Source organism: Microtus oregoni, unplaced genomic scaffold, assembly GCF_018167655.1.
Source record: "Microtus oregoni isolate MIOR12 unplaced genomic scaffold, Mior012 000029F_ref0000214, whole genome shotgun sequence".
NCBI classification, from domain to species: Eukaryota; Metazoa; Chordata; class Mammalia; order Rodentia; family Cricetidae; genus Microtus; species Microtus oregoni.
In genome coordinates this window covers 23,627,021-23,698,766 of record NW_024543088.1, presented here as the reverse complement: position 1 = coordinate 23,698,766, position 71,746 = coordinate 23,627,021, and positions in this window count along the sequence as shown.

The following is a 71,746-nucleotide window of genomic DNA, read 5'->3' as shown; positions in this document are numbered from 1 at the left end:
GGAGTCAAAGGCCATCTTGGGTAAGAACATGGCGAGAAACGGCATGTCCTCTTCTGGTTACTGAACGCATGCTGTGTAGTGGGCTCAATGGCAGATGCTGAGGATGCAGGAGAAGAAGGGCCTGCCTTCCTCCGCGAGAAGAACCAGCCTACAGGCCAGGGATGCACTTGGCCCAGGCCTCTGGGGTTGCGCTCTCCGGAGGCCCTTCCCATTCCAGACTCTTGGCCTGGCATCTCGGGACAATGATTTCTTCTGTGGACTGAAGGACCTTGACTCGGGTAGCAACCCTGGGGTGGCTAAGGAGCTACATGTTCAGAGATGGCTCTCAGAGACGAAAAGCAGCAGACTGCCAAAGGGCCTAGAGAGGGGAGGAGAGGCTTGGCTTGGTTCTGTTTTTAGCAGAAGGGAAGAAGTGTCATTTGGGCTCCCCGACCATTCCGAGTCCGTTTTTCTATTTCATGGTCTCTTACATGAAGGTCATCCCTGCCTCCATTCCCTAATTCTTACTCCCTCATCTCTTTCCTCTGCCCATTTGACAGTCACTTTCTAGAGGTCAGTAAGGGCAAAGCAAGGGAGGTACCCAGAGGACAGAGGGTACCTGACTCTGCCTGGCACACAGTGCCTGGCACACAGAGGGCTTTCGTGCAGGGAGAGAAAGCAGACAGACTCCATTTCCCTCCTCCTTCAAGGCCTGTGGGGAAGGCAGGCCCCCAGAGGAAGTGCCCCGGGTGTCTGCCAAGGCCCAGCAGTGGGCAGAAAGGCCACATGCATCTGGGTCTGAGCTGCCAGGCTTCCTGCTTTCAATCATGGCGCTTGTCCTGAGGGTAGCCCCGTGCATCCCCTGGGACCCTCACACATGAGCCCTGAGGCACGTGCACAGAGGAGTGGGGACAGGAGTGGAAGGAAGGACCAGGAGAGAGGGAGAGGCAGCTTTAAGCCTCACTGGCAGACCTATGGGAAGGTTTAAGCATCCTTCTGACAGGTCTTGGAATACATCACCCTCGCACATCACCCTAGCATCTCTGAGAAACTGACACACTTCAGCCACGCTTTCCCCAGAGTCAGGGGCGGCTGAGTCCCGCAGGGACAGACAGCAAATGACTCGGATTACTCTGATTTCAGAGGCTAAGGGAAGGAGGCCACACTCAGTGGAGGCTGTAGAAAGGGCAGTGGGGAGCAGAGCTGAGGCAATAGCCCCCGTCTGGGAAGGCGGTTCCTTAAGAATCCATCTCTGGGCGGAATTCTGTTAACCTGGAGGGAGAAATGCATTCTCTCTCTCAACAGAAAGCTCTGAGTGGCAGGTCCCATATGTCTTTTATTAATAAAAAATGAGAAAATTGCATCATTATTACTACGTAATTGTAGTTCATTTGCTAGGCCAACTCCTTCAAAGCTTGGGCGTTGGGCTAGGGCACCAGAGGGATGAAAGGGACCTTGGTATGAACTGCTTGGAAGCACCTGTGTAGGAGGTACCCCAGGCAGCTGCAAAGGGAGCCATGACTTTGGAGACTTCCCAAGCCTCTAGGCTGCACCACGGCCCTGGCGCCAGCTCCAGAGGCCAGGTGACCTCAAATCAAGGCCCTACCCACCCCTGGAAGAGCCATTTCTTTCTTTTTTTCTTTTCAGGAAGTCGGAGCTCATATTCCTGTGCTGTTGATTTACGCAGTTGTTCTGGGAATCAGATGACAGCCCCCATGGACCATTTTTCCTTCACCTGATGAGACAGGCCCTGTGCTAGGTGACGAGAACGCAAAAAAAAAAAAAAGTGTAGAATTAAAACCTTGCCTTCAAAAATCTCATAAACTATTGAGAGCACCCAGAGAAGCCTAGAATGATAACGCAGTGTACACATGGGAACCCCAGAATACCAACTGTGCTTGTGCTCGAGAGACCTTACACCCATCCTCTTGGTATAGGTGACGGGAGAGGGTCTCAGCCTTATAAAGGATAGGCAGAAAAACAGCGGAGGTAATCCACATTCCCCCGTGCAGCTCTGAGACAGTGTGTGTGACCCCGATAATGAACTTCGATACTCTGATCTGAGTGAAGTTACTGCTGTATCCATGACATGACTGTGGCTGCCCAGAATAAGGATACAGGGAGGGGACTCTGGTCAGGCTTCTTCATTCCATGTGACATTAGCATCCCACCGGCCTCCTTGAGCCTTGTCCACTACTCTCCTTCTATTGGGGATATAGAACACCTCTCAGCTGTAGCTGGAGGTCGGCAGAAGACCTCAGTGAGCCGCTAGGATGGGAGCTCTTAGCCTTGTGAGAGGAGAGCTCAGGAGAGGGAGACTGACCAGTAGGCATTAAGATGGCCCCTCACGGGGCTGGTAAGATGGCTCAGCGGTTAAGAGAACTGATCGTTCTTCTGGAGGACCTGGGTTCAATTCCCAGCATCCACATGGCAGCTCACAGCTGCCTGTAACCCCAGTTCCAGGGATCTGACACCCTCACACAGACATACATGCAGGCACAACAGCAATGATCATTTAAAAAAAAGAAAAGGAAAAGAAAGAGACTTTCAGCTTCTGTGTGGAGAAGTCCCTGTGCTCGCTCCAGCTACACAGAAGTAGACCCAAGACAAATCAGAGAGAACCTCCCTCCTCCAACATGAGGGAGAAGCCCCCAGCAAGTGGGTTTTATGGGTGCCACAGTCAATGTGGTCAGAGGGGCCAGACCAGGCCAGAACCGGCTGCAAGACTGAATCTGTTGTGGAACCAGAGAGAAATGTGTATTCCTCACCTCTAGGCACCTAATGGATTCTGATTCGAGCAACACAGACCTAGGGATCAATACTTTTAATCATTTCAAAAACGAGCCCCACTCTGGGTGAAATCACAACGTGCAAAGACCCTCAATGGAGCTTAAAGGCCACAGCCTCATTATCACCCCATTAGAGTCACATCTCAGTGAGATGGGAAGAAATGTTCTCACACAGCACCCACTGGCCATCCCCGCCGCTCCCTCAGCCCCGTGGACGACTCTGGAGGACAGCCATGGTTTACAGCAGCTGTCACTTCCAGAGCCAACGGCCCCTTCCCAGCATGCACTCTGCCTGAAGAGGAAGCTTGCTGAAGTCACCGGAGACCTCAGCGCAAATCAGCGCAAATGCCTCCCAAATCAAGTTTGCGGTCCTGGGAAGTTTAGTGAAAACAGCCCCGCTGTCAAAGTTTGGCCCCTCGCAGCTGCAGGGGTTAAGTTATCAACACAGTATAAACCCAGGCCGGTAGAACCCTGTCCTGCCCCAGGCCCCAGACGCCCTCTGGGATACAAAGGGTTTGAAAATGTCTTAAAACTTTTCCAGTTTGTTTATTTTCCGACATCTAATGATATTGTCCATGCAAGGAGCAGACCCCAACTCTTGCTAACAATTAAAGTTTTCTTATTTCGGAGACAACGTGATTTCAAAAGAAGAGTGTGGGGGTCACATAGGAAGGAAAGCCAGCGCCAGTGACACCATGCGGAGACAGATTGGAGAAGCCGCCAGTGGCACGGTGCGGAGACCATGTGAGTGGAGAAGCCGCCAGTGACACCATGCGGAAAGAGTGAAGAAGCTGTTGGCTTGGCGAATGTGCAGAAGGCAGCTGTTCCGGAGGGCCGTGCCAACCGGGAGCCAACTTCAGAGAAGACCTTACTGCGCTGCCGTTCCCACCACCAATTCCATGATTACAGCTTGTGTTGGTCTGTGTGACTGGGAGGTGCCCTGGGGACCCCCACACATTTTAATGAACAGCCATCATTGAGAGGAGGTATTATGTCTTACCATGTGCTTCCCCCCATCCCATTCTTGGATGCCAAGCTGCCCACATCCACTCTAGAGCAGGTCCCAACACTGGTCTATCCCTGTGGAGTCTCCCTGACAGCCACAGCTGGTGCTCTGGAACAGTCCAGGAGCCTCAATGTGACCTAGTATGTCTCTCCAGCCCTATTGTCACCCAGATGCCCAACAGGACTGGCCTCTTTGACTCGTAAAGTCCCCCCCCCCCGTTTCCTCCTCCTCCATTCCTAAAGATGTGTGTGGTCTGCACTTCTCCAAATCGAGCTGCTATATCTGATTCCCAGTTGTCAGATGGCTGAGGCTCACAGCAGGCTCCCTCCTCTACACCCTCATTCTAGCACTTGTCAATCTTGGCTACCTGACAGAATCACCACAGTTTCCCTGAGCCACATCCCAAACCAAAACATCAAGATCTTTGGGCCTCTGTAATGTTTCAGCCTCCCCGGGCAATTCCTGTGAGTCCTTCTGCCATAGATATGGAACAGGAAGGGGTAGAAGGCATAAGGAGATGTGGGTGGGAGAGATGGACCCTGGGCCACACCCAGGGACACACCGAGAATACCCAGGCTGCTGGTGACTCGCACTACTGTTGCCAGTATCTTTCAGCTGAATCATGTTGGGAGAGCCCAAAGAAACAAGTGCACTGAAACTCACCGCCGGTGACTTCCCAGCTCAGATCCGGTGGTACTGAGGCGCCTGAAGGGAGGAGGCTAGTCACTGGCAGAGGTAGAAATCCTGTAATTGCCAGGACTTTGGGGCCGCCTCTGATCCAGCCCTGTGGAAGTTTCCAAAGGACCCGAGGCAGCTGGCCATCTGTTGCACACACAGGTGTGCCCAGGAACTGACCTGTGTTAGTTAGGTGTACAGACCGTTCATTACACACCTCCTCCCCATTCATCTCTGTCCACTCATGCATCTTGGAGCTGTGTGAGGGAACTCAGATACTTTTTTTTAAAAAAAAGATTTATTTATTATGTATACAATGTCATCGAATCTCATTATAGATGGTTGTGAGCCACCATGTGGTTGCTGGGAATTGAACTCAGGACCTCTGGAAGAGCAGTCAATGCTCTTAACCTCTGGGCCATCTCTCCAGCCCCAGATATTTAAATGTAGCCCCCATGTTTCTTTCTTCTTTCTTTCTTTCTTTTCTTTTTTTTTTTTTTTTTTTTTTGGTTTTTCGAGACAGGGTTTCTCTGTGGTTTTGGAGCATGTCCTGGAACTAGCTCTGTAGCCCAGGCTGGTCTCGAACTCACAGAGAGAGATCCGCCTGCCTCTGCCTCCCAAGTGCTGGGATTAAAGGTGTGCGCCACCACCGCCCGGCTCTTGAGCTTCATTTTTTTGGGCTCAGAAATACTATGTCTAAGTGAAACTCATGGTGGGTTAAGCAAATATGAGGGGGATTCATTCTTAGCTGCGGCAGCTATGGGGCCCCGAGACCCAGCCCGATCAGATCCTTCTGTTTCCAGGAGAAGCCAAGGCTGGAGATCTTGGATGTGAAGACACAGAGCAGGTGGTCCTTACCCACAGTGGCAGATTCCAAATTACCCGTGTGACTGACTAGATGTGGGTGATTACAGAGCTGGCTAAGGCTGGCTTCACCGTCGTTCCCCTTCCACCATCTTGTGATCAGGACACCTGGCTCTCTCAGCTCTGTTTCCCGAGGAAAGCCCTGACTAGGGTGCTTTCTCAGCACATGACAGCCAGAGGCGAACTTTAGCCATGTCTCCAGGCTGCTCCTCAGCTGGGGCGGGCTCCTCTGGGATCGTTGATGCTCACCTGTTCGTCTGTTTGTTTTCAGTATTTTCCGTGTCAGCCTTCAAGCCTCCACCAGAGTTTTTAAAGTGTAACAGGAACCATACAGCAGCAGACACATCAGTGCCGAAGGCTCTAGACCCAGCTTCTCGGTGCTCTCACTCTCAGCTGGATCTGTCTGGAAGCTTCCAGAGCAAGGGAAGACTGTTCTTTGCAGGGACATTCTAGAGTGGGATTTTTCCATTCATACCCAAGGATGCCTGCTGGCCCATGGTGAGAACCCTCACCTCTAAGATGTATTAAAAGCCACACTGCCTCCAGCAAAATCCTGGGCTTTAGAGTCGAGGCAGACAGGTGACAAGCTTATTTGGGAGCAGAGCCGTGCTCGGAAGGCAGGTGGCCCTCTGACCTGCAGGACAGTGTGGGTGGCTGTCACCTCTTTCAAGAGCTGCCCTTGGATGAAGGCAGCCACCCTTCCCAGGGATAAACAGCTGCAATCCCACCCTGTTGCCTCTAAGGGGGAATCTCTTTGAAAGGCCACCTAAGCTTTAATGCATTCCTTGGGAACAGCTGGTCCCTTCGCTGGCAGCAGTTTCTCTGTGAGTAACACCCAGCTAACCTGCCCACAGGTCTCCCTCTCAATCTGTCCTCAGTGATTCTCACCTACAAAACCATGAGTCCTGACTTTTGGGGATGACATGAACGCGTCACTCAAAGGAAACGATTGACACACTTGAAATCAGGAAATGACCGATTGATTCCCTTCTGCTATGCCGGCATTCAACCCCTCTCCCCAACACACACACACACACACACACACACACACACACACACGCACGCACGCACATAAACAATGTAGAATCCTGTGACCTTTGTAGCTCTGCGGTGATCTGATGCATTATACCATTGCTACATGACAAGCGAGCTGTGTGTATAGAAGCCTGCGTACTTCCTAGGAAGGGGAACCCAGGAGGCTTCAGGAGGGACATTTGCCATAGCTTTAAAAGATGGATAGAGACTGAGCAGGTCTGGAGCGTGGGAGTGGCTTTTCTGGTCAAGGGATCCTAGGGCAGTAAGCTGTGGAGTTGGGAAAACAGGAGGCATGCCTGGGCCAGTCCTCCAGGCTGGCTGAAGATTTCATGAGAAGGTGAGGGGCGGAACCAGGGGTAGGAAGAACGTTCAGGACCTGGCTGGGTGAGCCCCCCCCCCCCCCCCGCCCCGCGTGTTTAACTGAGGCTCCTGGGATTCTGCTGGGATGCTGAGAAATAGAGAAGAGCTCCTAGGAGGCCAGCCATGGGGAAAGAACTGGGTCAGGGCACCAGGAAGAGGTCGGACCAACAGCAGGCTAGCAAGGACCGCACCCTTGTTGGGGGATTGGTGGACCAGAAGGGCATAATCCCAGGACAGGAATGCTGACCTCTTTCGCATATGGCTCGTACTACAACCTGCTGCCATGCACGACTCTGAGCTAGTGATCTTATAATCGGTAAGGAGTGAGCTCACTCCCCAGCAATTGTTTGGGGAAGTGAAAGAGGAAACTTACCTCAAAATAAAGATGCCTGACTCACTGTCTCTGAGTGACCTTGTGCTTGAACATTCTCTGAGTCTACTGCCAGACACCTCCTCTATCCACGCCTTAGCTCCCAGGAATGTAGACACCCAAGAGGGAGTCCTACATTCAAAACACCTACAGACCTCAAAAGCCAAGGCAGACTAAGACCTAGAGGGCCTTCAGCAAATCACTTACATTTTTCTAGGCCTTGATTTTCAAATCTATAAAATGGTAATCATAACCATCACCACCCATTTGTGGGACTTTTACGAGGTCAAATAATCTAATAAACTTGAACGTGCTTGAAGCTCTTTGGAAGTGGGTGCTACAAAAATTCCGGCCATAATTGCTGCTATTGTTGTGTAATTGGGCATCACTATAGCCCCCCACCTCTTGCTGCAAACTTGCATCTCTCTGTGTAATTTTCAAATGCCTACTCTTGTTTAGTCATGGGTCAGACCCCAGAAGGACCCACAGATACTGCCTACCTGAAAAACGGGCCTTACATCAAGTACTAGGAAAAGCCAAGGGCCTGGCGAACAGCGCCCTGGAGAGGTGATTCAACCCTGCTCAGCAGGGAAGGTGCCAGGATGCCAGGCAGGGAAAAGCATGTGACTAGGGGTGGGACTTTTGGGGTGCAGAAGAGCTGTGATCACTCATCCCTTCAATCCTCCAAATACGGGGCTGCATCCACCCGAGCATGCCCGCTCCCGGTCCTGGCCTCCGTCCTGATCCTCCTGCCTAGAAATCTAACACCGTAGCCAAGTGACTCACCAGCCACGGGACTGTGGATGGCACCAAGCCGTTCTCATTCTGCACACCTGGGAAATGGGTCTAATAGTCCAGATCTGCCTGCCATTCAGGGCTGAGGCTGGGGACGGTCCCGTCGACTGAGGAGGCTCAGTCACTGTGAGGCGTTGCACCAATACAGGATTGGTTGAAGACCTGACTGTCTTGGGATGATGTCATGCACGGGATTGAGTGGTAGTGGCTGGGAGAAGCTCTACTGTAATCATGAAAGAAGATGTAGGGGAGCCTGGGAAACAAGTCCCGGAAGTCTGAAAGCAGGACAGAAAGTATTTCTGAGAAATAGCTTTGAAATATCTCTTAGCATTAAGATATATAACTCGGGCTGGAGAGATGGCTCAGCGGTTAAGAGCATTGCCTGCTCTTCCAAAGGTCCTGAGTTCAATTCCCAGCAACCACAAGGTGGCTCACAACCATCTGTAATGGGGTCTGGTGCCCTCTTCTGGCCTGCAGGCATACACACAGACAGAATATTGTATACATAATAAATAAATAAATATTTAAAAAAAATAAAAATAAATATTTTAAAAAAAGAAAAGAAAAGAAAAATAACTCGCCTTCCCCTCCCAAAAAATTAAAAAAAACAAACAAACCACAAAACGAAAACCAATTTAGGAAACTAGCACAATATGTGGTAGTTGTGCTCCTCCCAAGTGTCCTGAACTTTCTGGAAGGAGGCGGAGGTTGGCTGCAACAGTGGCACCCAGGACTACCAAAGTGAGTGCATGGGAAGAAGCCACGCCAGAGCTGAGCTAAAGAAGCGGCTCCCATCCCAAAGGGGCCGGTACAGAGAAAGAAAGGAGACCAGAGGCTACCACCAACAGGGGCTGCCCTGACCACAGGGCAGCAGGCAGTCAGCAGGAGTAGTGCCAGGCCAGGGGAGGCCCTGAGGGCCAATGTGGGTCTGTCTGCCCTGCACAATGCACAGTGGGAGAAAAACAGGTAGGAGCTGCCCAGAAGCCTGGGAGCCACTCTTGGGGACCACTGGGACAGGGTAGATGGGGTAGTAAACCTGAAGGCCCCTGGAATCAAGATATTTATAGACACCGAGGGACTTCCCTCTGTCCTAGTCACCTCACTTCAAGTGTTCCCCAGCCTCAAATGATTCCCGAAGTCATCAGCATACTGTGTGTGTGTAGAATATGTGTGTATGGTATGTGTATATGTGTGTGGTGTGTGTATGGTATATATGTGGTATGTGTGTGTGGTGTGTGTATATAGTGTGTGTGTGTGATGTGTGTGTGGTGTGAGTATATGTGGTGCGTGTGGTGTGTGTAGTATGTGTGGTGTGTGTGTGTATCTATAGTATGTGTGTATGATGTATGTGTGGTTTGTGTATGTGTGTAGTATATGTGTGTGATGTGTGTGGTATGTGTATGTATTGTGTGTATGTGTATGTATGGTGTATGTGTGGTGTGTGTATCTGTAGTATGTGTGTGTGATATGTGTGTGGTGTATATATTGTGATGTGTGTATCTTTGTGATATATGTGTGGTGTATGTTTTTGTGTGGTGTGTGTGGTATGTGTATGTGATTTACATGGTATGTACGCGTGTGTATGTGTGGTGTGTGTGTGTGTGTGTGTGGTGTGTGTATCTGTAGTAGTGTGTGTGATATGTGTGTGGTCGGGTTAAGTCTTTTCTTTCATTGACCCCTCACATCCTCAATCAGATCCGGATCACACTCCCTGGTACCAGGCTAGACTGACTCCACCCACCTTTGCTTATCAGGACACTTCCATTACCACACTGTCCCTCCCTGGTGTCTTGGCACAAACTCAGGAGCTAGACTTCTGGGTTCAACCCCAGGGCAGTTACCAGTCACCCTTGTCCCCTTGCGCAGGGCATCTAACATGTCTAGGCTTCTGCCCCCACCTGTACCTGTGGGTCACGATGGTGACCTACCACAGCGTCCTTGAAGAAATAAATGTATCAATGTATGAAAATCCCATCACTTTGGGGAGTCCTACTTCTTCAAGACTGGGCTGCAGGGCGGCGCTGAAGAGGCCATCCTGGCTGCTCTGGGCTCCCACTGTCTCCCTGCACAGGAGCTCAGCCTGTGACGTGGTGGGGTTCCCTGACTCCCTGACCAGACAGTTTATGGAAGTTCCTAGAACGAGAGAGTCAGCTTCATTCTCCTTGGGAACCCTCAGTCCTCTCACCTGGGCCCTGCTTAAAACCCAGTGCTCCCAACCCACGGGGCTGTGGGCAAAACACAGGTTCCGGGGGCAGAAAGACCTGGGCTGGCACCTCCCTTAATATCCTAAATGATGCTAAATGAGGTAAACAGCCCTCCTGCCAGGATCAAGACAGGCCAAACTACAGCAGGAGCTGTCTGCTCAGGGCAGTGATGGGTACCATAGGCTCCCAGCGGCTGCTGCTTCTCTCTCCCTCCACCTTGTTCTAATGGCACTTCCTTTCCTCTGTGCTCCAGCACCTAACATCGCACCAGCCATACTTAGTGTTCTTCTGGTTTGTCCGCGGATATTTATCGTCTGTTGGGTCTTCTTTCATCCATTTGGGGTTGGCTGGATGTTTACTCTCTGTCCTAGCCTACACTAGGCCCTGTGCAGGGCTCTGGCAGAATTCTTGCCTTGGGTGTCTCATAGAAAATTGAGTGATCAAGTACACGCGTAGATAATCTTGGGGTCCTGTGATGAGGGCCACTGTGGGGGACTTCACTGCTTTCAATAACTGAGAACCGTCAGTTTAACTCAGTGAGCCACAGCTAAGCCAAGACCTGTCCCAAGCATTGAACTAGGCACTGGGCTTTCGGGATGATGGTGCCTTCATCCTCAAGCAGTGCAGAGGCCAGTGCAGAAGACAGAACACAGGTCTAAAGGTTACACCGTGAGGACAATGTTCCCAGAATCACGGGTCAGTGGAGTGGGAGGGGTAAGGAGGACCTGTATGGAGCAGGCAGCACCGGGACTTGAAGGATGTGTTGGCTAACCAAAGGCGGGGTGAGGCCTGTGAAGCTTGTGGGAGGGAGGCCAAGCATGGGCTCAGACATCACAAGTCCTGGACAGTTTGATACACAGGCAAAATGCTCAGAATTTGCAACAAATTCTTCTCCTCTTTCTCCTCCCAGCTCCACTCCCCAGTCAGACCCCTCAGTCATGGCCCAGAGTATTCCTCTGCCCAAACCTTTAGCCTCTGTGATGACAAGGCCTAGCTTAATAGAGCTGTGCAGCCCTGTCACTTCCTAAGGGACAGAGACACGAGGAGGACATAGAGGGGAAACTTGGGTAAAGCTTAGGCTGGACCAGAAGAGGAAATCTCTGAGACTCCCAGTGCCCCCCACCCGCCCCCACCATGTTGTCAGGATACTGAATCGTGGCTCAGGTTAGCCCTGTGCTAGCAGTAACAGCTGGGTAACATCAGGAACCCTGCTTCCTCCCCAGGAGCCACTTCACCCTTGCCTTCAATCAGATCCCTGCTCTACCAAATCAGTTCCCACTAATTTGGTCAAGGTGCCTTACCAGAGCTTTCCCTCACCACCAGCAGGTCATGAGATGCCCAGCCCATCCCACGTGAGAGACAGGCCCGTGAGTGCATACACACACATACACACACACACACACACACACACACACACACACATACACACACACACCCTCCTCCACTGGAGCTCAAGGTACCACGTACATAGACAGACTTCACTCACTCAGCATCTGCTCTGAGACTCACACAAGGATGTCACGGGGCCAGTTTACCTCCGCTCCCGTTGGAAGGTTCCGGACCTTCAGCCCAGGGACATCAAAGCCCAGGCCAGAAAGCCCGAGTGTCTTTCACTGAGAGGGCATCAAAGGGTTAAGAGAGAACATTTCCAGGGAGCCTGCCTCTTAATCAACACAGTTAATTCTTTTCCTTTTACAAACATAAATTCTTGGCAGTCAGAAACCAAAAAAGAAAGGGGTAAGAAAAAAAACTTAACCCAGCATTAGTCAAATCTTTGCCTCTTCCTATTTTTTTTTCAAGTTAAGACCCAGGGGAATTCAAAGCAATGAGAGAAATCCCAGCCCAGATGGAATGTTTTTGCTAATATACGTCTGCAAGTTATTTAAGAGAGAGAGAGGGAGTGTGTGTGTGTGTGTGTGTGTGTGTGTGTGTGTGTGTGATGGGGGCAAACATGAGCAAGCAAACATAGCTGAGTGGTGTGTGTGCCCGCGTGTGACCAGAAGACCCAGCACAGAAGAGCAATCGCCTCCCTCTGCCAGAGTCCCAGCTGTCCTCCAGCCCCAGCTCTCCAGTCTAGACTTGAAGCAAGACAAAGCCATTACCCAGGACTGCCTTTGTCCTTCAGCCCAGGTCTTTGTCCCCTGAGGCTCAAGGACAACCTCAGTGGCTAGCTTCTTGTTCCCCTCACAGATCTCTCAACATTTGACTCCTGAAAGGCTCCCTAAGTGAGAGGCCTGACTGACCTTCATCCGTGGACTCAAACCTCAGCAAGAACCTCCGCAGCCCCCACCTTCCCCAGCCCCCTGTCTGTTCCCTGTGAGCCTCTGCGGCCCCCACCTGCCCCAGCCCCCTGTCTGTTCCCTGTGAGCCTCTGAGGCCCCCACCTGCCCCAGCCCCTTGTCTGTTCCCTGTGAGCCTCTGCAGCCCCCACCTGCCACAGCCCCCTGTCTGTTCCCTGTGAGCCTCTGAGGCCCCCACCTGCCCCAGCCCCCTGTCTGTTCCCTGGGAGCCTCCGCTGACCCCACCTGCCCCAGCCCCCTGTGAGCCTCCGCTTCCCCCACCTGCCCCAGCACCCTGTGAGCCTCTGCGGCCCCCACCTGCCGTAGTTCCCCTGACTGCTCCCTGCCTAGCTGAGTTTAATTCTTTTCATCTTTCCCCCTAAGTCCCTCCTCTGGTCCTGTAATCAGCTGTGTGGGTTCCAACTTCTGATTTCCACGGAGAGATTAAGCAGCTTTCCATCCAAAGACACTTGGAACCCCGGGGCCACCCCAGGGCTAGCTGGACCCCCCTCTAGCCCGGGGTGGGGGTGGGGAAGAGTGCAGCCCTCACTCTACTGAGCCCTGGCCCACCCTGAGTCCTGGGCCTTCCATCGGGACCTTCCCATGCTCTTCCCTGCCCTGGCTCTCCAGAGTCCAAACTCTAATCACTGCCCCTACACAGAGGCCTCCAGGGCCACCAGCTGTGCCCAGGGCGGGGAGTCCGTAGCTTCCTGGACCACCAGCTTCAGGAAATGGCAAACAGGGTCAGCTCTCTGCAGAGTCCTCCTGTTCTTTGCACCCCCTCTCACTCTTGCCCTCACAGGTTTTGGAGAAAGGAGACTACTCACTGGCTCCTCTAACCCGTGAGGGTCTAGGATTTACCAGCTGTCTGCTCTCGGGTCTACTGTGTCCACCTGTCTGCTGCTGTCACCTCAGGTCTGGGGCTCGGTTCAGCCCAGCTAACAGCACAATCTGAGCCAGGTTTAGGAACTGAGGAGAAGGCCACTGAGGAGGGCTCAGAACCAGCTTCCAAGAAACAGAAGAAAGGAGTTTTGGGCAAGGTGACACTTGAGTCTGGCTATGAAGCAAGGCTATAACAGCTTAACACAGAGTTCCAACCTGGAAGAAAGAGCTGTCTAGAAAGAAACTACAGAGGCGGGAAGAGGGAAAGAGGGCCTCCCGCGGAAAGTGCCCTGGAATGGCCCACCCAAGTGGGTGTGGCCCTGGCCCTCCACACATGGACATTGGCTTCCCAAAGTCTGAAGATTCCAGAAAGATAATTCAGTCTGTCTTGGACTAAGGAATTCAGGGAGTCCACGAGTTTTCCGACACTGTAAGCAAAATTTTTGCAAGGGAGAGGCTCTGTGGCTGTCCATCCTCTATACTCACAAGAGACATTCCAGGAGGCTGGAAATGCTGAGCTAAAAGCGATCCTAAAGGGGCCTCCTGTGGCTGGCCAGCCTGGCGTGAGTAGCCACTGCCTAAACCAGGAGGCTGAAGCAGGCTCAGGCAATATAACACGACTGAGAGGCGGGCCTTCACCTGTGTTTGTGAGCAAGAGGTGACCTGGCTTTTGGATCTGGCATCCTAAAGCAGGTGACATCCTGGTGGTCACATGATGAGGTCCCTGGGCCCAGGGTGCTTATTGCTGTTATCTGCTCTGCACTGGGACTCATGTCATTCCCCAAAGAGAGGAGATAGCAAAGGCAACGTAAGTGGAGCCCCCTGTCTTCCGGGGCATTGGGGATGTGTGCACAGTGGGCCAGGGCCTGTATCTTTCCCAGTGCGCACATGGCTCATTAGTGGCAGAGTGAAAACATGACCCACTTTTCAACAGGCTGAGCTTGTGCCCAGCACCTACGTGGGTACCTCAAGTGGGTTCTGGGAACATCACCAATGCCAGGAGGCGATTGGAAGCAGAGCAACTTAGCAACCCAGTCATCACCATTCTGGTACTAGAGGACCCCAGAGGATCCGAGGGTCCTTCGGTGCTGGCATCTTAGGTTTTAAGAAACACCCTTCATGTCATCTCTCTGGCGCTCATTTTGTGGGGGTGTAGTGTGAACATCTCAAAATCTTGGGAGCTTCCTCAGCTCCCTCCCAGCTATTTCCAAGACCACCCACCCAGAACTTGGAGTGAGTTCCTTCCTCCCCAAAGTCAATTTCCCAGAGGATAAGCAGTGCAACAGGAAAGTCCCTCTGTCTCTGAACTCGGTGGTTTGCTTGCCTAACTGCTTGTCTCCATTCCTGTGGGGCAGAACACGGACAGCCAGACTCTTTGAGATGTGGAGGAGCATCCTGGCTCTGAGGAGAAGCATGTGGAGCTGCTCTCGTCTCTGGACCCTCTGAGGCAGAGACAGAACCACAGGTGTAGACGAACCGGAGGTCTGCTCTCCGAGCCCGAGAGGTCTAGGATGCTTTCTTCTGCCTGGCATGGTCCTGTGCGGTTTGTACACATGCGTGGGGTCTAATAGATTATGCAAATGTAGGTAGGCGGAGAGACTAAACGGTGCTTGAGATGGACAGTCGTGCTACCGGCGGGCAGCCAAGCCCTACTGTCCTCCCCAGTGGGTAGCAGATTTGGTGTGTCCCTTCCTCCAGTAACTCCTTCCCAACTCCCCAGCATCAAGCTGTCATTGTCACCAACTCCTCCCTACAGCCAGGCTGTTGCTATATCCTCACTCTTCCTCCGCAGCGCACCGACTCTGAAATCTGTTCCTTTCTTGGTCTCCACCCCCTCCATCAGCATCCCCCCCTGTGTCCCCATCTCTTTCCCTGTCCCCGGTCTTCGGATCTCGGTCTCTCTTTTTCTGTTTTTCACTTTTTTGGCTCTGCACTTTGCCCGTTACATTGTTCGCTTGTGTGTTGATCTTGTGTGGAGAGCCCTGCAAGTCTCTCCCACAGGTGCGTTTACGGCTCTCTGTCTCCATGCCCTCCACAAGTAACTGAACTGGGAACTTTCTTTAGAGACAAAGAATGCCTAACCCACTTCCATCCGGGCTGTGTACTCATAGGCCTGGCTCTGGGCCCAAGCTGGAGACATCACAGGGTTGTAAAGATCCCCAAGGCTGGCCGCTGTGCTGAGAACCTTGGGCCTTGGGAAGAACAGCAAGGCTGGGGAACCAGTGAAGCAGCCCTGTCTGTTACTAAAACAAGCGCTGGGCCTGGCTCATTTGCATGTTGGGTCTCTTTTACATAAATCTGCATGTCAAGCCGGAGGCCCTGGAGCCAGGTAATGTAAAAGGATGCAGAATAAATTAATCAGCGTGCCCGGCTGCAGGTGTCAGCCAACCCTACTTTCCCACTGACAAAACAACCTAGCCAGCTAGTGGCCCTCAGGGAGGGGGTGGAGCCGGGCAGGGTGCTAGCTTGCTGCTGCTGGCGGGATGCAGATGTGCTTCAAGCTGGGGTTGGCCCAAAGGGCAGCCTACTTACCTAGCCAGGCTCAGAGCAGTCCTGCAAGGATGGATGGACTGAGAGAAGGCTGGGGACCTGGTCTAGGAAAGGTTAAGGATCCTAGTAGCTCTCTGGGGTGCAGGAAGCACCAGGAGCTTCCCAAGGGTGCCCAGTGCTCAGCAAGGTTGCTTCCCGGTGCCACAGCTGCCTGGGAGTGGCTGAATATCACTACTCCATCCAAGGATCTCTGGGAAGACAATCTGTCCTTCTTCATCCCAGTCCTCAGTGAACACTCCTCTACCCCAGTCGCTTTGGGGAGCTCTCCAGCCCTTCCTCACCCAGCTTCCCTTGCATTCCGGAAAATGCAAGGGTGATACAGGTAGTGGGTATCTCTACTTTAGGACTCCTTGGCTTCCCTGGGATTGGGAAATGGCTCTGGGAGACCCAAGACTACAGAAAGAGCCTTTCACATAAGAAGAGGATGGGGCTGACCTGGCCACAGCCTCCCGCCCTCTCCAGACTCTTCCATAGTTTGTTTAGAGGGGTTCCCCATGCATTTAGCTGCAGTCAGCTATGGCTGCTTCATTCTCTGGGCAGAAGGCTGACAAGCATAACTGTGCTGCTGATGGGCCAGGCCCTGAGATGAGCGCCACCTCGGGGGCAGAGCAACCTTGGCTAAAACAGAAACTCTAGAATCCCAGCACACCTCTGCCTGGGTCCTAGGCTAGCTACCACTGCAGCCGTGTGACACCGGCCCTCTCTGAGACTAGTTCGCTCACCTGCAAAACAGAGTTCTTTCTCATAGTGCTCCTAAGAGAGGCGCAGCTTGCCAGCACCCCACGGCACACCTAGTGCAGGTGGACGTCTCTTGCCATTTCAGTGCTCTCTAAACCAGGTCGGCCTGGGTCTGAGGAAGACTGTGTGTGTGTGTGTGTGTGTGTGTGTGTGTGTGTGAGAGAGAGAGAGAGAGAGAGAGAGAGAGAGAGACTGTCTCTCTCGGAACAGTTTCAGGCTACTCTCCTTGCTTTCCACATTACTGGCTCCAAAGGAAGCCTTGACAGGGCTTCCCTGGGCTTTCTGGGATCTGGTTCCTGCAGCACTGCCCAGAGCTGAGGGCTCCACTCACCTCCAGGTCCTGCACACGCTGCTTCCTGATCTTAGCCGCTCTCTTCCCTCAGTGGTACAGACATGGTTTTCAGGGCCTCTGCCTTTTCGTAAAGCCCGAGAGAGGCAGTCTTGAGGGCTTCCCATCTCAGGAGACAGGACCCCAGAGAACCTAGGGTGACCCTCCCCAGGTCCCTGGAAAGGAGGTAGCTTCCTCCAGACTCTGCTACCACCACCAACTCACCTTTGCCACAGAGGGTCCCACTTTCTTGGCATTAGTCACCTCTCTGGATGAGTGTGAATGAGCAGAGCGACTTGGGGTACCAAGGAATGACTTTCAAACCACACAAAATGCCCCCTACCATGCGTGTATTTGGGGGCAAGGGCTATCTCATAGCTCCCCTTTCCCCCTATCCCACTCTGCCGCCAATTTATTGGCTCACTCTCTTTTAAGAGGGCAGGACTTGAGCCTAGATGAATGGGATCAAAGCAGGCGACCTCTGGAGAAGCTGCATATTGAAAGAAGAGTCTGCTGAAATTTGGTATCGGTCGCCACTGGCCCGTGGAGAGCACACACACATTGTGGAGCCTGAAGACTTCAGTCCAAGGACTTCTTCCTAACCAAACAAAGTCCCTTCGCCTCTTTGAACCCTCTGTCAACGAAACAGCTCTTTCCTTCAGGCAAACACAGGCTTTGGGAGGTGAGGGATATGAAGTAACTCCTAGCCTGGTCAACATGTAAACGTGGAGACTTGGGGCTTTGCTTTTGCTGTTTTGACACCAGGTCTCATGTAGCCCAGAATGGCCTTTAACTTGCTGTATAGCTGAGAATTACTTTGAAGTTCTGCTCCTCCTTTACGTACAAGCAAATCTGGCTTTGTGTGGTGTTGGGGGTGGAACCCAGAGTTTCAATGGTATTAGGCAAGCATGCTACCAGCTGGTTTTTGTTCTGTTTTGTTGGACACTAGGGTGTAAACCTGAGCCCCTCCTGCTCGCTAGGTAAGTGCTCTAACACCTAACTATATCCCCATTTTGCATTTTGAGAGAGGGTCTCATTAAGTTGCCCAGATTGGCCTTCAATTTACTCTGCATCCCAGGAAGACCCTTTTGATCCTCTTGCCTCAGCCACCTGAGTAGCAAGGATCACAGGGCTGAGCATCCAAGCCAAGCTACAGGTTCTTAAGGAGGTGGGAGGAGTCCAGGAGTTCTTAATGAGGTGGGCGGAGTCCAGCGGATTGTTACGCCCACCTCTGCCCTTGCTCCCATTCCGGGTTTAATCTGCCTTGGTCTGAAAGGTGCCAGGCTTACCAGTATTTGTTCCTTATGGCCCGACTTTCCTGAGTTCTATCAAGCTGGCCGATAAGATAACATGCTTTACTGGCTGGCACTGGCACCTGGTCTTCTGTGTGGCGGGTCACCTTGTGCACCGCACTCTTTAATACCCAGAAGTCAATACATAGGTTCTCAGTTACCGGTGGGAGGGGCACGGCTGAGGGCCCTCTGAAATCAGTTCTTTTTGTTCTGACTGTGATGTCTAGAAGTGACCCAAGATTCCAGGTTAGCCCTATTCATGCCAGGTGGTGACTAGCCCTGCGCGCGCCCCGCCGAGCGCTGAACCAAAAGGTTTTGAAAAGACTTGAAGTGACAGTCTCCTTTAATTATGCACAAAATCTCCAGATCTATTTCAGCCTTTGAAAAGTGAAACCCGGGAAGGCAGGTTCCCCAGCGGAGGGGAGAGGTCCGTGCCATGAAGTTCCCACCTCCGTTTCTCCTTGTAATTTAATGAGTCGAGAAGGCTTATCAGGCAGGCTGCTCCGGCTCCAGACAAGCTGCACCCTCCAGTCAGCAAAGGTCACATTAGAAAGCTGGCCGGTCCCCCAGCCACCGGCAAGGTGAGCCAGGTCCAGGTGAGAAGTGAGGATCCTGTAGCCTTGCTCAGTCACCCCCTTCCCTCGTTCAGATCAGACTGGCACGGAGTCCCCTGCACCCCCTGAACTGTCCCTGCCCTCCTGGCTTTGAGTCTGTTGCTCCAGTGGGAGGTGGGGGTGGGGCTCAATGCCTCCACCTCTGATGTCCTCAGACGCTCAGACTGCTGCTGCTGCTGCCCCCCATTCTGAGACCGTGTCTTCCAGGATGGACTTGACTGTACCATGTAACAGCTGAGAAAGACCTAACTTCTGACTCTCCTGTACCTTACAGAAGAAAGCCTGCCGCCTGGACTAGCTGGCTCAACAGTGACCCCTGAAGCCTCTCCCCAGCCAGGGACCAACCCCAAAAGCATGTTCAGGGAATCTGAGTCTCAAACATCACTGTGGGAACGCTCCTTGGCTGAGGCGTTTGCCTTTCTCAGTATCCTCCACGCCTAGTGTCTGGAAGACATACTTGGTAGACAGACACAGTGGGCCATAATAAAATAGATTTCCCCAGTAGTCACAGGATTCTAGAACAAAAAGAAATTGCAAGGGTTAAGTAACCCAAATCCCTTTCAGATAAAAAAAAAAAATGGTTTTCAAGACAGAGTCGTATTATGCAGCTCAGGCTGACCTCAGAAGCATGCCTTTTCTGTCTTGCCTTAGCTTCCTGAAGGCTGAAGTTACAGGCACAACTACCTTACCAACCCTAACATTTTAATTTTGGGGTGGTGGTGCAGAACAGGGGCTCGTGTAACACAGGCTGGCATTGAGCCCACTTTATAGCCAAAAGTGACCCTGGGTTGTTTTTTTTTTTTTCAATCTTCCTTCCTTTGTCTTCCCAGTGCTAAGATCGAATATATATATATACCGCCACACATGGTTTATCTAACCCTGAGCACCTGCATACTAGGCAAGCATTCTACCAGTCCCTACCCCTTTCCAAAATTTTAGCAGCCACATTCTGTCCACTCTTTTATAGGTGGCTAGACCTGGGAGGGAGTTCAGGATGAGCCCTAATTGTATCAGTTGAAACAGCTACCCCTGCCCCCACCACCACCATTGAGGATATACACAGAATGTAAAGAGTGGGGGACAGAACACTTCGTCTTTGGGAGGAGGGGTCCATCGTGAGGGTGATGGAGAAACAGTGTTCTGGGACACAGCGGTGCCCCAGATTCCCCTGCGGTCATCCCTCTCAACATCTGAGCCAGGTCCTGCTCCTGTCCAAGGGCAACTTTACATTGTATCTGTTAGGAGTATGGGCCCCTGAGTCCGGACTGAGTTCAAACACCCTGTGGGAGAGTGGACCACTCTGTTCTGTTCTGCCTTCTTTGTACCTCAGCCTCCTCAGCTGTAGAAGAGACAAGGGCAGGCTGATGACAGGTCGTGTAAGCCGCCTATCTGGCAGTTATCACCCTAGGCCATCGGTTCTCAACCTTCCTAATGTTGCAACCCTTTAATATAGTTCATAAGGTGGTGACCCACACACACACAGAAAATGATTTCGTTGCTACTTTATAACTAATTTTGCTACAGTTGCGAATTGCAATGTAAGCATCTGATGTGCTGGATATCTGATAGGTGACCCTTGCAGGGGTCTCCACCCTTTGAGAACAGCTGCCCTATACTCTAGGGTCTGGACCACAAAGTCAAGGGCTGCGCTTCACTTCCTGCTGGATCCCGAGGGTCTCGAACAACATTCTGTTTGTGCTTATCACCTGGCCCCAGTTATTATTCTTTATGTGTCCTGGAGTTCTCTTTGCTCTGCCTCGATCTCCTTTTCTGACTTTTTTTTGGTCATGGCCAATTTTACCTAATTCCCCAATTGCATTTACCTGTGTTCCCCACACCCTGCACACTCAGCAGGTTGGGGCTGCTGGTCTTCCGCCTCTCCCACCTGCAGGGGGAGTGGAAGCACCACCCAGTCCACCCATCCCTGGCTCCGCTGCCCATCCCCCTCCCACGGCTGTTGACAGTGCTAGTCCCTTTTCTATATTTTGAAATCCTGGCCACCCTCTCCTGACTTACTGGGCTCTGCCTAATAAGTCAGAAGTGGTAATAAAAGAGAGAGAGAGAGAGAGAGAGAGAGAGAGAGAGAGAATCTACATTGCTTTTCCCTAAGAAGGTTGTCCAGTTATTTTTGTTTTGTCTGATTCAGAACTGTCTGATGTAATTCCCTTCTGCTCTGACAAATGGGACCCTCAGCAAAGAAGGAAACAGAGCCAAGGCAAGACGGGAAGGGGCCAGAGGCTTTCTGGAGAGTTATGAGGTTCCAGCACAAGTGAAGGCAGCTGAAGAGTTAGCTCTCTTCTGTGTTGGGGCTATGCATTTCAGGAAGACAAAACACCTTCTGAGTGATTCTGGCAGGGCTGGCCCAAGGGCTTCTCTTCCCATCTGCCTCTGCTTCCTGGGGCAGAATACAGAAGGCAATGGCGCCTCCTTCCACCTGAGGGTCCAGCACAGAGAAAGCAATGGAGCCTCCTTCCATCTGGGGTTCATCACAGAAACAGGCCCTGCAGCATCTCAGATACCCACTCACCTTGGATTTTCTCAGCAATTGAGAATTTGCACCTACTTCGATTTTGTGAAAAATTAGTAGGATTTGGGAAAATATAAGATAAATAATTCAAATCTGCAAATTAAAGTGCAGACTGGGTGTGGTGGCGGGTAGCCTTCTGTAATCTCAGCATGCAGGAGGACAAGGCAGGAGGATTGCACAAGTTTGAGATCAGCTTGGTCTATGAAACATTTTTGTATATTGTTCTAATATTAATAAAAACTCAGGAGTCAGATGTTTGTTGTAATAAGGCTGCTTGGTCGTTCCGGCCACTCAGCCCCGAAATAATCACACAGAAACGATATTATTTAAATCACTGCTTGGCCCATTAGCGCTAGCTTTTTTGCTAACTCTTCCATTTTGATTTAACCCATTTCTAGTAATCTGTGTATTGCCACATGGCTGTGGCTTACTGGGTAAAGTTCCATCTGGCTCGGGCGGGGGCTCCATGGCCTCTGTCTGACTCCACCCTTCTTTCTCCCAGCATTCAGTTTAGGTTTCCCCACCTACCTCTATTCTACCCTATCAGGCCAAACCAGTTTTCTTTATTCATTAATGGTGATCACAGCATACGGAGGGGAATCCCACATCATCAGATATTGAGGTAAAACCCTGATAGACGCAAAGAATGGCAACGGCACTATCAGCTGACCCTCTCTCCACACTTCCCAGACTGAAAGGGCTGTGAAACTCTCTAAACTCCCTATATCTTCCTGAGCCCCCCACCCTCAAATCTGGATTCTCCAAAAATCTCTATGACTCATTCTGGTCAATTCCAGCCAGACAATTGCTGACTCCACCTCCTGATTCAAGATAATCTATTTTTTGTTTTGTTTTGGAGACAGAGTTTCATTGTAGCTTTGAAGTCTGTCCTGGAAATCACTTGGTAGACCAGGCAGGCCTCGAACTCACAGAAATCCATCCTCCTGCCTCTGCCTCCCGAGTACTGGGATTAAAGGCGTGTGCCACTACTGCCCGGCTCTCAAGGTAATCTTTATGCACAGCTTTTGAGTGTCAGTGCAAACAAATATCTGGCAACATTCTGTGTAGCAAGTTTTATGCCCGCCAGAACAGCAAAACAAGATTCTGTCTCAAAAAGGTAGAAGAAAAATAGTTAACATGAGCCCACAGGTCCAGGCTTGAATGGATCAGATGATGCCAAATAATAAATTGCTGAAGAAAAGGAAATACTAGCTGGGTGCAGCAACTCACACCGGTAAGCCCGCACTTGGGAGGTGGAGACGTGGGGGTCCGGAGTACTTCAAGGTCATTCTCAGCTACACAGTGGGTTGAAGCCTGGATTACACAAGACCCTGTATCAAACAAATAAATGCACAGACAGAATAGAACCTAATAATTAGAATGAGAGCCACAGCCTTTGCCATTAAGCTAAGGCCTGCCTCAGGTTAGACTTCTGCCACCTTCATGGAAACTACAAAGTAGAATTCTCAGTGGTGAAGGTCTGTTTGCTTTCACATCTGCGGTGGTTTGAGTTTTTTGTTTGTTTGTTTTTCGAGACAGGGTTTCTCTGTAGCTTTGGAGCCTGTCCTGGAACTCCCTGTGTAGACCAGGCTGGCCTCGAACTCACAGAGATCCTCCTGCCTCTGCCTCCCAAGTGCTGGGATTAAAGGCGTGTGCCACCACCGCCCGGCCGCTCACAGGCTCATGTATTTGAATGCTTAGTCACCAGGGAATGACAGTTTGAAAGGATTAAAAAGATTAGTAGGTGTGGCCTTATTGGAGGAAGTATATCACTGGGGCTGGGCTTTGAGGTCTCAAAGCCCAAGTGAGTGTTTCGTTTTTCTTTCTCTGTCTCTGTCTATGGACCAGGATGTAACCCTTGGCTGCTATTCCAGTGCCATTAGATGTTTCTAGCCTCAATGAAATACTTTCCTTTATAAGAGCTGCCTTGGTCATGGTGTCTCTCCACAGCACTAGAACAGTGACTGAGACAATGTCTTCGTAATGACAGTCAAACAGGGTCCAATGAACCAAGTGAGCAGGACTGTTAGATCTATCTGTACAGTGTGCTTTTAAATTGTATTCTTTGGAGGGGAGTGGGTGCATGTGTCATGGCGTACATGTGGAGGTCAGAGGTTAACTTCAGGAGTCAGGCTCTCTCCTTTTTGTCTATGTAGATTCTGAGGATGGAACTCCAGTCGTAGGCTTGTGGGACATGTACCTTTATCTGCTGATGTCATCTTTTTATTTTTAATTTTTATTTATTTATTTTGTTTTTGGAGACAGTGTAGCTTTGGAGCCTGTCTTAGAACTCGCTCTGTAGACTAGGCTGGTCTTGAACTCAGAGATCCACCTGCCTCTGCCTCCCAGTGCTGGGATTAAAGGTGTGCACCACCACCCCTGGCCAGCTTTTTTTTTTCAACATTTTTATGCATACAGTGTTCTGTTTGCATGTACGCCTGCAGGCCAGAAGAGAGCATCAGACCTCATTATAGATGGCTGTGAGCCACCATGTAGTTACTGGGAATCAAACTCAGGACCTCTGGAAGATCAACCTGTACTCTTCTTAACCTCGGAGCCATCTCTCCAGTCCCCGCTGACGTTATCTTACTGGGTTGAGGTATGTGTTTTCAGGTTGGTATCCTGTTTGTATGAGTGCAGGTCTTCCCACCAGTTCTCTGAAGTCCAGCAGGTGGCAAGAGTGTCTCTGACCATGACCATGGTTGTGGCAATAGTGTTTCCATCATGGCCTTTTTGTGGCAAGTGTCTCTGACCACGACCACTGGCCTTTTGTGGCTACAGTGTCTCTATCATGGCCATAGGTCTTTTGTGGGAAGAGAGGTCTTACGTTCAGTCTGGAAGATGAAGAGGCAGATCTTGGTGGTGACAGGCATGAGGTACTCTCTGAGACATACGGACTTCAAGACTAGGGTGAAGCTAGGGAGTCCCAGAGCTGGGGCCATCTCCACAGACAGAGCTCACCCAGCACAGCTCAAGGGAGCTGGTGTTTGACAGCTAGGGCCCATGACTCCATGGCGCCAGGGCTTCAGACATAGCCTATGACTTTGTCCCAGGCCCTCTACCTCCTCTTTACCCAATGCGGTGTCTGCTTTCAGCTTGTTTCACAACTGGGCACCAAAATCACCTCAGTTCCTGCAGCTGAATCCCACTCAGAGATTGGGGTACCCCGGCCGGCGTCAGAACTTGTTGCCTGGGTACTGGGACAGAGAGAAGAATGGCTGCGAGCTGGCACAGGAGAGGAGGAGGAGAGAATGGACCGATCTTAGATAAAACTACACTCTGTGAGCTGCCGCGGTGACTGCGTGACTGAGACACCAAACTGGAACTAAGTGATTTAACTGGCCCTATGAGATAAAGGAAGACTACCAGCTGTGAGCCTCAGCGACCCCGACTTGCTTGGTTCTTTTGACTTTCAGATGCCTGTGACCTCTGAGGAGCGAGAGCAGGGAAGGTGGCGCGAGAAGAAAAAGCATTCTCAAGTCCCCAGGCGCGCGTGCTGCCCGAAGTAGCCCTGGCGTGGCTCTCTTCCACAGCCTTGGCTCCCAGGGACCTTTTTCGTGCTTCTCGGAAGCTCCAGGCTCCGTGATTAGCCGGCCGTGCTCCTGCCTGGGGTCCTGATACCTCATCACAATGGGCACTGCTGCTTTTTCGTGACATTCTCTGTTCCCTCCTGGGTCATTGTCACTGGGGCAGCACCGAAAACAATGGACTCTGATGACCCCGAACACTATCAATATTTGCCTTCCTGCCTCGTCATGGGCCGCAGGTACTGACGCACAGGTGACGCAATGTGGATCTTCACCTGGCTACCCAGCCACTTGCATCCCGGAAAGCCTAGCCCTCACCCGCTCTTATCAGTCACAGCAGAAAGTTCCCTTGGGAGTCCATTTATCTTTACCCATCTAGCTGTACAAATTCTGATAAGCTACAAGGGCACACAGATGGTACAGTCATCCAACTTCAGGGGCTAGGGGCTGGAGTGTAGCTCCAGGCGTGAGACCCCAGGTACCATCCCTAGCATGGCAAAATAAATGAAGATTTTGACGATAAAAACTTTTTGTAGAACTGGGCAGTGGTGGCACACACCTTTAATTCGGCACTTGGGAGGCAGAGGAAGGCGGGTCTCTGTGAGTTCGAGGCTAGCCTGGTCTACAGATTGAGTTTTAGGACAGCCAGGGCTACATAGAGAAATCCTGTCTCGAAAAAATAAATAACATATGTAGAAAACCCTTAGGTAGGGTCACAGAGCAAGGTTTCAAACCATCCTTAGGGTGGAACAAGGAGCTGAAATTAGCAGGATGGTTGACTACTCGCAAATAGGAACTCCTGCTGTCAGACTCAAACCCAAACAATACAGCGGGTGTTTCAGTGTTTGGACAATGGATCTCAGAGACTGCAAGATCAGAGTGTTCAGGAGTGCGCACACTTGGCAGTCACAGGGGAGTGAGGCTGGTGATGTGATGTGATGGAGGAGGTGAAACAGACAGTGTTTTTAGCATTGCTGGGTCCAACATGGTGGCATCCACATGACCCAGCTGTGGACAAGAGCGTGGAAGCAGGAGAATGTGGGAATCTAGAATTCTGATAGGTGCAGGCCATAAAAGAACTAAGGAGGTTTAAATTTTTCGTTTGTTTGTTTTGTTTTTTTTGAGACAGGGTTTCTCTGTAGCTTTGGAGCCTGTCCAGGAACTAGCTCTTGTAGACCAGGCTGGCCTCGAACTCACAGAGATCCTCCTGTCTCTGCCTCCTGAGTTCTGGGATTAAAGGCATGTGCCACCATCGCCCGGTATAAAAATTTTTTGAATTAAAAGAAAATTAGGCACAATAGTGAGGTGGGGAGGGAGACAGTGGATCCCTGGGTCTCGAGGGCCGGCCGACCTGGTCGTATCAGTAAGTTCTGGTTTCCAAGAGAGGTCCTATCTCAAAAAGTTAAGGTGGAGAGTGATTAAAAAAACGTTGGATGGCAACCTTTGGCCCCCACACTTGAATATAAATATGTGCACACACGTGTGCATGCACTCAAACATTGTCACATACAAAAATAAAACAAAATTTCAGATAAAGGACACAGCTCCCAGGGATAACAGCCTGAATTCAAATCCTGGCTTTGTTAACTTGTTAGCTGTGTGACCTTGAACAAGTCACTTAACCTCTCTGGTCTCCACTTCACTACCCTACAGGGTCAGGATAATTATAGACATGTTCGAGGATTAAATAAATTAGCCTTTGGGAAGCAGTCGGAACACTGTGGGAACATCACGTTGTAAATGTGCTTGCTACATCCAATAGTCGTATATAATGACTGAAGACAGATGGTTCAAGGTCTTTGCTCTTAACCCACGCTGCAGCAGCAGCTCTAGTCGTAGAGTCAAGAGCCCAGAGGCAGCAAACAAACAAACATGAACTGCAGAAATCACAGGGACAGACTCTGCCGGCTCCAGACACAGAGTGACCCTCCCGGCTGTCAGGGTGGCCTCTCCCCCTCCTTCCTCTGCAGCCCCGAGCAGCCCGAGTGCATGAGAGGGCAGCCTATGTTTGTTCCAGGGAGACACGGGGTCTGTGTCTCTCCTTGGTTGTAACTGTCGTCCTGGCTTCTCCACATATTAGCCCAAATTAGTAAAAGGACTCGTAAAAGCATTTATACTAGGCTCAGGCAGCAGAACCACTTTCCCTGACTGCAGGGCTTGGCAGTAACAGCTGCTAGCGCTAAGGGCTGAAGGGGGTGCCCATTGCACCCTGAACCCAGCTAGGTCCTGGACAGCCATCACCTCACTCGGAGAACCGTCGCTGGGGAGGCTCTGCCGTGGTGCACAGGGACAGGTCAGACAGGACACATTGACCACAGGCTGTGCAAGAGGAAAAGGCCTAGTCGGACTTGAAGTTACAAAGAGAATCATCCGGTTCGGGCTTAATATCTGAGGCAGGATCTCCTTAGGTGTGAGGCTGGCCTCCAACTCCTAATCTTTTCCTATCTGCCAGCTTTTCATCTTGCAGGATGTCTAGCCCAGTTTGCAATGAGGAGAAAGGGGGCATGGAGGATTGGAGCTGGCCCACTTAGAGGACATGGGGCATGTCAACCAGAACTGACCAGAAGCCTGTGTTCCCCCAACCCAGTCTCTCACAGGATTTGGGTATAAAAAGAATGGGCGAGGCCGTGCCCATGGGCGGGGAGGAGCGTGATCATTGCCATCATGTCTCCAAATTATTATTGTTGTTATTATAATAACCAGTGGGTTGAGTTGAGTGGGCGGTGGATGCCAGATAATTACCGAGACCCCCAAATTAAAGTGTGGAGCCTTGACTTTTCCACGGCTGCTCAGGATGAAAACGAAAGCTGCTGGGGAGGAGCCCTAATGGGTAGGCCAGAGAGCTAGGCTGGAGTGAGACCTGAGGATCCTGGGCTACAGAGCATCTGCCCTGCCCCAAGGCCCCAGACTGCGGAAGGCCTGCCCTCGGAGCACTGAGAAGGTGGTCACACCACTGGGGTGTCCTGTCCCGCGGTTATACTTCCTCATTGCCTGAACCTCAGATTGCTTGGCTCTGAAGCAGGGACAGTAGTCACCCCTGCCTTGAGGGGCTGTGACCAGCAAAGTAAGGGGTGGAGAAGGGCTCTGAGAAGAAAGGTGGGTCTTTGTCCCCCTCAACCGTGCTCAGGACCACCGACTCACTTGACAGCTGGGTGCGTTAGGAGGCAAGGCCAAACTCTATGGAGTTCAGTGGAAATGCTAGACTGAGCTTCCCTTTCCTTAAGATAGAAGAACAGTCTCTGCCTCTGGCCCCTCCCCGGCCCTGAGGACTCTGAGATGGACAGAGATACAGCCCTGGGAGGCAGGGTGGGAGCTAATGACAGTGGGCTCTGTTATTACTGTCATTACGGCTCTGTCCAGCAGGCAGCACGAGGTGATTCACTGTCTGCATTCTGAGGCCTGTCAGGACCTGCCATCTGGGATCCCTCCATTTCAAGGCCTAGTTATTCCCAGCTCTCTGGCAGCCGGGGGGGGGGGGCGGGGGGGGAGCTCCACTAATGGGTGGAAGTAGGTGTCAGATTGGGGAACCAGGGTGTCCAGTTTTGAGTCAGGAGCAGCAGCAATAGCGGGGCTCAGGCAAGAGGTGGCAGGAGCAGATTACTGGGCACTGTGACCCCAGTGCCTGGGGAGATGGCGAATCCTTCCAAAGAGTCAGGGAGGGAGCAAGAACTTGGACCTGGGGACCCCATGCAAGGCTGGTCCTGCCCTGCCCTCCTGGTCTGAGGAGCCTCTAGGGCAGTGGTTCTCAACCTTCCTAATGTGACCCTTTAATACAGTTCCTCATGTTGCAGTGACCCCCAAAATTATTCCATTGCTACTTCATAACTGTAATTTTGCTACTGTTATGAATAGGGATGGAAATGTCTGATATGGAGGATACCTGATATGCAACTCCCGAAAGGGTCAAGCCCCACAGGAGGAGAACCCTTCTCTAGAAGCTGGGGAGGATGGTTCTTACACTGTCCCCCTCAGCTCCTAAAATCCTCTCTGCAGCAGGAAGCAGCTCCCAGCCCCCTCAGACACAGCAGAGGACAGGGCTCCTCCTAGCTGGGGCTTGGGGAGGAAAGGGGATTGCAGGGCAAGCATCCAGACCACAGGGTGGGAGTTCACAATACCGGAGCTCTGTCCCCTGAGGATCCAGGTGAGGGTGAAGTGAGGGTCGGTGCTGGGTTCTGACCAGACACACCTCTTCCTCTCAGGTCTCTGCTGTGGTCCCTCAGCTGTCAGAGAAGGAGACTGGAGTTTGCTTTTAACTGGAGCCCGGAGGCATCCAATGGGACTCGCATCTGTATGCAAAAATATGGAGGCGGGAGACCCCAGGGCAGAGTGCAGGCCCTGATGCAGACTCCAGGGTCTTCCTGGGTACCTGTGTCCATTTGGTTCACCGAGAAATAACAATGGTGTCTGTAAGTATTTGTTGTTAAAGTCGGGGAGCCAGAGGAGGCTCTGGCTTCTCCTTCCAGGCTGAGGAGCCTTTCCGCACATGCTTTCACGTTCGTGGCTGTTTAGGCAGCACTTGCTTTATCCGGTACTTTTTGTTGTTGTATGAGACAGGGTTTCTCTAAGTAGCCTTGGCTGTCCTAGAACTCTGTAGCCCAGGCTGGCCTCGAACTCAAAGAGATACACCTGCCTCTGCGTCCCGAGTGCTAGGATTAAAGACGTGCACCACCACCTCCTGGCTTGATCTGGTGCTTTATGCTGAGACTTTCAGTAGGTTCTGGGAATCCAGAGACAGAATATGGCAGGAACCTAGATGGTACCCTAGATCAATGGTTTGCTGGAGTTGTAGACCAGTGATCAGGGATACAGAAGGAGAAAGATGGGTTTTGAAGGGTAAATAGAAGTTTGCTAGAGAAGGCTGGAAGTGAAGGAGATGAAGCAAATGCAGAGAAAATGCACATGGAAGAGTTGGTAGAAAGAGCTCTGTGTAGTCAGGAAAAATAAATAGTTGGACAGTCTGGAAAGTCAGTCCCACAGTTAAACATACTTGCTACACTTCCAGAGGGCCGGGGTTTGGTTCCCAGCACCCATGTTGGTGACTCAGAACCTTCTGTCTCCAGTTCCAAGGGACTCCAACATCCTCTTTTGGACCCTGTGGGCGCCAAAACACATGTGGCGCATGCACACATACAGACACATACATGCACATTAATAAAAATAAAGTTGAAAACAGAACAGCCCCAATAGCTTGAGATGGTGTGGAAGAATGAAGGGGGCTGTGGGAGACCGTGTTGCAGGGTGGCTGAGATCAGCCCAAGCGCTAGTTCAAGGAAGGCACCAGTCAAGCAGGGTTCTAAGGTTCACACGCCCAGCTTCGGTACTGTGTCATTTGCGTCTAATTTGCATCTCTCCTCCCCCACTCCTCATGGCCCACCCCTCCCTTCCTGAGAATATGCTGGTCCTCTTGAGGCTAACGTTAGGCTTCCAGAGAGGCTAACTGCCAGCTGTGGTCACCAATGGCAAGCTCTGCCTGTACTGGGGCCTCTCCACACTCTTGGCCCCGCCTCTCACTGTGTGGCTGTCATGGAGTCTTCTCACTCTGGCATACAGCAGAGCTAGGCTGGGCCGACCCAGCTCCTGGCCTACCAGCTCCCTCAGCTGTCACTCCAGAGTGTCTTTAATAATCTCCCTCTCGGGGCGGCAAGCTTTCCTGCTTTGTGGCTGGTGGCTTTGCAGTCCCTGCTCTGGGAGCCTGGGTTATGGACCCATGCTTCCTTTTTGCCTAACTAGGAAAAGAGGACTCTCTGGCAGAGGACAGAGGTACCTTTGGGGAGTGACAGACTTGAACTGGAACTGGGTGGGGGGCAGGGACGTTTAACTGACCCTGTCTCCTGTCTGCAATACTCTCACCCGCAAAATGCTTTTGCGGACATCAGGCCTCTCTGGGCATGTGTTAAAGGGGATCACACGTGCCAATCAAGGCCGGGGCGAGATTGGTGAGAGACACAAGCCAGAACGCATTTCACTGTTTGTTCTGAGATGGGGCGACTAAGCTTCCAGCTAGAAAAACAGAAGCAAAACAAAGCCGCGTCTCTACCGAGGCTCCACACTGTGTGGAATGACTCAGGAGGGAGGCGGGAGGGGAAGGTGCCCCCCCACCCCCGTGGACCAGGAAAGCCTCTACTAGTGGGAGGAGACAATCACTTCCTACACCAGAAGGAAGCAAAGACGGTAATGCGGGCTTCCCCCTCCCCCCAGAGCCTCAGACGAGTGACTCTCGCTGACCTGGGCCTGGCCCACCAGGTTGTAGTCTCGCTGCCCAGCCCGCAGGCTGGCTGTGGAGCTGGTTGGTGGGGTTGGCTCAGGGAAGAGGATTTTGTATCTGGCTTCTGGGATGACTAATGAATGAGCTGTCGCCACTGCAGGAGAATTATGCCACTTAAGCAAAACTGGGAGCTGGGCGGCTCTGAGACAGCGAATAGGAAACGCCTGTCAGGCTGATGCTTCAAAGCCAAATATACTCTCTGCGTAGCTCTCTCTGTTCGCTAAGTTTACTTTATGCAAAATATAACTCCGCTGAAAATATGTAGATGGCAGTGAGCTTGCTCCCTCCCCCAGAGAAGCCGGAAGGTGGGGAGAAGAGCAGTCCTCAGACAGCCTGTGAGCCTCAGAGAGGAGCAGCCAGGCTCTTCTCCAGAACCAAAAAGACAGGGCCTCGTCAATGTGGGACAAGTACTGGGGAGAGGTAGGGATCTGGGTTCAAGTCCCGCTGCTGCCCATTTTCTGGGTGAGGCCTTCCATCATGGCCTAGAAATGGGGAGCTGGACTAAGCCACACCTAGCACCCCACAACACACAGGGCACAGCGGACGCAGGGGTGTCTGGGGTGCCAAGAGATCTCAGCATAAGGATAAGATCATCTTGAAAAAGACAACATGGATTTCCTAGTCCACGAAGCAGAGGATGTTCTGGGGGCACAGAGCAAGGAATAAATGCAGGTCCCTAGCGAAGAGTTCAGACACAGTCATCCTGAGCCCTGGTGGCCTCTCATACCCTTTCCCATTCAGGTTTATCCTTGGGGAAAGAGCTGGGATAAGGTGACTGAGGCTTCCAAGAGCTGGAGGGTGGAGCAGGGCTAGGCCATCCTGGGAGGGTGTGTAAGGGACAGCTCCCTGGGTGGCTGTACTTAAAGGGGACTGGAATAGGAATCCCCGTGGGCTGTCATGGTGTTAGAAGTCCCAACAGACAAAGCACTGAGTACACCGAACCTTTCTGAGCCTTGGCCCTAGTCTAAAACAGGGATAGTGGTTGCCAGTCTTAGCAGAACAGAGGTGACATGCAGCCTGCCTACGGCGGTACCCGGCACATTTTATTCCCCTGTTAAAGGGAGCAGCTATATCTTTATTTCCAGGGCTTACCGAAGAGTTCTGGACAGGACAGATACCCCATGAGCTGAATCTAAGTACAGCGCTTGAAACATGTCATTCGCTCTTTAGGCTACTGGCAGCCCCCCCCCCCTTTTACCCTGTGTGTTCCCTCATGGTGTAAAAAGATCATAAGGAAGGGTTAGAGATAGCTGAGTCAGTAGAGGACTTAATATACAAACATAAGAACCCGACTTCAGAGCCCCATGGTTTAAAAAGAGTATACTGGGAAAACTACCTTCTATGCAAGAGGCTTCAAAGAGCCCAGGGACGCTGGAAAGCGATAAGGAGGAGGGAGGTTGGCTGTAAAACAAAGAATTACAAGCCTAGTGGAGTTGGCACAGGAATCCAAGCCAGGGGGGCAGAGGCAGGCGGATCTCTGTTCAAGGCCAGCCTGGTCTACAGAGCAAGTTCCTTGGGGCAAAATGGGGCAAGACTCTGCCCCAGATTGGAACGAGCAGGGAAGGTGAACCCACTTGTAGGGATGAGGCTTCTATTCGCTGCTGCTACAGCTCTGCAAAGCCTCAGGAAGCCAGGCAGAGGAACTGAAGCCTGTTGGGCCACCTGAGAAACCCATTGGGGTACAGGACAGATCAAGGGCAGGAGGGCAGAGTGTGGCTGCAGGCGGCTGGATCCGGGTGGAGTAGACTGGGGTGGAGGGCTGCCAGAAGCAGGCCCCTGGCAGAAGGCATTCGGACTCAGATGAGCTCGACTCCCATCTCCAACCACAGTGTGAGTTGCTCTGGGGTGTATGCACGTCCGTCTGTGCAGCTAGACCCACTCTAACTCACCCCGGGGCGGGCTTCAAACGCATCCCCGGAATCGCGTGGCAGAAGCCTGATCCATGTAAGAAAGGGGAAAACAGCAAAGGCAGTGACAGCACAGAAACCCGGTTGGAACTCTTCCCCACCACTGCCTATCTGTGAGTCCCTCAAACCTCGGTCCCCTCACCTGTCCAGCGCAGGGATTGGCAGCAGCCTTTCAGGGTGGCTGCGACAATTCAATGGGAGGACGTGGGCGGAGTCCCATCCAGGGGGTGCTAGGCAATGCCACCCATGGCCTAGGCGGAACCATGAGGAACCCGAGACTAAATGGAGCCCATGGCTCACCTCCTGCTCTCCTGATTGAAGAGCTCCAGCAACACAAACATTTCTTCCTCTCAGAAGGAAGAGCAGCCGAGCCAGGGGTACACAGAAGCCCCCCACAAGCTTCCCCGAATGCTGACAGACCCCTCCTGCATGAGGAGTGTTGACTCAGAAGCCAGGTGAGCCAGGTCTGGTGGTGAAGGGCAGCGGTGACTCCAGCTGGGAGAGCCTGGGAAGACAGGGCTGAGGGAGGAAGAAGAGGGGAGAAGATACTTGCATTGGCTCAGTAGGCAAACAAGTGATCGTCTGTCTTAGTCAGGTTTACTGCTGCTGTGATTAAAAACACCAAGACCACAGCAGTTTGGGGAGGAAAGGGCTTATTTGGCTTACACTTCCACATCATGGTCCACCATTGGAGGAAGTCAGGAAAGGGACTCAAAGGACCTGGAGGCAGGAGCTGTTGCAGAGGCCATGGAAGAGGGCTGCTCACTGGCTTGTTCAGCCTGCTTTCTTACAGAACCCAGGACTACCAGCCCAGGGATGGCACCACCATATCACAATGGGTTGGGCCCTCCGTATCAGTCAGTAATTTAAAAATAAAATGCCCTATGGGCTTGCCTGCAACCCAGTCTTAGGGAGACATTTTTTCTCAAATGACTCTCCCTTCTCTCCAATGACTTTAGCTTGTGTCAAGTTAACATACAACTAGCCAGGGCAGCTGCCATACGCACTGTCTATACGAGACCCAGTAGTCAGCATGAGGAAGCTATAGCCATGGCCCCTGCATCTTCAATACAGGCGGGCAGGGCAGCAAAAAAAGAGAGCTGTGGGAGGGAAGACCATCCATGGCCAGGTGCCGACTGGATGGAAGCAGGGAAGCTGTCAGGCGGAGGCCATGCAAGGGGAATGGAGGCAGGCTTCTGGCTGCCAGAATGAACTGTGTCCTGGAATGAAACAGCTCTGCTGACTGATCCAGCAGGAAAACTTTTAGGGTCTCTAGTTCCCTCTTCTGCAAGATGAAATTAATGGTGTGTGCCATGCAGGGTTGTTGGTGACTATTAGGTGATACATGGGAGTTTGTCCTCTCAACAAATGTCCTACACATGGTAGCTATCATTAATACGAGCATTCATTGCAGAGAGTTGGAAGGAATGACAGGATATGGGAAAGATCGGAGTTGACATGTGTGTACCATTAGCAAGACCGAGTATCTCTGTAGGAGCTGAACTGGGAGGTAGGGGGGTTAGCTGCTGCTAGGGCAGGAGCCCCATATCATTCAAGCAAGGGATGCAACTCGGTTGAGGGGTATCTAGGTTAAATGTGTTCACCTTATTTTCTCCAGTATCTTCCCAGACAGATGTGGTGTGGGCTCCTAGAATCCCACAATCGGAGCCAGAGACAGGCTTGCGCTGGCCCTTGGCAGGCATGCAGAGCCCTCCCCCCAGTGGGAACACACACACACACACACACACACACACACACACACACACACAGTTCTCTTAATAGAAAAGAACTCAAAGTCTCAAGAAGCCTCGGAGGATGTAGGAAATGCAGTGTGCCGTGGCCAGTCTGAGAATCGTCCCCCAAATCTGTGCCCACTACATCTTAACGAGGCAAACCCTGAAGCCACTTTCTCTGTAATCTGACAGCAAAGAGGATATGATGTTAAGAAGCCCCCACTCCGCCCTGTGGGTTGCCATGACTACCCAACTTCTTCAAACAAGCAGGAACTACCTCAGCATCTCCTTGTGATACAAAATGAAATTATTGCAGACCTACAGGCAGAGAACTCCAAGGAAGGGAACCTGTTACTACAGCAGATTGTTCAGAGTGGCGAGAGATGAAATCGGAGCCCGGATGGATGGGCCCTCCCCTCTCTGAAGCAGCCTGTGGAGCCCTGCTCCGGTGGAGCCCTGCTCCGGTGGAGCCCTGCTCCTGCTCCGGTGGAGCCCTGCTCCTGCTCCGGTGGAGCCCTGCTCCTGCTCCGGTGGAGCCCTGCTCCTGCTCCGGTGGAGCCCTGCTCCGGTGGAGCCCTGCTCCTGCTCCGGTGGAGCCCTGCTCCGGTGGAGCCCTGCTCCTGCTCCGGTGGAGCCCTGCTCCTGCTCCGGTGGAGCCCTGCTCCGGTGGAGCCCTGCCCCGGTGGAGCCCTGCTCCGGTGGAGCCCTGCCCCGGTGGAGCCCTGCTCCTGCCCCGGTGGAGCCCTGCCCCGGTGGAGCCCTGCCCCGGTGGAGCCCTGCCCCGGTGGAGCCCTGCCCCGGTGGAGCCCTGCCCCGGTGGAGCCCTGCCCCGGTGGAGCCCTGCTCCTGCTCCGGTGGCTTTGCTGTACTCTCTCCTCAGCTGGACTTCATTTGCCTCTGAAATGATGAGCAGCAAAAGAAAATACCAGGAGAGGACGAGGGGCCTGGGGCCCCAAAAGGAAGCAGAGGCAGCTAGCTGCTCACGGGGAGACCCAGGAGGCACACTGCAGCCTCCTCCCGTGATTGTGGTAGGAACTGGTGTTTCCAGAGCAGGGACTCTGGTCACAGAGCAAGCCTAGAGGAAGCCTGTCATCTAGAAGCATGTCCACCTGCAGTGCCCAGGCCCTTGCCAGGGGGCACGAGGAGGGAGAGGGGCATGTACTTTCTTTTTCAAGGGATCTACCTCCTGGGGGAGAAGAGGCCACCATCCTTAGCTAGTGGGAGACAGCGGGAGGGCTCCCCTTGAGCTTCCTCCCTGGCAAGCACACTCATTTGTTGAAGCAAAGGACTGAAAGCCCAGGAGCCATCCCTAAGGAGCCAGCGCTGCAGCCACACAGCTAAATGTCTCTGCGGTCTGCTCTGTGTGGAGAACGTCTCTCTGATATAGTCTACTGAAATTCTCTCCAAAGGAAAATGGCTGTTTCCCTCTTTCCAAGCTGTGTTCCCTAGGAACCCCGTAGGAACCCTGTAAGAGAGGAGAGACCAGGAAGGTCTTGGGATATGGACATACAGGTGTCGTTTTGAGCACCATGATCAAAAGCAACTTGGGGAGAAAAGGGTTTACTATTCCATATCTCGGTCCATCACTGAAGGAAGTTAGGATAGGAACTCAAGCAGGACCTGGAGGCGGGAACTGAAGCAGAGGCCATGGAGGAGCACTGCTTGCTGTCGTAGCTTGCTCAGCCTGCTTTCTTATGGTACCCAGGACTAACCGCTCAGAAGTGAGCCAGGCCCTCCTACACAGCTCATCAATCAAGAAGGTTTACCACAGACCAATATGGTGGAAGCATTTTTTTTCTCTCTCTCAAATAACTTATGTTTATTTTATGTGCATTGGCATTTTGCCTACATGTTTATCTGTGTGAGGGTGTCAGATCTTGGAGTTACAGACAGTTGTGAGCTGCCATGTGGGTGCTGGGAATTGGACCAGGGTCCTCTGGAAGAGCAGTCAGTGCTCTTAACTGCTGAATCATCTTTCCAGCTTGATATTTTCTCAATTGAGGTTTTCTCTTCCAAAATGACTCTGGTTTGTGTCAAGCTGGCATAAAAGTAGCCAGCACAATAGGCATATATGGAAGTGGGAACCAGAACCAGACCAGTGTGGCAGGAAGGTTCTAGAGTACCAGCTCACTCTTACCTAGATGTGGAAGCTCAAGCAAGTGACCACACCATGTTTCATCCTTCAAAAAAACGCTGGTAACAATAAGGCCAGCTCAGGGAGTTGTAAAAATGCATGAGACAAAATCTTCTCCAAGAGGTCGCCCAGAGAAATGTGCCCCAACCATGCCAGACCAGTGAGCCTTTATACAGAACCGTTCATAAGAGCATCTCCACTATTCAGAATGAAATACATAGGTACCATAACATATGCTTTCAAATCAATATAGCATCACAGCTGGAAGACAGGAAACTAAAGGAAAATAACAGACTGAAAAATACACATATACACACCGTAGTCAATGAGTGAGCATGAGTCTACCAAAAAAGTCATCAGTGCTGCCAGGTCGGAAGGCCATTCCTTCCTACGATCAAGCTATTCGGATGAAAGAAGTGAAGCAAGGTCAATTGTCTGAGTCTTTGTGTCTGATGTTCTGAAACAAGATGAAATAAACACTGTGTATTTGTAAAGATAGCTAACTTACACTCGTCTGTGGACATGGAGGAACAGAGGTGTGCTGTTTGGGTAACTCAAAGACTGTGAACATTTTGCCATTGGTAGTGTTGTTTTCTGAAGTGGTGAGCAAACCCTGGTAAAGACAAAATGCCGTGCTCTCTAGATTTGTAACATAGCTCCCATCACAAAAATTATGTACTCCAAAACTATGAAAAGTATGTTGTGTTTACATACAAAACAGAATTAGGTTCGAGGCACAGCCAAAAGAAAGAGGCTTTCCTACTGAAACTGTGCGGTACTGCGCTATCACATGAAGTGTAAGACAAGGCTGGCCCCTTTTACTTCGTTTATTTTGTTTTTTTGGAGATAGGGTCTTACTATGCAGCCTTGGGTGGCCAAGAATTCCCGAGGTAGACCAGTCTGCCCTCAAACTCAAAGAGAGCCTCCTGCTTCTGTCTCCCAAGAATGCTGGAATTAAAAGTATGCGCCACTACAGCCAGCTCAAGACTGCCGCGTTAATGTCCCTTCTCTCCTCCTTCCAAGTGGCTCCTCAGCCAGCCACAAACATAAATATGCCGTACGCTCCCAAACTGCCTCTAGGGGGCAGTACTGCCTCCTCTATAATCAGCACAGCGGAGCGCTCAGAACGTTTTCCATGGGTAGACTACTAAGAAAGGTAGGGTGAGAGCCACACAGCCTCGGGAACACAGGCCGTCGCCATTAGGAACTCCGAGTTCCGGCTCTGGGTTGTATCCTGCTACATTTTTATTAGTTTGGCACCACAGGCAACGGCCGTATCCTCATGTGAGATGTCTGGAAGAGGGGGAGGGAGAAGCTAGCAACAAAACAATGTGTCCGAGAGCTCCCTGGCTGCAAAGCTGAGTTGGAACCCGGGTTCTCCATACATACAAAAAGCATCACTTGAGCAACGGGCAGATCCTCTAGTACTCCCCTGGACAGTTACTGACCTCTTTAGCAGGAGAATCAATAGCACTCTTTACAAGTCCATCCTGTTTGTTCACCTTGTTTCAACTATAAATCCACACCACCGCTGGGCCGTGGTGGTGCACGCCTTTAATCCCAGCACTCGGGAGGCAGAGGCAGGCAGATCTCTGTGAGTTCGAGGCCAGCCTGGTCTACAAGAGCTAGTTCCAGGACAGGCTCCAAAGCTACAGAGAAACCCTGTCTCGAAAAACAAAACAAAACAAATCCCCACCACCAGCTATGTCTCGACCGTGGAACATCTGGCGTCTCCACTGAATGTATCTGAAGAAAAGCATTGTCTTCTGTGGAAATAAAGTGTGTCTCTGACAGGACCAGTCCACACTGGGTTGAGAGGTCAGCTGGTATGCACCCCAATAATCAACTAAATCTTCCTTCGGTCTCAGATCTTATTTCCCACCAAAAGGAGCAATCATTTCTAGTCACCCCGGAAAAGGGCACATACTCGACAGGGAAATGAATTCCAACGCCAGCACGGCAGGGAGCTCCAGCCTCTGCCACTTGATTCCTTTCTATAGTGGGTGCATCTGAACTTCAAATGCCAGTCCCTGCTGCCAGGCCCTAGCTGCCGCTGTCCTGGCCACACAGGGGCAGTCCCAACCCTGGCAGGGCAGTTCTGGAAGTGGAGACTTCGCCTTGACTTCTCCAGGAGATCTGGTAAGACTGGATTTGTCTTTCGGTTTGCTGCTCTTTTGTTTTCCCCAGCAGCTGTAAAGAAAGAGTGGACCAGGCTCTTAGCTGTGTGTTTTGTGGGCTGGGCTGGGATGTTTTGTGGGGCGAGAAATCCCACCAGGTCTCTAGCACCCATTCTCCCTTCTCTGCTTTGCTTGGTGAAGGCAGACTTAGTCTCTAGGAAAAAGCAGGTGACTTTGTCCTAGATAGCAAACTAGGGAGGCTGTAGTCTTAGATGAAGTAGGAAAGACACGGGGAAGGAGTCTGAGGCTTGGGGATTGAACCCCCTTGACAGAAATATAAAAGCCAATCTTATGGAAGATTTGAGGTCCATTTTGTCTAGAGACAAGGTGGTTCACCAACATTTGATGTGGGCAAGCCTGTGTTTGGGAGCAAGTGGCTCCAACCATGTATCAGGTGAGGCTGGGCACAAAGCAGGTTTGACGTGTGTCACCTGCATGTGTCTGTGGGGTTGGGAAGGGGCCAAGAGAAAGAGCAAGTGCAGAAACAAAGCAGGAACTCTGAAGACATCTTCTCTGGGTCACTTCTCATCATGGCCCATTCTCAAGGGAGTCAACACCAAAGTGATCTCAGCAAAACCCTGGAGGCGGGAAGAACTGCATCATGGAGGTGCCTGGGATTGGGCTTTTGAAGAGGAACTGGCGCTTCCTAATGTGCCCAGGAACGTGCCTTTCAGAGGTACATGGAGCTGCTTCTTTCAGCAAAGACAGCAACAGCCACGGCATCCCTGACACCTCCGCCAGAAGGCCTGCTCTGCAAAGTGATCTCCCAACTTGGGGCATACTTCAGAAGAGATCCAGAGGGGCAGATCTCTCTATAGTGAATCAAGCTTACCAAACCAGAGTGTTCACGGGTGGCTTTAAGTCCTGTCAAGTATTTAAACATCCATACTTGGCCCCACTGCCAGGGATTTTGGTTTAATTGGCCTGGGCCAGGCCAGGGCACAGGTGTAATTTAAAGTCCCCCAGGAGATTCTGATATGTGCCAGGGCCAAGGGTCACTTGATTACAATAGGAGTGGACCTCGGCTTCGCATTCAGATCTCGGCTACCTTTCATTTGAACACACTTTGAATAATCCAGAGCTCTAGCGCTCCAGTTGCTGTGAGATTGGAAGGCATATTTTTGAGAGGGAGAGAGAGATTGCTGACAGAATGAGCAAAACACAGCAGGCCACAACACATCAGGTCTGATTACAAGGTAAAGGTAGAAAGCCCAGAAAAAGCGAACGGAGCATCCAGACCCCCCCCCCCCCACACACACACACATGCACACACTCTCCTAATTACAGTAAGGCCGGAGAAAATCACTCAAGGGGAGTCAGGACAGCGAGGGCTAGAGTGTCTCAACTGAGTGACACACACTGTCTGTGATGTGTAAGGCATGTGTAGACAGGTGCTACCAAGACAACGCCACTTGATTCTTACCACAGGCCTCTGACACACACATTAGCCCATTTTACAGATACAGGGACTAAGAGTCAGGGAGGAGCTCTCAAGACTTGATCAGATTTGAACCAGCAGCAAGCTTTAAAGCCAGAACTTGTGGTTTCCAAATAGGGGTTCAATGTATACCCCAAACTGGCCCCAAACTCCCAATCCTCCTGCTTCAGTGTGGAGGGCCCAAATCTGAGATTTAAATGTCAAATACGGGTCCACGTGACCTGAAAACCTGTTAGTTTAGCTCAGCAATCACATGTGTTTGAATGAGCCGTATCTGTTGTGTGCAATTACCCACGTGCTTCATGACCTAGTGCCTGGCACTGTATTATCCTCCATGTCCATCTGCTTAGGATATTTGCTTTAAGAACAGCTACGGTACACACGTGCACATGAGCATACACACATACAAATACGTGCTTTTCTAACCGTGATGAAAGAACTGGGCATCCATTTGGGAAATAAATAAATAATACAAGTTATTTCCCAGCCCACACCATTCATCGAAATGGATACCAGATGGCTAAAGGCGGAAATGAAACCATCAAGGTGCTAGAGGAAAATATAAGTGAATATTTTATAATCTTGGGATGGGGAAGGACTTTCTAAACATGTCAACAAAAGTAGAAACCATAGAGGAAAAGATTGATAGATTTGACTACATAAAAAATTAAAAACTTATGTACATCAAAAACCAGCATAAATTGAAAAAATACTCAACCTCACTAGCATTCAAAGAAAGGCAAATTAAAACAGCAATGAGGGACTCTTTTTTGCTTTGCTGATCAGATTGGCAATGATTAAAAAGAATGATAATGCTGGGGAGGGAAATGGGCGCTCTCACGCGGGTGGGGGGCCCTGGGGAGGGAAATGGGCGCTCTCACACACCAGTGGAGGCAGGGGAATCACTACATTCTTTCTGAAAGATATTTTGACTCTAAGTATGAAAAGAGCCCAAGAAGGCCCACACCTTTGATCTAATAATTCTACATATGAAAATGTATCCCATGGACAGATTTGATGTACTACATGTTTGCATGCTCAAAACGGTCACTGGGGGCTTTTCTCCTTCTTTCTTTCTTTTTTGAATACTGAAAACCTGGAAGTTGAATGTTTAATAAGACTTAACTAGTCAAATAAATTGTGATACAACACTCAACAGGACACAGCAAGCAAACACGATGCTGGAGAGAGTGACCGAGCAATGGCATAGAAGAGAGAGCCCCAAAGAACCCGAACACAGGTGTGATCCCCCGTTTCATACGTATCAAACCTAAGAGGCAAGGCAGAGTTTTAAACAAATGGAGCTTGGCTAACTGGGAAAAAACCTGAACCAATATTTCAAAGGAGTATAAAAGGCTAACCTTCAACTAAATCACAGATACAAACGCAGCTTGGGGAGGTGGCGCACGCCTTTAATTCCAGCACTCAGAAGGCAGAGGCAGGTAAATCGCTGGGAGTTTGAGGCCAGGCCGGTCTACAGAGTGAATTCCACATGAAAAAAGTTAAAATATCACATTTGTGTGGTTCTTATATCGATTGAACAATAGCAAGCTCCAGAAAGATAAACTAGAAAATATTAATAGCGCTCATCTCTAGTTGGTAAGATTTATAGTTACTTCATTTTAATTATTAATATTTTCTACTTTTTCTGAGATGACTGCACTGTTTTTTTCAAGACAGGGATTCTGTGTGTAGCGCTGGCTGTCCTGGAACTCACTCTGTAGACCAGGTTGGCTTGAACACAGAGATCTGCCTGCCTCTGCCTCCCATGTGCTGGCATTAAAGGCGTGCGCTACCACCGCAACCTGACCTACATTTGTTTCTGTAACTACAGAGGAAAGAAAAACTTTCCTTAAATAAGCCTCACGGTTATTATTTTTCGCAATTACCTTCTAAAACAAAATTTGTTACTGTGATTCAGGACATGTGAAGATATACAGATATACATATACAAAGCAATGTATAAAAGATGGCTACTTTCAAAAATATAAATGTAGGGAGCTGGAGAGATGGCTCAGAGGTTAAGAGCATTGCCTGCTCTTCCAAAGGTCCTGAGTTCAATTCCCAGCAACCACATGGTGGCTCACAACCATCTGGAATGAGATCTGGTGCCCTCTTCTGGCCTGCAGTCATACACACAGACAGAATATTGTATACAAAATAAATAAATACTTTAAAAAAAAAAAAAAAAAAAAAAAAAAAATATAAATGTATATACTAAGAAGATTTCAGAGCGTATGCTCCCAAGTATCCATTTTCTGTACGTGTGCCTCCATCTGTCTTTCTTCCTTCCTTCCTTCCTTCCTTTTACAGCAGAAGTATCTCTATTCTCAATAATAAACAATATGATCTTTAAAAAAATTTTTTGAAGCTGGGCAGTGGTGGCAAATGCCTTTAATCCCAGACTACACAGAGAAACCCTGTCTGGAAAAAACAAAGAAAAAATTTAAACAGATTCCTCAAGAAATATTCTAAACAATTTGCCCATCCTTAGTCTTTCTTTAGTCCCCATGAGTAGCCCTGAATGTCAGGGTGTCAACTGCCATGCTGAATGGTGTGGGATGTCCTTCTCTATATGTGTTTCTTTTATTGGTTGATGAATAAAGCTCCTTTAGCCAATGGCTTAGCAGAATAAAGCCAGGTGGGAAATCTGAACAGAGATAGAAAGAAAGAATTGGCGGAGTGAGGGAGATGTCATGTAGCTTCTGAAGAAGAGAAATGCCAGAATCTTATGGGTAGGCCACAGCATCGAGGTGATACACTGATTAATAGAAATGGGTTAATGAAGAAGTAAGAGTTAGTTAATAAGAATCCTGAGCTCATAGGCCAAGAAATGTTGTAATTAATAGAGTTTCTGTGTGATTATTCTGGTTGGGGCAGCTGGGAAACTGGCTAGCAGTCTGTTTCCAGCTGAACACAACAAAATTACCTGTACTTGAAAAGCCTGATGCTGAGGCAGGGCGGGCTTCCTAAGAATGGGTCATTTAGCAGTCGCCTCACAGCAGGTAGGTTACAGATCATTGGACCAAGAAGTGGTTCAAGGAAAGCGTGGTAGTGAATGACCAAAGTCAGCAAAGGTTGTCTAGAAGAACCTGTTCCTTGCCTGACGGTGGTGGTGGCGGCACACCTTTAATCCCAGCACTCAAGAGGCAGAGGCAGGCGGATCTCTGTGAGTTCAAGGTCAACCTAGTTTACAAGAGATAGTTCCAGGACAGGCTTCAAAGCTACAGGGAAACCCTGCCTCAAACTCCACCCCCCCAAAAAAACCCCATTTCTTCCCTGGGTATTCCCCTGGCACCTTCTGCTACAGCCTGCTTGGTCATCCCACTCTTATACCAAACCTGTTAAAGGAAAGCTGGAGGGTGGGCGGGGGGATGTTAGCCAGTGTGATGGCTCAGAGGGTAAGGGTGATTGCCACCTAGTCTGGTGAGCTGATTCTTGGACCCACATGGTAGTAGGATGGAATCAACTGTGAAATACTGGCCTCTGGCCTCATGTGGTAGAAGGAGGGAATCAACTGTGAAATACTGGCCTCTGGCCTCTGTCATGAGATTTCGCCTTCATGAATCCCCTTCCCACACAAATAAATAAAAAAACATGGAGGAAAGACAGCTCCAGGAAAGGCCCCCTGCAAAAAGTCCAGGACCAGGCTGAACCCTGAAGTCCATTCAACCCTCAGGCTCTGCATTGTGACTAAGGATTTATAGAAACAGTCTCCAAACTGGCCTCTCGCCCTCCATCCGCGCCCTGTCCAGCTCACTCTCCAAGCCCCAGTGCCCTCCTGGAAATACCGCTAATTGTTTATTCCTGAGATCAAAACATATTGTCCAAAACAGAGTATTTCTCTAACTCTACCACTGAAGTCCACCAAACAGCAGCTGAAAGAAAGAAATGCCTTCTGTTCTCACAGGGGACTGAGCAGGCCCTGCCTGCAGGCCCTTGCTCTCTCGGAAACCCTGCTTTCCCTTAGAGAGCCCTGCGAATCTCTAAGACATGCACAGTGCGTTGCACAGCGTATCTGAATTTCTTTTATATGAAGTTGCTTAATTATTCACCTCAAGGAAAATTGATGCTTTTGAAGGAAAACTCTGTTTGTGCAGAGGCTTCAAGTGTCCTCTTGGGAGACAGAGACAACTGGGGCAAAATTCAAGATCTGACAAGCAAGGCTTTTTATGGTTTGACCCTCGCAATGCTTCCTGGGTTTTTCCTATCACTCATCACTGGCCACCTGGACTCCTGCCCATTCCTGGCATGCCATCTTCCTCCCAGTCCTGCGGGGACACTATCTACTTGGTGACAACCAACCCACTATCCCAAAGGCCTTGAGGGAGACCAAAGGACCAGCTTCCACGCTATGCCTGTGCTTTGGAAGCAGAAGCTGGTGTTCATATCCTGACTCTGTTCTTCACACCAGACACGGTTACCTAGCTTCCCCATTGCACCTCTAAACTCCTCGAAGGGTTGTTACAGGAATGGCGTAAGGTTCAGGTGGCTCAGTGCATAACCCAGGCTCCTTCGCTCTTCTCCCCGCTTCTATTGCACTCTGCCCACCACGGATGCTTTACACGTGTTCACTTGGCCACTTCTCCCGTAACTGCCAATTTCCTTCCATAGATCAGTGTCTCTGCAGGTCTCAGAAGTTTCTTGTATTTACCTACAATCTCACGATCTGGATATTATGAAATAAGCTTATGTCTCTACTTTTTGTTTTTTATTTGTTTGTTGTTTTGAGACAGAGTTTCTCTATTGTGTAGCTCTGACTGTCCCAGAGCTTGCTATGTAGACCAGGCTGGCCTGGAACTCGCAGAAACCCACCTGCCTCTGCCTTCTGAATGCTGAGATTAAAGGCAAGCACCACCATGCCTGGTCGTGAGACATACCTTAAATAATAGCATCCTTTATTAATGTTTCATTCCCTTAAAAATGAATTAGTTGCGGGGCGAAGGGACTGTAGAGATGGTCTACTGGTTCAGAGTGCTTCCTGCTCTTCCAGGTCCTAGCGCCCACTTTGGGCCACTCATCACTGCCAGTAACTCTAGCTCCAGGTGATCTGAAGTTTCCTTTTGGGGACTGAAGTCCCCCCTCCCACAAACATACAAATAAATAAAGCAAAAATTAAACTTTTAAAGATGAATTGATCAGTTCAGTGTGTGATGTATGCATGTGCATGCACATATATGCAGGTACACTTGCCTTTGCATGTCCATGTGGAGACCAGAGGTCAGCTTTAGGTGTCTTCCTCTACCATCCTCTACCTCCGGGCTTCAACCATAAAGGCTGGCCAACAAGCCACCTGGGACCTGCCTATCTCTGCTGCCCTTGCTTTTACATGGATATTGGGGATCTGAACTCAGATTCACGCATTTACCCACTGAGCTCTCTTTTCTCTTTGAGTACTGAGAGTGTTCTCAGCCCTTCTTTTGACAGTCAGCTCTGGAGAAGCTGGCTGGGAGCCACCCACCAAGACCATAAACACCTCCAGAGTGCAGCTCCGCCTCCCTACTTCCCACAGCTCCTTAGTCTGTGCTTAGAACACACCTAGTAACTGCTTGTGGCATAAACAAAAGCTTCACATACATGATGTGAGCAGGGAGGGGTGGCGGGGGGGCTCTCCAAATGAGCCGTTATGCAGAAAGGGTCATTGTTGCAGGAGGCCGAGCTGGAGGCAAGCCCTTCTCTCATCCACAAGAACCAGCGCCCCCAATTACACCAGCTGGCCTCCAACTTCTGTGTGAGCCGATTAAAAAGCACCCTCTCTCTGGTGTCTGGAAACTCCTGCGAGGAAAGTTTGCTGCCCAAAGTTGGCTTTTGACTAGAGTCTTAACAAGAGGCTTGGGCAGGCTGTGCGGAGAGACAATGTCACTTTAGGGAAGCAGCTGGAAGCGGCAGTTAGAAGAATTATTTTAATGAATACATTTCCTTTCAATTGTATGGGAATATCAAGATCCCATTAGAATGGGGAAGCAATTAGAACTAATAAAGATGAATGCGCGGCGCTCGGTGCATGCGGAATAACAAGCAGCCAACAAAGGGACTCCCGGAGCAGGCTCTAATCCAAGGGAGCCCACAGCCAGCAGAGGGGAGAGGCCCCGCTCAGCGCTCAAAGCCACCGTGCCCTGCACATTCTGATCACGGCCTGGCCCACAAATGGCGTGAGTTGTGCCTCCGAGGTGGGGGGTGGTCCCACCCCCTCCTGGGTCAGCCTCTTGGGGGTTGAGATGGACTGTTGGCAGCCCCTCAGCAACAGCCATTCAAACCGGGGCTCTGGCTCCGCGCCAGCTTCTAGCCTGTCCCTTGAACTAGGTCTCATTGTGTCCAGGTGGCAAAGGCCTTCTCGCCAACTCTCCTTAGAAGTTTGGAGAGGGACTGGGACAGCGAGAAGGGAAAAAAAGGCGAACGAGAAGGGGCCTTCTGCCGCTACAGCTCTTCCCTCCCCTCCTCCACTGCCCACAGTCTGTACCTCCTCTGAGTTTGGGGTTATGTTACAGTCGGGCGCTGAGTCACAGGCAGCCAAACACAGAAGTACTGTTGCTTACACAATTGCTCTTCAAACAGCAACAAACAATTTTCATTACCCAAGTCAGATCGAATCATTCGCCTGGCCATCCTGTCTCAATCCCAGCCCCGCGACCAGGCCTGAAGCCTAATGCTTTGCCCATCCACTCTGACAGCACTGGGCTTCTTGCTGCCTTGGGCTCTGGGGACAGACAAAGCTCTTTCTCGCCTTTATTTGAGCTGGGGCTGCTACATGGCTGTCAAGACTATCAGGGGAGCAGGGGAGACAGAGGCACCGCTGCAGCGGGGCCCACTCAGTTGCAGGGCCAGCACATCTCTTAGCACCCATATAAAGGCTGAGGACTCCCGTGCCCGAGTTTAGGAGGCATCCAACAAAAAAAGCCTGGCTCACCCCCAAAATGTTCACTGGCCCCGATGCAGTGTCTGTACTTGACATTTCATTGTTTAATCTTTCTTGGCCAGACATTTTTTTTTTTTTGAAACAGGAATGTGTAAACTCATTCCGAAATGTCTGTATGAGAGGTCAGTTACACATTCATTACCGGGATTTTTCTATCACGTCTCTTTAAAGAATGTATCTTCACAATCTTATTTGAACCTCAAAATAACCCTGTGGGGTGGACAAGGCAAGAGTCACCCAGCCCAGTGATGAGGACACACTGGTCCCGGGTGCAGTGTCTGTGCAAGGGTCACGGGATGATGGCTAAGAACCTGGTCAGTTCACTCTGCCGCCTTTCCCACACCTCCACAAAGTGCCAGGCATTCCGGGAGCCTTAGCCCTGCAATTCTTTGTTTCCACTGTAACTCCTTACCCCTCCTCATGTGCTAAGAACCAAGGGTTATAAAGGGCCCTCAAGATTCTGATCTACAGTCACCAAAGTGCTTGCTTTGCCATGCCCTTTGCCAAAGAGAAAGCCCCTTTCTCTCTTTCCACAGCTCAGATAAGGATTGTTTGAAAAGTTTCCAGGACACAGTAGATACATTAAGAACTGGGAGAAATTTGCTGCTTCTGTCCCTCGGTACAACATTGTAGTGTCTAGGGACTGGCAAGGATAAAATCAAGTCTATGCCCCCATCTTGCCCCCTCCACCTCACATCTGAAGGCCTATCCATTTAACCTATGAGAGTCTTTGTTTTTATGAATCGGGAGTGTAATCTGTAAACTGTGAAATGCATAGGTCAATACAGTCTGGCGACTTGAAAACAATGTATTCCTATACCGAAATTATAGAGGCATTTCATCTACCCAGGAAGTTCCTGCCACCCCTCTCCAGTCAGACCCACCCCCAATCCCCACTGTCCTAATGATACCACATAGATTAGTTTACCCTGCCTCGTATATACAGAATCCTACCATAGCTATCTCCTTGAATACATGAAACCCGAGCATCGGTATCTTTTGTATCTTTCGTTCAGTGTAATGTCTGTCGGGTTCACCCATGTAATGTCAGCAGTTTGTTCTTGTTCAAAAAGTTAAGTATTGAAAAACGAAATCATAAAATTTTCTGGTAAGTGGATGGAGCTGGAAAAAATTATACTGAGTGAGGTCACCAAGACCCGGGAAGACAGATGCCGCACATTCTCTCTCACAGGCTGATCCCAGCTTCAACTCATCTGTTCTGTGTGTTTAACTCAGAGCACAAGTGGAAGCCAGGAAACGAGCAAGGGACATTTGCTTTAAGGGAGAGAGGGAGACATTATAAATAAAACAAAAGCAGAGATGTGGAAGACTGGGGCATGGAAAGGCTTAGGCAGGGAGAGGATCAGGGAAAGGGGAGGGGTAACCCAAAGGAAACAGGTATGAAAAAGCCATGTGGAACCCTACTGTCTCACAACCAGCTAAGAATTATAACTGGAGGGGACAGTAGAACACATGTGATATGAGAGAAGATGGCAGGGGACGCTGGAGGTTAAGGTTTGAACTGTTTAAACTCGGACAGAGCTGTGTGGGGAAAGAGAGGAGTTAACCACAATTAAGGACTGGAAGACCTTTGTGGGACCCTACTAGTAAGGAAACTAATTTCAAAATACTTTTTAAAACATAATTTTCATTTATTTATTATGTATACAGTATTCGGCCTGTATGTATGCCTGCAGTCCAGAAAAGGGCACCAGATCTCTTTACAGAAGGTTGTGAGCCACCATGTGGTTGCTCGGAATTGAACTCAGGACCTCAGGAAAAGCAGCTAGTGCTCTTAACCACTGAGCCATCTCTCCAGCCCCTCAAAATAAATTTTTAAAAAGGTGTTTGAATGTAAGTACCCTGCATGGATGGACAACATTGCTCCCAGAATCCATGGGTTATTAAATAAAAATCACAGTGCAAGAGGTATGGGATAAACCGGGCGGTGGTGGCGCACACCTTTAATCCCAGCACTCGGGAGGCAGAGGCAGGTGGATCTCTGTGAGTTCGAGGCCAGTCTGGTCTACAAGAGCTAGTTCCAGGACAGGAACCAAAAGCTACGGAGAAACCCTGTCTCGAAAATCAAAAAAAAAAGAAATAAAAAAAAGAGAGATGCCCGATTATATGACAAAAGCATTTGTTCAACTATGTTCATAGCAGTATTATTTGTAATAGCCAGATCCTGGAAACAACCTAGATGTCCTTCAATGGAAGAATGGATGAAGAAAGTGTGGAATATATACACAGTAGAGTACTATGCTGCGGTAAAAAACAATGACTTCTCGAATTTTGCATGCAAATGGATGGAAATAGAAAACACTATCCTGAGTGAGGTAACCCAGACCCAAAAAGATGAACATGGGGTGTACTCACTCATAATTGGTTTCTAGCCATAAATAGGGGTCACAGAGTCTACAATTGGTGAACTGAAAGAAGCTAAATAAGAAGGTGAACCCAAGGAAAAACATATAGTTATCCTCTTGCCTATGGGAAGTAGACAAAATTGCCGGGGAGGAAAGTGGGATCTTGGGGGTGGGGTGGGTTGGGGGTAAGGGGAGATGGGGAGAGAAAAGTGAGAAGGGGAGGATGGGGGGAACTTGGGGAAACGGGATGATTGGGATAAAGGAAGGCTGGATAGGGGAGCACGGAAGCACAATTCTTAGTTAAGGGAGCCACCTTAGGGCTGGCAAGAGACTTGAACCTAGAGTGGCTCCCAGGAGCCCAAGGCGATGTCCCCAGTTAGTTTCTTGGGCAGATGAGGATAGGGAACCTGAAACGACCCTATCCTATAGCAATACTGACGAATATCTTGCATATCACCATAGAACCTTCATCTGGTGATGGATGGAGATAGAGACAGAGACCCACACTGGAGCACTGGACTGAGCTCCCAAGGTCCCAATGAGGAGCAGAAGGAGGGAGAAGATGAGCAAGGAAGTCAGGACCACGAGGGGTACACCTACCCACTGAGACAGTGGGGCTGATCTATTGGGAGCTCACCAAGGCCAGCTGGACTATGACTGAAAAAGCATGGGATAAAACCGGACTCTCTGAACATGGCGAACAATGAGGGATGATGAGAAGCCAAGGACAATGGCACGGGGTTTTGATCCTACTTCATGTTCTGGCTTTGTGGGAGCCTAGCCAGTTTGGATGTTCACCTTCCTAGACATGGACGGAGGGGGGCGGACCTTGGACTTTCCACAGGGCAGGGAACCCTGACTGCTCTTTGGACTGGAGAGGGAGGGGGAGAGGAGTAGGGGGAGGGGGAGAAGGGTGGGAGGAGGGGGAAACTTTTTTTTTCCTTTTCTCAATAAAAAAAAAAAAGAAAGAAAGAAAAAAAAGAGGTATGGGATAACTCCCTAGGAGTCAGGGAGGCCCCAGAGGTCTCAAAAACAAAAACAAACAAACAACAACAACAACAAAACCCTCAAACTATTGCCTTGCTCTTGGTTGATGGTTTTACCTAGGACCAGATCCTGCATCCTATAATCCTAACCTGATGGACGAGGTGCCCAGTGGTCGAATGACTGTTGTAGGGTAACTAACTGTTTTTTTTTTTTTTTTTTTTTTTTGAGGTTGGACGGTTGGTTTTGGTTGTGGAGACAGGATCTCTCCATACGCTGCCATGTACAGATCTTCCAGTGCAGTAAGGCCACCCATTGCTCTGTGTGTGAGCCTAATAAACCCATGGCTTCCCAGCACTTACTTTAGTGGAACTGTACCTTGGTTCACCATTGAGATCTTAGGAGGAAGACTGGACTTTATGTCTCCCCTGCAGGTAAGGAATTTCAACACTGGTACACTCAGGAACTGACAGCCCCTGTGGTTACAGGCACAAGACCAAGCCAAGCACAATTCCAGCATGGATGGGGGGGGGGGGCACTCAATAGGCCCTGCGGTGCTATTGATAATTGTCAGCTAGTTGCTGTGGGGGTATCACTCTTCTTTTGGGGTGCGGGCAGGATAGGTTGCCCACGTTCTAGGGGCTAACCCCATGTCCATGTGCACATGGCAGCACTAGTTGGACTTGGTGGTTATTTAGACGTGGGGGAGGGAAAGGAGAAGAGGAAGAAATTAAACAAGAAGGGTGGTGTTTTGAGGGGATCTAGGAGATGGACGGAGTAAATGGGACGTGGGTATGACCATATTCCATTGTATATGAGTGTGAAATACTCTATGGATAAAGGTTTTAAAAATCTACGGTAAGGGTAGCACTAACAGTGAAGCTATACATGAACCCGGAAGATGGGATAGGGGGAACGTTGGGAAGCTTTGAAGAAAGCAGATTTAAAGTAGCTGGTACTTTAATAAAAAAAAATAATAGCCCACTTGAAATAAGTGTAGTTAGTATTTTTAAAGCCATCTAAATTATTGCTAATTTGTCCCTTACAAAGCTCCCCATCATCCTATCTCAGATACTCCTTTCCTCAGATACTCCTCCTTGACCAATCTCGCTGTAACAGGTGCATTGTTCTGTCTTCAGCACTGTTCTTTTAAGAAGGGCACCAACAGGGCAGTCCAGCCGGCGATCATGAACACGGAAAGGCTCTGAGATCTGGGTTTGCATTTCCAGTCTAGCACCTAACAGATAAGTGGTTTGAGGCAGGTAATTTAACCTCTCTGTGACTGTTTTCCCATTTGTAAAATGAAGATAATAATACTTTGCTAATAGGGATTTGGGAGGACTAAATTATATTGTACATAAAACGTTTGGCACAATGCTAACTAGCAATGGCCCCAAGCTAGATTATAATAAACATCTTCCTGCCTCATTCACACACTTAAGTTTTTATAAGTCATATGATATTAATGGGTATATATTTTTCAAAGTTTTTGTTTTGCTTTGAGACAGGGTCATGCTATGTAACCCAGGCTAGATTTGAATTCTATTGTTTTTTTTTTTTGTTTGGTTTTGCTTTGGTTTTTTTTGAAACAGTATTTCTCTAACAGTGCTGGTTTTGTAGACCAAACTAGCCTCAAATTCACAGAGACCCTCCTGCCTCTGCCTCCAGAGTGCTGGGATTAAAGGCGCCACCACTGTCGGGTTAGACCCATTTTTATCAATAATGCAGCCGAAGAGCAAAGAGTTTTAGTTAAACTTGTCCAAGATTATTGGCAAATAGCAAATGCCGCAGGAAAAATACGACCGCTTGTAAAATGTTGGTGATTGCAGCAGTACTTTTTTTTTCTTAAAGACTTATTTATTATGTATACTACATTCTGCCTCAGTGTATGCCCGCGCGCCAGAGGAGGGCGCCAGGTCTCATTACAGATGGTTGTGAGCCACCATGTGGTTGCTGGGAATTGAACTCAGGACCTCTGGAAGAGCAGCCAGTGCTCTTAACCTCTGAGCCATCTCTCCAGCCCCATTGTAGCAGTACTTTAATGAGAATCAGTCGAATATAGGGGAAATGCTTTAACAACAAAACCTAGCGCATGGATGGTAAATACACATAATTGCTGTGGTGACTCAGACGCAACAGCAAATAAATTCTATGCATGACCTCCAAGGAAGACTTTGGAAAGGCGATGCTGAAGCTTAGCCCCGAACAGTGGGTAGGATCTGAAAACACGGTAGGAGCGGTAATTTTCAGAGTGGGGAGGAGGAGGGACATCAAGTGGGAGATGCCGGGAGTGAGAGGTCACCAAGGGGAGAAATAAGAGTAGTTCTGGTTGGGGGAAATGTTTCCGTTCCTCGAGCCAGTCAGCGTGGTATGTGCTTCCTCGGTGTATCGCTCTTTACCGCAGAGTGTGCTGTCCTCACCTTGCAATTAACCACTGGCCAGTATTTCGGGACTGCCTCCAAGATCCTCTTCCGCCCTGTAGTAGGCATCCTCTCCACATGCCATCGAGGCCACAGACAAAGACTGCAGTCTTTTCCCATGTGTCCTGATAAATTTTAATGGCCCTAGCGTGCACTCGGAGGCCCTTCTCTAGTTTACCATCCCCAACGTGTCTCTAAGCGCGCCGCACGTAAGCCTCTGCAGCTGACCTAAGCATTTACGAGAAGAATGTGCTCGAACTCCGTGCTAGGTCTCACACAGGGACGCTTCCCCACCCTGACTGACAGCTTACAGCGTTTACCCCGAGGCTCAGGCACCCTCTCCCCGAGTGCCTGCACCTGCCGAAGCGGGACATCTGCGCGCGGCCCCCGGCCGCCATCTTGGCCGCAGAGGCCGGAAGCGGCGCTCACGGACTGCGGCTGCGCGGCCGTGGGCGAGCGTGGAGCTCGCCGTGACCTCTGGGTGCTCCCGCTGCCGTACCTCCCTGGCCTGTTCGCGCAGTCTCTGGGGTGGCTCGCCGGGCACCGCCTGCCCCAAGGCATGTGGCAGAAGCTTGGGAGTGGGACAGCCCTGCCTCCTCCCAGCGAGGGCGAGCAGGATGGCCAAGACGGTGAGCCCAGGCCCTGGCCGCCTCCCAATGCCAACTGATCTGACGGCCGCCTATTCGGTGCAGTTTCTGCTGGTGGAGACAGGAGGAAGAAACTCATCACACGCTTCCCAGACGGTGAAACATGTTATCGGAGATTTGAAGGCTCTGCACCGGAAGATCGCCTCAAGAGCCGCAGAACATCGCGGTACGTTTTTGCTTCCCAGCTGAAACAGCTTCACCGCAAAGCATCACACATCTTGACCTACAGATTAAAACCTGTTGAGGGCTTGTAGGAGGATCTGGGAAGAGATGGCCCCAGATTAGATCTCCTAGTGATAATCATGGGTCTTATCTGCATGAAAGGTAATAGCACCGGGGAGGCTCAGTTCTGGGAGATGCTGAGTCGGTTGGGGTGTGCTTCCATCAAAGAATTCTCTTTGGGTCCCCGAGAAGGCTTATTATGGAAGGTTTGCTTCAGCAGCTGTACCTTAGGACAGGTGCCTCACACCAATTCATCGGAATACGAATGCTCTTGGAGTCCCCAAAGCAACATGGAAATCACCAAGATGAAAGCCCTGGGTTCGTGGCCGGGCTTCAGTACGAGTCAACAGAGCCAGAGCCATACCTGTTTAGGGCCAGTACTAGGGCCACCCTTTAGTACCGGTGAGGTCGGGAGATGGCCAATGAGGGCCTAATAGGAGTCATTTCTGAGAAAATTGTGAAACTTTAGTGTTTAGATCTTGTATCTTGCTAGGTTTTTGTTACTTTTAAGATATTAAATTGCCGTTTCTAAATGAGGCCATTCTTTTTTCCTGTAGAATTTTGTTGTAGAGGTTTGTTCATTTTGTAAAATGTGTTAAGAAGCATTGCATTTTATTCTGTGATCCTGAACGCATTATGCGGCGCTGTAATGCTGGTCCTTGATGACTTGAAGGGACTCAGCAGGTTGATCCGGTACCTGGGGAAAAACCTCATTTGATTTTTGTGTTTTATTTAAAAGGGACTGGTATGGATTTCTATTTGCTTGACTACTATAGTGACTTAGAAAAATTAAAATGCAGTAAACGAGAAGCGTAGCCTGGTACACTGAATAAACTTGTTGAACATCTTATGTGTTGTGCTGCCCAGTTTCAGGCATTCGGGAATAGAATGCGCCCTCTGTTTGGCGGGAAGAGTAAATAAACTGGAAATTACAATACAATGAATGAAAGGCTATACAGGGACAAGTGATCTAGCTGAGGTGTGGAATGAGGCGTCCCTGAGGTTACCTCTAGTCAATCCCCTCAGACTTTGGAGGAGGCAAGGGGAAGGTGTAAAAGAAGGAGCTGGAGGAGTTGCGCTGGTACAAAAAATGGTGTGAGAGCACTGATTATTCTCAACATAATACGTCAGGGGAGCAGTGGGTTTTAGAGCACAGTGATTGTGACGGGATCAGTTTGGCCCTCGCTGCCTTCCCTTCCTTCACTCGACCTCTGTAAGGATCCCTCTTCTACCAAAGCCTTCCGAGGCCAAACAATGCCTGCAATGTTTCATAGATAGTGGGGACACGTTATCTTTTCCTGCCATGAAGCTCCGCTCCAGGATCTGTCCCCGGTGCAGGCAGCCCTGTGCTTTTGTTCCATGCTCTCTCCGCTGCTTTCCCACTAAGTGGAGACATGTAGACCCCATGAAGATTAGCCCCTGGCCTCTGGTATGGACCACCTACCTTCAAAGTACAAGCAGGGAACCTGGAAGGAGCGGGACGCACTAGAGATGCGCATGGGAACTGTGTCCTTAGAGCGACCATAATAGAAAAGCTGTTTTCTGTTTATCACAAGTTTTCTGCTACCAGTTACGTCCAGATAACATTACGTATGCTAAGGTTATCAAGGAACACATTTTAGGACACAAGCTCAGGGATCCAGTGAATCTAATTCAGGTCAGAATAAAATCTGTCAGTAGGCAGTGTGCTAATGATTGAAAATGGGCCCTGAGTAGTTTGTAATTCACGTGGAGATGACCTTGCTGGATACTGAGTTAATTAAAATGGGAAGAATGCCTTTGTCTTTCAGGAGCAATGCTTTCTCCCAGGCAGAGGTCAGAAGCACGAGCCGCAAGGGTCAGATCACTTGATTTTGCCTGCATTCACTTGGTTAAAGTGCCCAGGCAGAGCCCAAGTCTCTTGCGCCTACTCCAGGGTGTCTCATTCTAGCCCAGTGTCCCCATCCCTGGATATCCCATCAGGATACCATGTGTAATTTCAGTTTCCACATCTCCAAGAACAAGCCAGTTGCCTCTCAGTCTCTAAAGGACCGAGGTAGAGTGAAAGCAGCCTGAATTTTACTGGTGACAAAATGGCTTTGCTCAAGGTCATGGCAGAGACAAGGCTAACAGAAAAGTAACCGTGCATTAGATGTGTTACAGGCCAAAGGCCTTTCCCACTGCTCTCTGCAATGCACTGCAAAGCATCACTAAATATCTCCATTTCAGACGCACCAATGGCAGTCATAGCCCGTACTCAAGTCCCCACCGTAGACAGCTCTTCTCTGCTTTCCACGTGTGTACCCGTCTTTAAGGGAAGAGAGGACCTTCCGCTTCACCGAGCACACGCATGCGGAGACCACAGAGCCCTCACAGGTAGCCTGACAGAACAGGATTAGAGTTGAGGTCTTAGTCAAGAGTTTTTGCCCTTTGCATTATTGTACACATTTTCTTCTGGAAAGTCTTAGGGTGTCTGTCACCAGACTCGTCTGTCTTCAAACACTGCAGTGTTTCTGGAGATACAGACGAGGACTCTGTTGCTAAGGTAATTACAACAAGGGTAAAAGCAGGCAAAGTGAAGTTGGGGTAGTGTTGGTGAGCTTCAGTCCCAGCCGTGGGTACTTCCGGTGTTCTCAGTGTGTTGATTACACATGGAATATGGAGTTTTGCTCAGGTTAGCTTTACCTGCATTGGCCATATTTCCTCAGTCTTTAGTCTCCCGTTTCTAGTAAGCCCGAAATCAGTCTCTCATGCCTTTGGTCAGTAGTAATGTCTGTGACCAGCAAATGTGGTTCCCAGTGTTGTTTCCAGATAGTAGTAGAAACAGGCAGAACTTGTACCCTTGCCTCAGGATGCAAGACCTCCCATGTCACAGATGCCATCATCAGCTTTTCAGAAGGACTAAGAGATGGCCCCTGGGTCCATGTGTGCAGCAGATCCTGGTCACAGTAAGGGCAAGAGCTGAAACCCGTTGTTTGTGGTCATTCACATGAGTGGGAAGGAAGGCCTGCCAAGTGCAACTAGGAAGCAAAGCCAGTGGAGGAAACAGAAACCAGTGGCTTTCGCATTGGGCGATGGGAAGATAGCCCCGCCTAAGAACTCTTAACGGTCATTTAATTAGTGCTGCTGGTGACTGAACCCAGTACCCTCGGCATGCTAGGTAAGTTCGCCCTCAGAGACCCGGCCTAGCCTGGAGTTTGCTGTGTAGCCCATGCTCGCCTCAAACTCTTCCTCAGCCTTGGGCTTCCAGAGGTGGTGCCACGCCCAGCTCTTCAGGGATTTTGAAGCGAGAGCACTCATGACCTACAGGAACTTGCATAACAGGTGTTTGGAAGCAGCCTCAGGTTGACTGCAGCTGTCCCGGGATCCAGCAAGCAGGCACACAGGGCTCCAAAGGTGGCAGCTCATTTGTAGCTCATATGAGTCAGGCCTCAGTTCATAGGCCCAACCCCAGTTTCCTCTTGAGGTAATTATTTTTCATGCCTTGGTCATGGTGGCAATTGATACTTATGTAAATTATACCTCAAATTGCGCAGCCCGGCAAAGATGGCAACAATTACCTCTCTGCAGAAACAGGCATAATAAGGAAGTTGGGTATCCTGAAAAGTCTCCTGATCAAGGCCTTTTAGAAGTCATGGCCATGTGACCTTGAACAAGGAATCCCATTCTCAGTGCTGATCCAGGAAACAGTTTAGTGGATGATTGAAGTAGGGTCAGTGAAATCCATACCCCGCACTCCAGTCTACCCCCTGAAATCAGACGTCGGCCACCTCCCAGTCTATAGCTAGCTATAGCAGCTAGCTTTCGCCAAGCCTGTGTGCCAGGCATGGTGCTGAGAATGAGGACCACGTGGTCTCATGCATCCACACAGCAGCCCTGTGAGGCAGATTCTACACTGTCAACGTTAAGATCCCGTAAGAAAACCACAGGAAAGCCTGTTTCTACCAGTCTCCCAGTACTCAAGTCTAATGCCTTGGTGACTTAGCAAGACACAGCTTGAGCATCTGGACTGGGCTGGGGAACAGAAGCAGTGAGTAGTGACGAGGTACCCGGCAAGTTGACTTCTCTGGCTGACGACTGATCGAGAGGGAAGCCCGCTTTTGAGGAATGACGCCCCTGAGACACCCCCAGACCCTTGTGTCAGTGTTGTGGGGGAGGAGCATCCGCTACCTGAGCCACACCCGAAACCAAAGTAGAAGGCAAACCTTTGGCCCCTTGGGTATTTACATTCCCCCAACCCCACTTTGCCCGTGGACAACAAGTTGGCCTCCACTGGGTTTTTAAATTTCTCCCACTTTGGGGTGTCGTGTCTTTGACACAGACAGTGCTACCTACCTGAGAACACCTGGAAGACTGGACGTCAGAAGGCAGCTACCAAAGCTCCTCCCACCGTATCTGCTACAAGGTAAATACTGTTAGGACGCGTATCACTCACTCACCAGATATGCGTTGAGCCACTTTTCGATGGCCAGCGTACACACAGGTGATGAGATTACAACAGAGGGCGAAATGGATAAACATCCTTGTCCTCCTGGGGCTCGTGTGCTGAAGCAAGGAGAATCGGGCTCACACAGCGTGCAGGACAGTGAGTGACCTCTGTTGTAAGGGGAGACACAGGAAGAACTCTGGGAGTGCTAGAAGATGTGTGGGTCAGTGGGAGGGGTGAGCAGGAGAGGTTTCCTAGCTAAAGGGGTGACAAAGCTGACATATGTGTCTGCACTGACTGCAGGCCCAGCCTTGGACCCCAGAGCTTCTGCAGGACGTGCCTTGGGTGGGGCCCAGCTGCTGACCTGGAGAAGAAGGGAAGATAAAATACTCTCTGTGATCTTGGGCTGTCTGGATGCTTAATGGTGGAGAAATTTTTTTAAAGATTTATTTATTTATTATGTATACAGTATTCTCAGTACTCTGCCTGCAGGCCAGAAGAGGGACCAGACCTCATTACAGATGGTTATGAGCCACCATGTGGTTGCTGGGAATTGAACTCAGGACCTTTGGAAGAGCAGGCAGTGCTCTTAACCACTGAGCCATCTCTTGAGCCCAAGAAATTTTTTTTTATAAAAATACAAAAAAAGGGGGTGTAGCGGTGGCAGTGTGTGTGTGTGTGCGTGTGTGAATTATCTCTACTGATAGCACAGGGAAGCAGCCATGATTAGCAGCGTATGGTGGCTTTCTATGTACAGCATACTTTGTTTTCACTTGCCTGGAGTATAGATGACGTGTGGGATTTGGTTTTGGTTTAATTTTATGTGTTTGAGTGTTTTACCTACATGTATATGCACCACATGTGTGCAGTGCCCTCAGAGGCCAGAAGAGGGCATCAGATCCCCTGGAACTGGAGTCAGGGTTATGAGCTGTGGAGGCCATTGTGAGCTGCCATGTGGGTGCTGGAAATCAAACCCAGGTCTCCTTCAAGAGCAACAAACGCTCTTTACTGCTGTTCATCTCTCTAGACCTTGACTTGTATTAATTGTGAGCTCCAAATTCACAGCATCGTGTCGTGGAATATTTATTCTCTCAAGATTTCTTGAGGTTTATCATCGGGGTTTGGTTTGGGGTACACGAGCTGGGAACTAAGCTGGAGACTTAAGAACACACTCACACAGACAGACAGAGACCTGGGGACACGGGTCATCCTTGATACAAGAATGCCAAGTTTATTGTGCTCCAGGGAATTTATATAGGAATACTTAACTGATATCCATGCCCCAGCTCTTGGGATCTTTCAGCTGCAGACCTCACCAGAACCCACTCCCCTGCCATCAGGGTCTCGTGCTCGGAGCAGCTGTACGCACAGGTAAAAAGTTGTTTTGCTCAGTTCACTCCAGCAGGCAAAGGGTCTGAGGCAGGCAAAGAAAGCCCCCAACAGCTTCCTCTTTTCTATATAATTAGACCAGGCCTGTCTTGGGTTGCAGAAGCTCATGACAGGCTCCTGTCTTACCCATCTCTGGCTACTGGTCTTTCTGTAGCCTGTTAACCCATACTGCTCTTAGAGGAAGCCAACTTTCTTGGGCAAATAATGGTTCACTCCAGTTACAGGAGTTCCTAAGGCCAGCTGTTCAGTAAGCCTAGGACGTATGGGAGTGGCTGGACTGGCATGGGCGTTGCACAAACACAATGAAAGGAAAGGGAGCAGCCAACCGCATGCTCTGGCTGTTCTTATAAAAGGGTACCCTGGCAAAAGTTATATAGGGAATTCTGGATCTCTAAGGCAGTGGCAACCCGTCTGGCTAGAGGATCAACAGTGCTAGCCACAGCAGTTGTTTTACTGGTGGCAGTTCCGGCTGTCTCGGTGATCACGAAGTCTTGGCAGGGATGGCTCAGCACCAGTTGACCCGCTGGAACAGGCACCAAGCCTGGAACCGGAAGTCTCGGCCGGGACGGCTTAGCACCAGTTGACTCGTTGGAACAGGCACCAAGCCTGGAACCGGAAGTCTCGGCCGGGACGGCTTAGCACCAGTTGACTCGTTGGAACAGCCACCAAGCCTGGAACCCAAGCCACAGCAGCAGTCACATCGTTAGCCCAACAGCTGTTCAAAAGACACAAAACTTGAGAACAGTTAAGGGCAGAAAAATTCAAGGTATAATTAGCCACAGACAGCCGCATGAGAAGCCCTATTTTGGCTCTGGTTTTCCATCTTGCTGTGTTATTAAAAAAGGTAGAATCTTGCACAGCCAAGAGTCCAAAATTTAAGCAGGCACGAAGTCCACAGAGATACCATCCCGTGAAGGTAAACACTACACCACATTGGGCTGCATTACAGAAATGAAACTTCCTGAGAATCCTTACTAAGATTCTTGTAAAGTGATCATGGTCCCCTTCACCATAATGAATAATGTGCTCTGGCCATAAACCGTACTACCGGGCCAACATTTAACACAAGGAGAAGGGAAATTCAGCAAAAACAAAACATAAACTGCCAGATAGTCCCCTATCTCCTTAACTGATCCTCCTGCTTCTGTTTCAGCAAATCCTTCCGGCATACGCCACCACAACAGGCCACGGTGGCAGGCAGGCTCGGGGACCTTCTGCAATTCCCCTGCATGCTCCTCAGGTCCTGCAGGAAAGCCTGCCTCTTGCGCTGCAGACTCTTGGGCGCATAGAGCCAAAGACTGCCATCGTCTTCTGGTCCTCTCCATGAGCACTTACAGCAGTTGGCTGCCCTTGCAAAGCTTGGCTCCAGCCACTGCCTCTCCACCCGCAAGGACTCTGGGAAGTGGGCTCTCGCTCAGGAATCACAGAAGAGGCCCAAGCTCCCTCTGCTTCTCAGGCCCATAATGGCGGACACCTGAGCCCCACTTCCTCCAGTAAACAAACGTTTAGGGAATTTGGGCGTCGTTTCTCTGTACACTACTTCCTGTTGTTTATTGGATGAAGTATCTTTGGGGTTTTTTTCACGGTGACATTTGGGGGGAGGTCTTGGTCCATCAAACCACATTAATCTAGAATGAATCCACAGATTCTCATTCTCTGTGGAAACAAAAGCAGAACCTCTTTTGCAAAGCAGCAAATCCCTAGACCCGTATTTTAAAGTCAAGATATCTTTCTTAGCAGTTTCCAGAATCAAATGTCTTTCTCCAGTCAAAAAACCAAAAGACAACACAATAACATACATCTGTACACATTCCATCTTTTCTCCTTTTAATCGGACTGTCTATACTCTGTCTCTTTAAAAACTTACTCTTTTTACACAAAGACAGATACCCATCTTCAGTCCACTCTCACTATTCCTGGGGGCGATCTCTCAGCCTTCCCTGGTTCCTGATCACACTGGGGGCCTTCCCCCTGTAGCCCCCGTGCCACTACAGGTCGGTACTCGAGCTGGGAACCAGGCCTGGAGATCTAAAAACACACACATACAGACAGAGACACGTGGGCACGGGTCATCCTTGATACAAGAATGCTAAGTTTATTGTGCTCCAGGGAAACTTAAATAGGGATCCTTAACTGATAGACATACCCAGCTCTTGGGATCTTTCAACTGCAGGCCTCACCAGAACCCACTCCCCTGCCATCAGGGTCTCGTGCTCGGAGCAGCTGCAGGCACAGGTTAACAAGTTATTTTGTTCAGTTCATTCCAGCAGGCAAAGGGTCTGAGGCAGGCAAAGAGAGTCAAGGGGCCAAGGTCTGCAGCCCCCAACAAGTTTCTAAGACAGGATCTCATGTAACCTAGCCCAGATGCAAACCTGTATATAGCTAAGGATGATCTTGAACTCCTGATATACTTCTCTGCTCCCAAGTGCTGGGACTAGATAGAATGCCTGTGATTCCTTCATTTTTCTGAGAGCCTCCAAATGAGGCAGTTTGTGTACTGACTGCCACAAAGTCATCTTGTGCTACAGTTCTGAGTTGGGTTCATGGAGGACCATCAAGGGATCCTGCTGGGACCACTTGGGCGTGTCCAGCATCCATGCTTGATGACTCCCTGTTGGCACCACATAGCTCCTCTAGGATTTTGGCGCCAAAATTAAGGGCTTCAAAGACATGTTAGGTTCTATGCAGAGATGGACACAGTATTCTCAACACCCCCTCCCATGTCACAGTATGCCACAGGTCCCTCTCAGCTCTTCAGGAAGGCCACATGTCTCTGCTGGCTATCCCTTACAGCAACTCACTGAACTTCAGCAGAAAACGCCATTTTCATGGAGGCAGGTTCAGGCCCTTTCCCTCCCCAGGTCTCAAACTCTGGGGAAGGGAAAGAGAAGGGAAGGCATGGCTGTGTGCTTTGCAAAACCACAGCAGTTAGCATCTGTTGAGGCCAGCAGTAACTATTCAGTCATCGGCTTGTGACGATTTTACCAAAACAACGCACCTCTAAAGATGGCTGGCAACTTTGAGCAGCTCTTCGTCCTAAGTGGTTCTCAGTGCCAAAGCCGGAAGAAGTCATGGGGTGCAGTTCAGCCAGGGCTGATAATCTGCTTAAAGACAGAATTTCGATAAAATCCTGGGATGGGGGAAAGGGATTCCAGGCAAGAGAAACAACTTCATCTACTAAAGTTAGGGTGCAGGGGTGCTCAGTGTCCTGGAAACAATTCGGATACCCCTTATGATTGAGCCTCACATCTGTGAATGGAGAGAGCACTGGGAGGCTGTGAAGGAAGAGAGCACTGGGCACTTGATGGTGCCGTAGGGAAATGGGAGCTGATGGATGGACTGGAGGTAGGGACGTCAAGTGGAGACCTTGCTATGGTCCAGAGGAAAGGTATGACAGCCTTACCAAGGTAACTGTGGCAGCAGAAGTGGAGGTGGGGAAGGGCCGGTGGGGGCAAATATCTAGAAATGGTTTGATAATTGGTTAATTGTAGGAAATGAGACAGGGAGTTGAGGTCCAGCCCAGTATTCTCTAGCCAGGGTGACTATGAGGATGTGGCAGTTATTAATCATAAGAGCGGTGCTCAGAGTGAGCTAGCTGGACGCAAGGAGCTGGCTAGAGTTTTAGGCACATGGACTCACTTGCTCAGTTGGACATCAGTGAAAAGACAGGAGGGATATCAAGGACTTGGGGATGCTCAGTCATCCTACTGGGGACATAACCCAAACCATGCATGCCTCTGATGTAGGGAGAGCGTAGAACACAGGACAGTTCCGTTCTCTTTGTTGCTATTGAAAGCAAGGGTCTTGGGGACATCAGGGTGTTCACCAAGCAGTGGGGTTCTGCTCCCTGCCTATTGTGGGCTGGTCCTGGACCATTTTTTAGATCTATTTCTACAAATTATTCGGGGGGCAGGGTAGGAGAAGGTCTCAGAAGGAAGCAGCATGGCCAGGGCATTGTGGGACCAGGCAAGAGAAGCTGAGTTGTCTTAGGTAGGTGTCAACAGAGGGGTGGTCAGAGGTTATCTGAGGGAATGAAAAACAGAACTGGAAGCCACGGAGTTTCGTCGCAGCCAGGACTTACAAGGCCTGCCAGGACTTACAAGGCCTGCCAGGGCTTACATGGGTCCACTCCGAGGAGTCCAGGTATCCAGCCTTTCGCTTCCTTCATTAGTTACCGTCTTTGCTTTGCTTGAAGGGAACCTCTACTCAGACCTCAGATATTACAATAGCACACACTATATCCTGAGGCGGGGGAGTTCTCACTGGAGAACAGCACACATATCCTTCCCCGTGGACACAGGTGGCACCTTACTGCACACACAGAGCAGTGTCCCCTCCAACTGTAAAGGAAACCCAAAGAGGACTCGTCGTTTGGCAGTGGACATAGCCAGGCACTTTGCTGGGAGACATCTGCGTGTCTGCATGTTTAGCCTAGTAAGCGCTGTGGGAGTGAGAGATTGTTTTATGGACTCCTGAAGCTCAGCAAATGCTTTGCTTACGATCACCTGGCTGGAAGATGATTCACGCTCACGCTCTCGATCTGGTGTGTACGTGTGCACAGTGGACTCACATGTGCAAACACATGTCCATCCCCTGAGGTTGCAAAATCTCTGCAGATTGTAAGGCCCTGGGGTTTTCATTTTCTTCGTGTGTGTATCCCAAGCCACTAGGGCCCGCGATAAAGTACACATTCAGTAAATGTACCTTTGTTAAGAGGACTAAGTGAATGCACACAGAGAGACAAATTATCTGTACCCATGGGCCACTCCATGCACTGTGCCTGTACTTGCCTGTAGATCTAACCTGCCTGACAGGCACTCTCAAAGCTGTCCCCGCTGGGGGGTGACCTGGTGCCATTAATCCCGTGGTGGTCTTTCTTCCTTCCAAGAAGGCGAGTGGCCCACCAGCTCTTCTCCCAACCTTCACACAGCATGCTTCCTTCTTTCTTTGGCTCAGTCAAAACAAAGAAAGTTTCTAAAAGATCCTTACTGAGAGCAAAAGCAGAGAAAAAAACAAACCAAGTGATTCCCAGCTCCTGCTTGGCTACGTTTACAGAGTCGGCTCCTAAGCCCTGAATCTGCCTAAGCCAGGCTTTGAGCGAGTGCTTTGGGGACTGGCACAGCTGCAGTCTGGGAGTGGTCGAGGTTTCTTCCAGATCCTGATTCTGCTGCTGACCTCAGGGCAAAGACCTTCTGCCTTTCTGGCAGTGAGCTAGTTGCCAATTTCCACTGTCCTTGCCATCTACTGGGTCCTCCACTTGGAAACCATGCTGCTTCAGCCCAGACCACTCGGCTGAACTGTGCCCATCCATTTCTTAAAGTCTGAACAAATCAGCCGGGTAGTGGTGGTACACGCCTTTAATCCCATCACCCAGAAGGCAGAGGCAGATGGATCTTTTCAGGTTTGTAGCCAACCTGGTCTAGGCCAGCCTGGTTTACACCGTGTGTTCCAGGACAGCCAGAGATATATAGTAAGACCCTTTATTTAAAAAAGAAAGAAAGAAAGCAAGAAAGAAAGAAAGAAAGGCCAGGCGGTGGTGGCACACACCTTTAATCCCAGCACTTGGGAGGCAGAGACAGGTGGATCTCTGTGAATTTGAGGCCAGCCCGGTCTACAGAGCAAGTTCCGGGATGGGCTTCAAAGTTACAGAGAAACCCTGTCTCAGAGAAAGAAAAAAGTTTGAACAAATCTTTATTGTCATCCATGCCCAAGCAATGCCTGGAGCAGCTCCTGCCCACCCCTTGGCCTTATACCACTCTACCCTTTAGATCTCTAGTCTGCTGGTACAGCCATACTGTTTGTAAAGCCATGCCAGAGCCCAGGAAACCACCCAGTCCATCCCAGCCCTAGTTATTCATACAACTTCCACCTTCCTTCAGACCACGCACACGTGCGTGCACACACCACCACCACCAACAACAACAACAGTAACTCTGATGACTCCACATCAGACTCTGGGCCAGTATGTCAATACCGCTAGGGACTCCGGGTTCAAATGTCAACTCCCAAGCCCCCCCCCCCCCAGGCATGCTGAATCATGACGCCCATGGTAAGGTTCAGAACCCAGCACTCTCAACAGTTCCCACACACCAGAGTCCAAGAAGCCCCGCCCCACGTTGAGATTCCCCACCTTCCTTACACACACACAACAGTTAAACATTTATTGAGCATTTACTATGTGCCAGGAAGCACTTTCTCACATCTCACCTCTCTAACTCTAAAAATAGCCCTGTGACGAACCGGTGGCAAAGTCAGGGGTGGAACCTAAAGGTCTCGGAACTTCTGACGCTCCGTAAGCTCTCTAGGACACAAGTCTGTCCTGATTCCAGTACCCGCCACACACAACGTCCCACCAATAAGAAGACTGAGACAGGGTTTGGGGAGGGCCTTGGTGTCTTCTGTGCTCACAGTCTGTCCTACACATACATTAGCTAAGAGCCAGTAGCCACAGCCAGCCGGGCCAGGAACTTGGCAAACAGCCGCGCTAAGGCTCTGGCAACCTTCAGGCCCATGAGGCCTGGCTCTGGCTGCTGTGGTGAGCATGTTCACTGCAGGTCTCACCACCAAAGGTACAGGCCCCTGCCCATAGGCTCGGCAGCCCGGGATACCAAGCCCTGAGACCTGGGACCCCTGACAGGATCCTCCTGGAATGCCACAGCCAGAGAGCAGATGTGCTGAAAGCCCCGCTCCAAAAACTAGTCTTCTTAGGAATCTGCCGCGGGGGTTGGGAGGGATGGAAAAACAACCCAAATGCCATAACACAGAAAAGGGAGCCAAATAAAAAGCAGCAACTGTGTATCTGGAAGGAATAAACTGAGGAGAGAGAGGCTCAGAGTTGTGCAGCGTGGCCACGAGCCTGCCAACCTTGGCAGCCTGAGGCAGGGGCTGGGTGGCGCCACCAGCTGGCCACAGGGCTGCCCCAGCCAGGGCTGGGTTGTGGGAAGAACAAGCCTGGGCCCACTGAGCATAAGGCAAGTGTCCTCTTTCCCAGGGACTCCATACAGGGCATTCTGAAGCACCCCAGAAGGCTGAGGAAGAAGTGGGGTTCAAGCAAGGGCTTTTGGAGCCTCAGCCACCGCACAACCTGCCTGGAGGGCTCTCCATACTTTTCACTTGAAGGTCTGTTGGGGCCCAGCAAGAATGATGCCAAGTGTTGACCAGCACTTGGGTGATGGCGGGGGGGGGGGGGGGGGCTCAGATTAGGGCTGGGGAGACAGAGAGGAGACAGGGCAGACTGACTCTCCAGCCACAGGACAGAGTTGAGCAGCCTGTTTTTACAATCCCCCCCATCTCCTGGCTGGAAAGAGGACATGGTGTGCTCTTCCTGGATACTTTGGGCTCCCAGAAATGGTGCTGAGCTGTGGGAAGCTGTAGCTTGCACTCCCCCTTCTTTCACAGCCAAGGCACACATGCAGGGTGGGGTGTCTGCTCACACTCCCAGAGGTGCCTGACATTGCTGCCATTCTACAGACGAGCAAAGTAAGAAGAAGGCTGTTAAAGGAACTCAGAGCGTCCAGATAGAGGAGTTGAGCTGTGTTGCTACAGGACATCATCAAATGGACATTTTTGCCCAGCGGATAGGGATAGGCAGCATGATGGTGGGTGAGCCCAGTACAGGGGTGATGTCTGCACGCCCTGGCAGAGAAGACTACATAGACAATGGTTGCAGGTGGCGGGAACTCTATTGATCCTTCTTTGCCTGAGAAAGCCTTTCTAGGCTTCTTTGCCAAGCCTAGTCCTGAAAGAACTGAAGCTCTCAGGCTTTGGGACAGCTCAGAGGCTAGAATGGTCAGTCAAGAGCCTGGGGTGCAAAGGCTTGGGGTCATAATTTACACCAGGCCTAGGGGACTGGCAGGAGCTCAGCGGAGCATACAAAGTTACTTGGGGAAGAAGCTGGGCTGAGAGGCCCAGGCCAGCCACGAGGGTGGCCCAAGAATGAACCGACAGTCACATCTGAGTCCTCCTCACCCATGACCCAAATACTCTCTGACTCTGTTCTTCCAGAGGACTCAGGTTCAATTCTCGGAACCCACATGGCTGCTCACAACTGCCTGTAACTCCAGTTCCAGGGGATACAGCACTCTCACAGAGAAACATACAGGCAAAGTACCAAAACCACCAATGCACATATAAATAAATAAATAAATAAATAAATAAATAAATAAATAAATTCAAAACATTTCAATTCAAGTGCAGAAAGAGCTGAAGAATGGAGTTATTAGGTCTATTACTAGCTGTGTGACCTCGGAGTAGGCAACTACCCTTGCTCTGTTCAAGAACCCAACTTAGGAGTTGCCCATAGGGCCATTCCCAGGTCAGCCCTGTTCAGTCCTGTCCCAACACTCCCTCAGTGAAGCCTGCTTCTCTGGTGAAGGGAGCACCTCCCCTCCCCAGTGCACTGAACCCTCATGATACCATCATTCTGAAGACCAGCAGGAGCATTTCTTACCCTATCAGGACTGTGGACTTCCTCTGGAGCTGACAGAAGGGCTGGCGAGTGAGAACAAACCCCACCAAGGCGGCTTCCTAAAGTAGAACCTGGCCACCTAGGTCTTCAGGAGGGCATGTCTTTATTGCACATTTTCTTTAAAGGAATTTAAGCTTTTCTTGGCCCGTAATGCTTGGTTCTGGCCACAACAGTCCCCAGCAGTACTGAAAGAACTCTGTCAGCCTTTGTTTACTTGGTCCATAAGCGTTTGTCGACTATGCACGATGTGCTCAGCTAGAAAGCCAAAGCCACGAAGACCTGGGTCTCTTCCGGTGTGACTGTGAAGTGGACAGACCTGGGCATCGATAACACGTTGCTATTCAGAGACCATCAAGAGAATTCTGCAGATGTCATTGACAAGACAACAGCTCAATCCAGGGAGGAACAAGGAAAGGCAGAATTCCACACGTGACCGTGGTTCACGTCCTGCACAAGCCACCGTGCCTTGCGCTCTAGGCCAGCAGTATCTGTAAGCATCGTGGCAGTCCGCTTGCCAGCTCCAGTCAACCTAACTTGTCCCAGAGAATCTTTGTCTTCTGGCTCCTCTCCTACCCACAAATTCCTTTGTCCAGCCTTCCAGAAGTTTCTCCAGGAGAGCTCACCATGAGCTTTTGCTGTCCCCCTCCCTGCTGCCAACTCTATAAAGCAAACCAACTCCTCTCAGGGGTTTTACATCTTGGGGAAGTGTGATTCATGGAGAAAGAACTCTTTCTAACCTCTGCTGTGACCCCCAAAACCTGTGGCTAATACCGAGTGATCTAAATCTCACAGAGCTCATAAAAGCGAGAGCCGCGCGGCACTGAGCCGTGAAGAAGGCCTCTGGCCAGCCAGCTCCTGCTTCCCCACTGGCACCAGCGGCCCTCCCTGAAACCCTGCACTCTGCAGGGACCCACAGCCCAGAGACCCTGGCTGGCAGGGATGCTTGCCAGCATCTCCAGTGGCCAGCCAGTCCATAGCTGGTCCTAGAATTTCTGCCCTTCTGGTCCTGGCAAGCATGACCTCAGCTGTTGAACAAACAAGAGAAAATTCGAGTAACAGGCATCTAAAAAGGCATTCTTTTTTTTTTTTTTTTTTTTTTTGGTTTTTAAAGACAGGGTTTTTCTGTGTAACAGCCCTAGCTGTCCTGGAACTGGCTCTTATAGACCAGGCTGGCCTCGAACTCTCAGAGATCTGCCTGTCTCTGCCTCCTGGGTGCTGGGATTAAAAGTCTGTGCCACCACCGCCTGGCTTTTCAGAAAGCATTCTTGGAGGAAAAAGCAGCGGGACAGAAAAACACTGTGAATTATAGATGAGCAGTTTGAAGAAGTTATCTGCATTGTGGACAAGGCTGCCACAGGCCTGGCTCAGACTGAGGCATCTGGAAGTTTCCTTGTAAAACATACAAGTCAAATCCATTTCCCCCCATGAAAACAGTGTTTGAGGAGCTACTGTTATCAGCAGCAAGTCTGATAGGCTCATTCCCTACGTAGCAACCTCTCCTGTTGTAACCAAGGAGGCAACATCCATGCGACTTGAGCAGTACCTGACTAACTGTAGACAGTTCCCGACTACTCCCTGTAAAGACACATTTCATTATGTTTTTGTTTGTTTATTTATTTATTTATTATTTTTGTTTTGATTGTTTTTTTTGAGACAGGGTTTCTCTGTAACTCTGGGGCCTGTCCTGGAGCTCACTCTATAGACCAGGCTGGTCTTGAACTTACAGAGATCTGCCTGTCTCTGCCTCCCGAGTGCTGGGATTAAAGGTGCCCGGAACATTTCATTTCATGACTAGAGTAATGCAGGATAGGAAGCAGAGGGCCGAGAGCTGTGCACGGTTCAGGACCTTGTCTGAGGAGCCCATGGGACCTGAGGCTAGGGTTTCCCATCAGGAAGTTGGCTGGCTGTGCTGGGCATTTGTGCTGAAAGTAGTGCCTCTGCACAGCTGGTCTCTAGGCAAGGGAAGGGCCGGGTCCACCCACCCCACCACACCCCCGCTGCCGCCATTCCGATATCAAAGGCTCTAGAAACAAGTTTTCAGCATTGGGTTTGTCCCCACACCGCACCCACCTTCACCCCTCCCTCTGATCAGGCAGCCTTCTCTCAGAGGCAGGAACATGAAGATGTGTGCTAGGGGCTGTCAGCACCTCTGGTCTTAGCCAGCCTGCTCCTGTACCACCCATTCCATCCGGGAGCCAACCAAGACCCTCGGCTCAGACTCGTGTGCCCGTGAGTGTAAGTAGCTGGGAGTGGCATCTTGCTTCCTGGAAAGTCTTTCCGAGATTTCTCTTCCCTCCGTGGCTGGCCTACATAGTAGAGATATGAGGCAGGGTGGGGGTGGGAGCTTGGTTTTTTGTTCCAAAGGTTGAGGCCGACTTTTGGAGTACGCTGGGTCGTGTCCTGCTGCAAGCTACCTAATGGTGCAGTTGTGGAACCAGGGAAGCTCCACACTCTTGAACCAACTCCTTTGGCGCCAAGGACTCTCCAACTGACACCAGTGCGCACAAAAACCACCTGCTTCTGTTTTCCTCAACCACTCACTTTCTCCACTAAAAGAATCAAGAGAAACTGCCTTGAGGTGTGTATGGGGCTTCGTGCAGAGGGTGCCAGGGGTTCCGCTCAGCTGGGCCATACTACACCTTCCCGTGCTAAGGAGATTTTATTTTATTTTGTTGAGAAGAAGGAACCCAGGAGGACTTCCCACATTCTGGGCAAGCATCCCACCACTGAGCCACACCCCCACGCCCCCGAACTTAACTTCAGGATTTGCTGTTAGGGGACAAGGGTTAGCCGCTGGCATTGTGGTATCATTCACCGTCTCATTTGTCATGTAGAGCTATCACTCACAGCGTGAGAATGCACTTTCGGAAAAGTGCCATGCTACAGACAATTCCTACGATCACCACTGTGTTGGCTGAGTCTGGAACGGTAGCCATTTTACCCTGGCAGGACATTGGCTGCCAAGCTGGTGTGTGTACTTCAGAGAAACACCATGGGACAGTATCACAGCCCTCACTCAGGAAAGGATGAGTCCTCCTCCCCAGGGAAGGATGCCCCTCACTCCCGAGGGAAGAGAAAAACGTCCCTCAGAGGCAGGTCTTGAACCCTTGGTCTCCGGCTAGTGCCTCCATTCTGGGAGGTTGTGGAAGCTTTATCTGGAGGAAGTGGGTCATTGGGTGGGTTCTTGAGGCGTATCATCCAGGACTGCTTCCTGTCCTTTCTCTCCACTTCCTAGTTGGACACGCATAGGTCTCTAGTGCCACAGAGTCTCACCATGAAGTTCTTCCCAAGCACATGGGGACAAGAGACTATGGGCTAAACCCTCTGATACCATAAACTGAATAATTCCTTCCTTTCTTGTTTCCCTAACATACTTGGTCACGATGGTGAAAATGTAACACATCCCTTGAGCTAAGGACACACAAAATCTAGAAAAGTAGGAATGGCTGAGTAGCCGGCCTG